Source organism: Pipra filicauda, unplaced genomic scaffold (genome assembly GCF_003945595.2).
Source record: "Pipra filicauda isolate LSUMZ 115617 unplaced genomic scaffold, ASM394559v2 scaffold2_size9829703_pilon, whole genome shotgun sequence".
NCBI classification, from domain to species: Eukaryota; Metazoa; Chordata; class Aves; order Passeriformes; family Pipridae; genus Pipra; species Pipra filicauda.
The window spans coordinates 9,063,965-9,136,053 of NW_024104421.1; the positions used below are offsets into that span (position 1 = coordinate 9,063,965).

The 72,089-nt window shown below is 36.2% G+C and overlaps 1 protein-coding gene across 2 annotated transcripts; it reads right to left on the reverse strand.

The window, feature by feature from the left end:
* Positions 1-1,796: 1,796 nt before the first annotated feature.
* On the reverse strand, positions 1,797-49,209 carry IGF1 (insulin like growth factor 1). Of its 2 annotated transcripts, XM_039383260.1 has the most exons (5): positions 48,926-49,209; positions 46,443-46,513; positions 44,555-44,711; positions 9,330-9,511; positions 1,797-2,215 (listed from the first exon to the last, which is right to left on the reverse strand). In XM_039383260.1, exons 3-5 carry the CDS (start codon positions 44,703-44,705, stop codon positions 2,156-2,158), a joined length of 393 nt encoding a protein of 130 aa, XP_039239194.1. In that variant the 5' UTR covers positions 44,706-44,711; positions 46,443-46,513; positions 48,926-49,209; the 3' UTR covers positions 1,797-2,155. The 2 variants fall into 2 exon arrangements, with proteins under 2 accessions (XP_039239194.1, XP_027571032.1); XM_027715231.2 differs by lacking the exon at positions 46,443-46,513.
* Between the last annotated feature and the right edge of the window lie 22,880 nt (positions 49,210-72,089).

The window sequence follows — 72,089 nt, forward strand, 5'->3', positions numbered from 1 at the left end:
CATAACTATCTCAGTCAGTGTCAGCTGTGACATATTCTTTTTATTCATTTACTGTTCTACTTTTACATTGCTATGGCAGCTTATGTGCATATAGACATCCATCTCACAGAAAGCGGAGGGTTTAAAGAGTTGCATAGGAATACATTGCACTTGTTAAAAATACAAACCACAAATTTTCTATGGGAATAAAAAGGAACTATAATAATTTCTTAGACTTTTAAGACCTACCTTGTTTCACAAGGAACTATTGAGGAGCTGTATATATGCAGTCTGCAGAGAACCTTTTCTTGTGTTTTAGTCAATACTTCAGTTATCTACTCCCCTGGATGTGGTAGAAAGGAAGGCAGATTTGAGCCTTTGAAAAGGGATCCTTCCTTTGTAGGTCTAATCTAACATCTCCCTAACTGCTCCCTTCAAACAGTATTGTCCAGGCTCCCTTTGGGCCTGACCAAGAGATACATTATCCCATGCCTGAGCTTACTCATGTAGGGAGGTGAGGGGAAGAAGTCGAGTGGAACAACTTTGGAGTTCTTGGACAGGGTGGAACAGTGCATTCCCCCCAGTCCCCCTCCCCCCACCCATCTAGTCTTCCCTTCTCTCGCAGAGAAGTTTATTGCTCACCTTGGTCACTGCTGGCTACCTTCACTGCATGACCAATCTGGCTCTCAGCTGATGTAAAAAAATGGAGCATAGGATACAGTGTTATTTAAGGTAGAACCAGTGCAGTGCCCATCAAAGTTATGTAACAGGGGATTGTAAGTAAGGATGTAAGGATTTTATGGTTAATCTCTTCTTGAGGACTCTTTCTACACTGTAATTTGGTGATTAGATCAGATTTTCTGATTTACAGAGAGATGCAGAAGCCCAATAAACGGTCAGTTAGGTCACATCTGATTGTGGAAAGAATTAAAATGGAGGGGAACTTGAGTACCTCTCTATTATGTTTGAATAGAATGATGATATTTCTGGAAGATTTAGGTACTGATGGACTACCTTTTGAGGTCATTTGAGAGCTGTTTTTCAAATTGTTTTCTCTGGGCCTAGACATCTATGACTTTGTGTTCCACATAACCATAGGTGAGAACACCACCATTGAAACATCTGAAAGGAAACAAGTATGTGAATATGCTTTTGGAGATGGGAAAGTTATTACCATCTTGAAATCTGAAGCCATTTCAGTTGATTTAAGGTGAATAGTTTTGAGACTATTTTGTTATTTAATCTTTGGCTTTGTCCTTCCACATTTGCTTTTACCTATTACCGTTTTGGCCAGACCCTTTCATGTAACAAACTATAAAATAGCACCGTTGTACTATAAAACAGAGATTTTTACATACTGTTTGATATATGTGTATTATTGATATGCTAAATTTTACATACTGCATTATATGGAGGAAGAAAGAAGTTACCTATACTGTTGCAAAATAATTACCTGGAAGAATCATTACTGGTTTGAGAGCCTATGTATGCTTTAACTGCTTTAAAAAAATCTTTTGTCTCACAAATTGCAATAAATTGCATGTTTGCAAGAGAAGGAAGAAAAAAACTGTCTTAAAACAAATGCATCTATAACCCATATTCTGTTGAAATGCCACAGATGGAATTAATGGATGTTTAAAACTGTATATGTTACCTTACTGCTGCTGTTACTGGGAATGTCAAACTGTGCAAATACGAAGGGGTAGACAAACAATGTTATCAGACACTGTAAAACAAACAGCCTGTTGCTTGTATAGAAGTGCAAATAAAAAAAACACCACTTAGACAAGGCTGATGAATGACTCCAGCAGCCAATGTTCATAGGTTAATTTAGTGCAATTGGATCCGTCAAAGGCCCATAAATTTGTAGGCATTTGAGGGGCACAGGACTTTAAGAGTTTTTGTGCAGGACATTTAAAAAAGGTTAACAAACAGTAATATATCAACCACAGAAATTTTAGCTCTGGGCTGGTTAAAATGTTCTGTTCTCTAAAGACTTAATATTGGAATGTTTAGTTGCATTGTTCACTGGGAGAATGCCCATTGGTTGAGATTGCATCAAGCTTTTTAAAACAAAGGTTTTTTTAAGTCTTCCAATGTTTAACAAATAATTTATTTACAGCAAAGTATCCTGCAGATGGCACATTCATTCTTCATTCTTGTGGATGGCATGTTCTTACATTCTGTAGTTTCTGTTTCCTGTGTTCCCTCTACTTGTATTCTTCAAATGCACTTCCTGGGGATTTAGAAAGAAAAAATTATTACAGATAGATTTCAATACTTTGTATGACCACTAAACTTATAATAGTGGGAAAACAGTTACCCAGAATGCTGGAATTGTTAGACCCACTTCTGCCAGTTCACAAGGAATAGTCTATGGAGAACCTTCTCTTGCGCTTTAATCAGTAGTTCAATTATCTACAGGGCACTTAACAATACAGAACTTCTCTACCCTGTATTTCCAGTTCTCTTAGACATAAATGATTGCTGTCACTGTTGATCTGGGCAGAGGAAACATCTGCATGGGTGGGCAACAACCTGGATGGGCTTAGACATATGGTAGGTACCAAAGATTTTCTTTCACAAGGACATTTACAAAAGCAGGATGTGCAGGGGCCGAGGAACTTGGGAGTTGTAACTGAAGGATTCATGGAGCCTCTTGGGCTTTGGTACCCAGTGTTTTCAAAATTGCTCTGCTAACTACATATTGCATAAATGACATATTACATATGTTGGATTTTGTTGGGTAAGGCCTTGAGGAGGATAAAAAGTGTGGGTTCAGTGTAGGAGCTACAGTCAAATAATTTGTATTTTCAAAACAGACGGGGTGATGTGCCAGGCAAATCAAGAGAGCTTTGGAATGAATAATGCCCTCAGTTCACTGTCAGTCCAAGCACAGACCAGTTTCCAGCGGCAGTGATGGGTGTGAGGTATACATTTCAGTTTGATTTCCTTATTTGCCATGCTGGTAAATATTATCTGGGCCCAAAGCTTCATCCATTCTGTATCAGAATAAAGGCAGAATTTTTAAGTGACTCTCTATATTTATAATCCTCATCAGAAATCAAATTCTTAGTTAACTGAAATCTGTCTGTTCTAAGAAAAGCCCAAAAGAAAAAACTATATCGGTGAAATGTGTAGAATGTGTATGCAACTCTACCACTGCAGTAGTTGCTATTAAAGCTCTAAAAATAAGGAAATGTAGCCACTAAAATTTTAAAAGTCATAAGATTTTCCTGCTTTTCTGATGGGCAGAAAGAAAATGAAAACTAATTTGGATCAATACAGTTTTGTGGAGTTTTTTAGTGATTTCCCAGATAACATTCTATTCTATATATAACTTTTCCATATCCTTTCAGTATCTATTAAACATAAAATAAATCTGAAACTAGCAAAGGATCACAAAACTTGAGCTCACATAGAGCTTATTAATTTTCTTGGATTTGGATAGGATTCTCATGGATGTGAGTTTAATTATTATTTTAAGTATATGAAATAAAAATGAAGCAGTACTCATTCACGGCTAGGCTTTGCGAACGAAGATTTGGGGAGGGCTCTACCCACGTCTGCTACAAGAGCATTGGTGGCTAAAAATGCCAATACGAGATAGGCACGTCCGATTGCAAAAGGCGCAGCAGAAAGACTCCTTAGGTGGTATATTCTGCAAGGCACGATTCTTTCTGCGTTGTCTTTTCTCCTCGAGAGTGATCCTGTGTGCTTTCTCAAAAGCATCAGCAGCGTTATAGATGGTGTGCCTCCAGACCTCCCGATTGGAGGCCAGAGTAGACCACTTACGATGATCAATGTGGCCAAGGCTGAGCGGGCCCGGGGCCGGGAACTCAGGCGCGGAAAGGAGAAGCAGCACTAGTAATTGTTAAATTAACTATACCATTAACAAGTAAAAAAAACATTAAGCCAAGTTAAGACTTATCACTGGCAAACCAAACTTGTTGATAGCAAAGTATTCATGATGAAGAAATGTCTCTTTTAGGAATCTGCCATTGTAGATGAGATTAATCATCTAGTCTCTTTTCCTGTGAAAAGTTCAGAAGGATACTGGCTTGTCTTCATCCAGTTTTGCTAATATTGCTGTAGAATGGCTTCCTTAGCATCAAACAAATACGGAATCAGAAATGTCAACAGAATTCTGCTTATCCGTACATTAACATATTTTCTGCTTTTCATTGCCTATTTCTGTTCCAGCTTTTGCAAAACTACCTTTGCTATCTTTAGTTTTCCCTAAGTTGTATGTTAGTTTTCATCCTTAAGTACTCATTCTGGATCAGCCCTTCAATTTTCACTGATTTTCATGAAAATCATCATTGTAGCGTTTCACAGGAGTCTGCCAATATGAAGGATCCTGCCTTATTCTGCAGATGCTTAGATCAGTTACATTGAACTAGGAAAATGGGAATTTCTTTACTCATCTGCCCAGCTTTTTTCTACATGGCAACAAATTAAAATATTCTCCTCAGTGCTGACCCTAGGTGCTCCTCTTTGAAGATAGTTTACCAGCATATAGGAAAAGTTATATGTTACATTATATTTGCAAAAAGTCATCCATTCTTAAGGACTGAAAACTCATGTTCTATAAAATGGACAGTGAGAGTCTTATAATGAAAGAGCAGCCATTTTGCATTGCAGTGACTTTCAAAGTGTATTTAGATTGAAAATTACCTATATTTTTCTCAATTGAAAATATAAATTGTCTCCACTACTGCTGTTGTCTGACTTTAAAATGGCTTTATCAACCAAATAAAGCAGATACTAAGATGCAGCAGGGTTTCAGTTATAGCTTTTAATGCTGACATGTAGGTAAAAAAAAAGCTGTCATGATACACAAACTAGTTTTGAAATTGAAGGAAGATGGCAGGTTACTTTTAGAACATTTTCTTCTCCAGATTCAGCATTTTGATGAATAACTACAAAGAAGTGCCACTGGTGGTAGCAGCAGTAACATGCATGCCAGAAAATGCTTTGACCCGCATAACATTTCATGTATGCAATGCTGAGTGTTGGGAAAAACAAAACAGAACAAAAAAACAAAGTTGTGAATGCTTGAATCAGGTTCTCAGACCTGCGTTTGTACTGGTATATCAAAGTTTGCCTCACTTCTCAAGTCTTTGAGGAAAAGGTAGTTAGAGGTAAAATTGCATCTGTGATGCTTGTTTTATTGTCAGATCCTCTGAGCTGATATTCAGACCCAGATGAATAAAATCACCATTTTAAGATGAGAGATGCAAAATGTGAACTTTATATAAATCAGCTCATGAAAAGAGAAGCACAGACTTCTAACCCTTCACGTACAGCATGGTCATTTAACTGAGATGGAAGGATATCGGGAAGCATGCAGCAACATTCTTATCCTATTAGGACAGACATTCAAACCTCATGTTGGCATTGAAAATTCTCTTGCTCTACTGGTAATAAATGGAAAGTCTAGTGTTTGTAGTAACAGGCACGATACCTTAGCTATGAACTCTCTGGGGGCTCTTTGAAATCTTTTCGATTCTGTGGGCAGTGTGATCAGTAATATAAAAACAGGGCTGGAAAGTAAGCAATGGGAGAAAATAATTCTCTGAAGAGTCCAAGTCCTTCTATCTGTTACACCAAAAAGTTCCCTCATTGGCTTAGTAATGTGGCATGGCTGCAACAGAAATTAGGATTGGTGCCATTGTGCATACTTTGGCCTGTAAATGTATCTGTGAATTGATACTCAGCCAATTACGAAAGAATCTACCAGTCTTAGAAAAATTAATGAGAAATAATGCAATACTTTTTCTGTTTTCCTAAAGGCATTTTCTTAAATGAAAAATATTAATATCTTTTCTCTTTCTCTCTTAGTCTCACTCAGTATTTATTTAAATTTTGAAGATTAGATAAAGTTGGAAAAGTATTTTTTGGAGAATCTGCTTCCTGTTCATACTTTGTTGGTATATATATTCATGTGTATTTTTCACATGTGGGCCTAAAGAAGAATAAGGACTGAAAATCAGAGGAAGAACAAAATTATATCCAGATGTACACCTCTTTTCTCCTTTTGCTTAGGATGAAAGGGGATGGCATGGCACTGTCTTCATGAACAAGTTCAAGTTGTGCCGGGAATGGTTTAGATTGCATGATAGGAAAAATTTCTTCACAGAAAAGGTTGTCAAGCACTGAAACAGGCTGCCTAAGGAAGTTGTGCAGGTATTTAAAAGATGTGTAGATGTGGCACTTAGAGACATGGTTTAGTGGTGGAGTTGGTAGTGCTGGGTTAATGAACTCAACGATCCTAGAGGTCTTTTCCAACCTAAATGACTGTATGATTCTCTTTTATTAATTTTTAAAATCAACCTTATCAGTATTCACATTTATGTAGTAATTTTCAAGGTAAATGAATAAGAACTTTGTGACGCTGGTTCTGTGACACTGTTTCATTTAGAAAGGTCACAGTCTTCCCTCACATATACAGTTGTGGAAATTGCTCAGTTACTTCTTTGCTAGGAGAGTTGTTTTTCAAAGTTCTACTCACTAATTTTCCAAATTGCTGTTAATAGTTAGTTCACTTTTTGTGTAAACTTTTATTATCATTTTTCAGAAGAGAAAGATGAATGGAAGAAAAACTAGATGGGACCATGACATGAAACACAGGACTTTAACTTCCCTTCTTGCTCTTGTTTTGCACTTTAAAAGTCTAAATATAAACTTAGTGTAAAAATAGGTGAAACCATTGCTTTGCTTAAACCAAACCCCAAATCCTGGATTTGTCATTTGGAAAGTTATGAGGAGATGCTAAATAAAGATGATATCAGACATATGAAAGGCATAAGAAACTGGTTGTCTGTGAAGTCTGAGAGTAACTGCACAATATATATTCCACTTAATCCTACCTTAAATCTTGCATTTAATAAGAACATTTTTAAAAGGTCATATTATATTATCTCACATACACATATTCATTTTCTATGTATAAGATATATATCTCATATATAACATATAATATTAAGAGAGAAAAATATTCCAAAGCAGAAAAAAATTGCTTAACTGAAAAATAATTTGACTTTAACATAACTATTTTTTAATTAAAATCAGTGACATATCAACACTATGAACTAGCTAAATACATTCATATTGGGAGAGGCTATTTAAAGAAAGTATGAACATAATTGCCTTTCTTAATGGAGGCATATACAACTGACTGCAAAGAGAAAAGAGAAAGAAAAAAATTACATGAGAATATGTACCTGACTTTTTCCTAATGAATTCTGCTTATCTTCCATTCTCTGTATTTTCCTATTATCTATCAAAAATATGAATAATAGTTTCTCCTACTACTTCTGCATTTTTGTTTCCTCAAACTAATTTTCTCCATCCACAAATAATAATGAAAATTTCAGTTTGTTTTCCTCATCAGATTTCTGTTATTTTATTGCCAAGTTCCTATCAAGAAGCATTTATGACTTTTTTTTTCTTCTGTTCAACTTTCTCCTCCTTTTCACATACAGTTTCTCTAAAGGTGTTGTTTTGTTTAATAATAATTTTTCTCTAATTTTATTTTTTCTCCCTTTTTCTCAAAATCTCATATTTTCTGTAAGATGCACCTTGGTTCATTCAGTTTTTCAATATTTTGCATCTCAACTTCTTTGATCTAATTCCCTCCCCTTTCTTTTCTTATGCTCCTCATTGTCCTTTTACTACCCTTTTCACCTCTTGATTCTTTCAATTTTTAATTTCCAGGATGATTTCTTCTGCAGCTAGACTTTCTCAATTACTGTTACATACTCTATTTTTTTTCTGTTTCCAGTACCCCTCTTGAGAACCATCTCCCCTGACACTGGAGGAAGATACAAGGTCTTTCTTCTGGTCCTTCCTGTTTGCAAGAAAAGTGTTCTCCTGCTTGAGTTTTGAACTGGGAAGAGGATGGCTGCCTAAAGTATGACATCGTTCCTCAGTCCTCCAAGGAAAGTGGTGTGGAGATCCATTAGAGAGCTGGCAGGTATCTTGTCTCCTTTACTTGAATGTTTTACCAATCACCTTAGCAACAAGTATGGGAAGGAGAACACAGATTACTGGCCAACACTGTTTTCTTATTTTCCAGCAAGCCTTAAGTTTATGTGTGCCCAGATAGGAATAAACCACAGCATTTTCTTGTCTACAGTTGAGCTCCACCTGAAGAAGTCTTCACTCATTGCCCTGTGTGCCCTTTGAGATACTAAGGGCTAAGGTGATACTTCCCAGGAAATGTCACACAGACACCGCTTTAAAAGTTTGAAAACTCTTGAGGAAGAGGTGAAAGGATTCCATTCTGTGAATTGACTTATGGAAAAGAATGGATGCTGGAATGATTGCAGTTGTTCTTTTCATAAAGATGATATTAAGGAAATTAATATGCAGTACAGGTTTCTTTACTTCCTATGAAACATTAGGTTTTCATGCAGTTCCATTTCTTATAAGCAAAAATTTTCGGATAACTGCAGGAATGGGGCCAACATATGTGTAGGACAGGCAGGGTCAAGCAGCAATAAAATAAATCAATAGAGACTTAGAGCAGAAGACGAATAACATGTAAAACAGATGTTCAGAACTCAAACAGGAGAGAGGGTTGTACATGAACTCCATTGTAGCCTAGTCTAAGATGGGTTTTCTGAACTATAGGCTGTGTTGATACATATATTTACAGTATATCTAGTATCACAGGAACAAAAATCTGGATACTCTGAACTCCACAACTATACAAAAAATATCAATTAATATTTGAAGTGCTTGGAGAATATATGTATTAAACTTTAAATACTTAAAATGAAGTATGTAATGATTGCAGTGAGTATCCATTTAATTTATTTCTGATAAATAAAAAAAAATCCAAAATAATGAAGAAAGAAAAAAAATTGTTCATTTACTTATAAGATGAATAGCAGAAGAGTGGTATTTTCCTTCTTAAGCACTCACTCTACCTCTCCCTGAAAGAGGAGGATGAGTGAAGAGATTCTGAATAGATGAGTTGTTAAACATTCAGTGTTTGATTTCTCTTTTGAAAGAAGTCTTAGGTGCTATTTCTGATTGGATGACGTGAGTACTTATCACTTGCCACCCTATAGCAGGATAAAGCCTCACAACTACTAGCTTAGCAATTCCATGTTTTATTCAGTGTTCTAAGAGATGAGATGAAACATACCATTTCCTACCATGGAAACTATTTTTCAAAACTCCACTAAATCTAGTAGGCAGAACACATCAATTGTCTTCTGTGTTACCAGCCCTGATAGAATTTTCCTTCCCTAAAATACATAGGGTTTTCTTCGTTGGCATTTTATTGGTTTGGCTGGTTTATTTGTTAGTAGTTGTGAATTTTTCCCAGCCTGGCCTACCTTTTGTGCTTTTGGCATATCGGTGTGGCGCTGAGCGCGTACAGACCGTGCAGATTTAGGTGGCTTTATTGGAGCACAGTACATCTCCAGCCTCCTCAGGTCACAACTCTGGAAGCAGCATTCATCCACTATTCCCTTGTGGTGTAAGCGTCTACTGCTGGATCCATACCCTGTAGGCTTACCTATTCAAAACACAAATGGAAAGTTTTTTCGTTAGAAAGAAAATGCAAAGCTCTCAGAAGCAGTCATATCATCAAGTTGCATTATTTTAACTGAATCACGAATGACCATTGTAGAGCCTGTCTGTGTGTATCTATTCTAAGACCCTGTTCTCAGAAGCACCTTTTAAAGAAATTCCTGGAAACAGCCACCTTTTATCTCTGTCTATGGGTGTTCACTATTTTAGCATGTGAGCAAATTTATGCATTCTTAGAAAATTATTATTAAAATATGTTCCTGAACTGTCTTAGCATTGAAAATGGAGAGGGAGGAATCTGAAATCTGGCATTTACAAAGGAAATTTGCCCTTAAGCTTTAGGATGAAAACTGATTGCTGAGCCAGCTGAGGTAGCTGATGTGTAAAGATCATAGATCATGACTGTGTTGTAGACAAATATTTCCTAGTAAAAAAGGCTGCACCGAGGTACTATGTGAAGCCAGAATGTGTTCCAAAGGGGAAATAAATACTGTATACAACTGCACAGGCTGTAAGATCTGCAAGCTTAAAAGCTAGTGGGAAGCAGGAAATAAGGTAACAAAGTAACGGATGAAATGCAGCAAAAATAGGAAGATGGTTGATGGAATAGATAAAAGCAGAAGATTTTATATTCCATAGATTTGTACAAGACAGGAAATGGGACTGACATAACATGGTTTTCCTGTGTTTTGCACCAGGCATCTGTAGAAACTACTTAATTGGCAAATATTTTCCCTTTTTCACTCAGCTCCAGTAAAGGCTGACATGTTCATTCATACAACTCTCACACACATATTTTTGTCTTTGTTGCCCCAGTGGTTTATGATTTCCTTAGTAACTGCTAATTTCTCTGCTATGCTACACAGACATTAAAGTCCCACTGTTTCCTGGGCTTGTTTGTATGCAACCCAGTTGGATGTGTACTTGCCCTGTTATGACTAACTAGAAATGAAGGAACAGTAAATTCACAAAAAGTAAGTAGCTGCTTACTTTCTATATCTATTTTAAATTCTACTAGAATTTGATTTCACATGCTAAAATTCTGAAAAGATTAAGTGTTTTGTTTTGACATTTTCAGCATTAAATGTTTCCTTTTACAGAATGATCCACATTAGTTAAGAACTGAAAAATATGGAAAAAAAAAAAGGAAAGAAAATTGTACCAAGAGCCAAAAAATGAAGTAACTCAGTCAACTCTACCAATTTCTTTTCATGCCTTTTTTTTTTCTTTTTTCCTTCAGTTTTATCACTGAGACCAAAAATCTGTTATTCACAGAGTTTGGCAGGAGTTCACATTTTAAGAATTACTCAAGCTAGATAAGACATAAAGGCAAAAATTCAGTTTCTCTTTGAGAAATTATTACATCAAATGCTTATACAGCAAAGTCCAGGTTGACGTCCAGGTACTTGTCCTGCAGCTGTCAATTTGAAAAGACGACACTGCATTTTGCAGTACCCTGTGATTAAAACATGTACCCATTGATGAAGAACCCTTGAGGCTTTAGAACATCAGTAAATGAAAAGACCTCTAGTGGTAAATTATGTCACATTTTAGCCAGCAATACAGCTAGCTAAGAAATAACTGTCCCTATGAGCTTTGTAAACTCAGACAACAGATTTTTAAATGTCTTTTTTTTTTTCTTTCCTGGGACTATAAATTAAACGAAAAGAAAAACATGCTTACTTAGTATATTACAATCCACTGAGGGCCTCTATATTGTACATTGCCTGCTAAATCATTTGTTTCATAAGACTAAAGAGAAGAGCAAGCCAGGAACAAATTACAGTAATATTTTGGTTTGTTTGTGTGCGTGTTGTGTATCACTGAAAAATATTATAAATATTTAGATGCAGCATTTTGTTTTTTTTTCTGAAACTATTTTCCCTCACTAACTTATTATATAAATTACAAGCTTTTTGCTAAAGATTATTTCTGAATTCTGTTAATCCAGTGGTTTTAGCCCAATACTTTTAAAATTTAGCAGTCAAGATAATGTGTGGAGTGTCATTAGTTTGCAGTATACCCAGAGCTGTGCCTCATTTTGTCTTGCTCCCATTTAAAGAAAGGTAGGGCAAATTCCGTTCCTGGATATGCAGGTATAACTCTTCCTAATAGATCCAGCTGAACTATAGGTACAAAGAACTGATTAGTAAAGCTTCCCTTTCTTTTCTTAATCTGCCAATTTTTCATAAGCAGATACACCCTAAAAGCTTCTGTTCAAGTTATTTTACCCTTCAGTGTCTGAATTTAACCATTTATAAATGTGTAGGACCTTTATAATTTATAGAGTTGATAAAGTACCTTTAATAACCTATGAAGCACTGCCTGTCTTATTTAGTAATCAGTGGCAACATTTCTCCTCACTATCATATACATAAATAGTTAATGCAAATCCTAAATCATGGAATCTTTCTAGTCCAAATCTCAGTGCACTTCAAAATCATTTTTAGTGTAGCCAGACCAAAAACATCTATGAGTTACTTTTCTTTCTGACAGAATAATAATTTTATGAAGGATTATATAATGTCTAATAGCCCTTTAAAAAGCCTGTATGGTACATGTAACAACATTGGAATGGAATCACTACCACATCACTGATGTGGTCATCTGTGAACTTATAGGCTTAAATATTCATGTATCACATAGCATACTAAATACTCATCCTTCATAAAAAGATAGCATTAGTCCTGTGAAGTTAGATTTTTTCTCTTTAAAAAAATGTTTCCCAAGGTTTTTGAAAGACCTAAGCAATTAAATATGCTTAAAATCTGTGTGGTATAGAAAGTGATATACAACAGAGAGAACAAATTAATAGAAAAAATATTCTTTTTCAGTAATCATGATTCTCAATCATGATTGAGAAGTATCTGATATGTAAAGTAATTTTAAACCAATAGATTTTAAATTACTGCTGTCCTCTTAAGTGCTGCTGCTTACGAAGATGCTATTACAGCAAAAGACATAAAGAATTACAAGGAGATACTACCACTTCTACAGATGTTATCATTATTTGGCCCATCTGCTTCTGGAAGGACTGCAGGATCAGATGGTTCCAGTTCATCAAATTACCAAACTATGCATTTAGATCTAGGCAAATGTTCAAGCTCCTATATAGTGTGTTGGACTAATTCACGTGTTAAATAGTGAGCACATGCCTGTGTGCTCTTCTACATAGGGACTGATTTAACTGAGCACTTAAGATAATTTCTAGACCAACTGGTATTGGTAAATAAATGGCTGGTGGTTCTTCATTTTTAATATGATTTTTGTTCCCTTTTTTTTTTTTTTAATAATATTACCTGCAGTATGGACTGGACTTTCTGTGTCACTATACTGTGAACCCATATAGTTCTTTCTCATCTCTCTGACATAATTTGAGTGCTGCCTTCCAACCGCTATCAAAAAGTTCCTTGTATTTACTCAACCTTCAAAGTGCTGCCTGTGGACACACAACAGTCTTAGACATTCCTTTTTGCTGACGTACACTGATTTCCTTGGAGGTTTCTTTCCTTTTTTGTCAGTTGCCAACTCAAGAGAATTTCGTATCATGTAGGTCAAAGTTTACTTAATAGAATATTTGGCACTTGTTTAATCTACACTATCAAATATGTGAATGTTTCTTTCAATGTGCGACAAGCAGATACAAAGTCTAATCACACTATTCTGAAGTCCCCTGAGAGCAGGCCAAGGTACAGAGTTGCAGTAGTTAAACAGCTGACTTCTGTACTAACAGCATTTCCCTTTAAATAATGCAAAGTCAGTGCAGTAATTCAACAGGACTTGTTTATACTCGATTTCTCTGTTTCTCCCCATCCCTCCAAAATACCTTACTCCTATAGGTGGACTATAGAACTATCATATATCAAGTTATCTAGACATTCTATGTAGAATCATAACCAACTATTGTAGTATTAACATTAGAAATTACATAAGAAATAGCCCAGGCTAAACACAAAGCTTAATCTACTCTTTAGGGGACTCTAGGAAGAGCTGGGGATATGTGTCCAGGAACTTTTATGTGACTCTTCGTACTTGTTGTGCATAGTGTCTTTTGTAGCCAAGCATAGAACTTGAGAATGCTGTGTAGACTGTAATTCAGAAATACATCATAAATCTGAAAAACAGTGACCTAACCTGCTATCAGAGTCAATCATCAGCTGTAACTGCTTTTAAAGTATTCTAAGAGGCCATTAGTTTTGCTCTAGTCTTGTAGCAAGAAACTCACAATGTTTCCATCAAAACATCAGGGTAATATAACTCGTACAATTTTGAAACATTAATAGCAGATTACAGTATTGGGATGTATGTAAGCATGCTATAAGGAAGTGTGTTGTACAAACAGAATTTTTCTGTGACCTGAACAACAAGATTGAGTGTTTGTGGTGCTATATTACAATGCAGAAGCTGAACAAACTCATCCTGTGTCTGCTAGATCCAGACTGGGAGCTGTTGGTTAGAGTGTTTTTTGAGTTGCATGTGCTGTCTGCCTTATAGTGGCACAGAAGACTAGGGATGCTGAATTTGAGATTCATCTTGCTCATCTTTGCTACCTGAAAATTAGGGATCTCGTTTAAGATAGTGAACTCAACAAGGAGGTGTGCCTACAGGGTGACTGATTTCTGTATGGAATGCTTTACTTAAAATTAAACGTATCCTTGTCCTCTGAAAGAGGCAGTCTTCTTTCATGGACTACAGATAAAGCTACTTGATCGAGTCTTAGCGTGCATACGCAACTCCTTCTAGCTCTTCGAAGAAAACGAATTCCACTGAAAATGATTTGTTCTAAACCACAAAATATATGCCCCTGGTGGAGTACAAAGCCTTTGTCTTTCATTTCCAATTTAACAATTAAATATAACAACAAATTGTTCTAAAAAGGACACCAGGCAGTGTACTATTTAATTATGTATCTCCATACCTCTTTAACTGTATTCTGTATGTTAGGCTACTGTTTCTGTGTATTTTTGCATTATAAATTCATGCATATGCAAAACAAGAGATTGTTGATATCACTTTTCATCTCCTTGTAATCTTAGACAAATGATTTAATGTTATATTGGTGATACTTCTTGAGAGTGCTCTGGAATTTCTAATCTGTATTTGGAAAATTATGAGTCAATATTCAATCAGCAGGAAATGCCTGGGTTTTGATACTTCTATGAACTGTTAAAACAAACAAACAAACAAGAAAATAACAAATCTTGCAGAGTGTTGTAAAGTCCCTTAACAGAAATACCTCAAGGTTTAAACGTGCAGAGTAGGCAATCTGATTTTCATGTAAATAAGTTGCATGCATTTTGAAGCGACAATATTTAATATTTAGTTTCCATTTTCCTTCAATGTTTTGTTAATGCCAAAAAATAATTATGCTTAGACTGATTTTTGTTTGTATTCATCAAAATGAGCATATATTAGCATTTATAAATGCTCAATGAATGGATGCCCTAGCTCTGAAATCTAATTTAATATGCATGAGAATAGAGGATAAGCTTTATCAGTATTCACAAGTAAAATCTTTATGGAAGCATATGCATTTGTTAATATTGAGATATTGCACTAGAGCTACTGCTTTGTGGAATGCTGGATTGCATTATTACTGAGTCCAAAGCAAGAAGAAGTTTGCTCGTTGCTCTGAAATCATAAGCAAGTAAGACTGGGAAAACATATTGATCAGTATTGATCTATAAGAGAAATCTACCAAGAGTTCACAGAGTGTTTTGCCTGAATAAGTACAATTTCTAAGCTTCCTCTTATGAAAAAATGGTAACCCTTTCATATTTCAAATGGACAGTAAAATAACTATTTCACTTCTTTAAAGCCAGTGAGACAAGTGTAGCTTTATTCCAGGTATCTTAATTTGTAATTTCTTTATGTTTATTTAGTCTGTCACGTAGTTGAATAAGGTATTTTTTTCCTCTAGAAATATGCTTACAGAAGCATTCTTTTTCTTCACTGTGTATTTAATTGGGAAAAAATTCTCCTCTTCCTCTAACTTATTTCCAAAATACAGCACTTGTAACAATTTCCTCTCACATATAGGTGTGCTGTACTCCACCTTTTTTATGGAATGGCTGCTTTGGAGGCCATCGAGCACACTAAGCATGTGATAGAGCCCTTATGCTTCACACAGTAGTTCCTAAGCCATTTGCAATGTGTAAAGAGAAAGACCTACAGGTTTGAGTGTTGCACTGGGATACGAAACAGGAATTTCAGAGTTTAGAACTCTTTTGAGGAAAAAAAAATTGGACAAAGAATGGGAAACAATATAATGTATTATTTTACACCAATTCAGTGCTCTAGAGGGTGAAAACCTTGCCGACCTAGCACAATTTACAAGCCTACATCAGATTCCAGGGCTGGAAAGTGCCTGATGCTGCCAAAAAATATATACTTTGGCAAGGGAAATGCTTTGCTGAAAGGAAATTCACTATTGCAAGAATAGCCAGGTTTATCAGGGTTTAGGACAAGATAATTCGAAGCCAGTAGGTCATTGTTACATTTGAATATTACCCCTATATTACATCAAGGTGGACAATGGTAATACAGGCATCTGCCCATAATGAGAATACATTGTCTCTTCTTCTGGTATATACTCTCAGAGTAAATAATTACTGCTTACCGTTGTGTGTGGTGGGAGGAGGAGTCCTGATAGAACCTTTCATATCCTTCTTATCCCATAGCCGATGTAAAACTGCCTTTTATTTGGATTACCAAACAAATAACAATGCAAATGCCATAACTGGGTGAAGTCCTAGCATCACTGAAGTCAGTGGGAAATCTTTTAGTGCAGTCAGGATTGTGTCTTGATGAATCAGATGCCAGAAGTTACTTATATATAACCTGACCCAAGGTGTATCAAAATAAATGGAAAGCCTTACATTGAACTTGGACTTTGCAACGTGCTGATAGCAAACGGACACTTGCCTTCTCTTCCAGCCTTACAGTTCAGTGAGTAAAATGCCATCTTAGTGGCATCTAGAGAGATTGGAGGGAATGGATGTGGTGAGATTCCTTGAAGGAGGTAAGAAGAAAGGAGTACTGATGTACAATGTGGAGTAGATTGACTGCTATTTCTTAATACCACTGACCATATAACAGGCGGTACTTTGCTTTCCACTGTGTGAGCAGGAATTTTAGCTCTACAGTTACTCTTTCTCAGTTGTACACTGAGAAGTGAAAGCAAATAACAAACATGGTACACTTGCGGCTGCATTTTGACACAATCGTCTGATTAAAGGCGGAAAGTGTGAATGCCTGTTATAAGTTCTGTCTAATACCTTTCCTACTACCCAGGAGTGCACATATTGACACACATTACAATTTTTATTTTTATTTATACAGCAGTAGCCCTTACAGGAGGGTAAGCAGGTGAGCACAGGCCCCTGTCACCTACTATAGCAGTAGACAATTTTCATTCTGTTATTAGAAATGAGTACTGGCTGCAAGATGGCTGAAAACAAGCCCAGGTGTGCCCAGGTGGACAAGAAGGCCAATGGCCTCCTGGCCTGTATCAGAAGTAGTGTGGCTAGCAGGACCAGGGCAGTGACAGCGCCTCTGTACTCTGTTTTGGTGAGGGCACACCTGGAGCACTGTGTGCAGTTTTGGGCCCCTTACTATGAGAAAAACATGTCCAGAGAGGGGCGATGGAGCTGGTGAAGAGCCCAGAGCACAAATCTGATGAGGAGCAGCTGAGAGCTGTTTAGTCTGGAGAAAAGGAGGCTCAGGTGACACCTCATTGCTCTCTAAAACTACCTGAAAAGACATTGTGGCGAAATAGGGGTCAGTCTCTTCTGCCAGGTAAAAAGTGACAGGAAAAGGGGAAACAGCCTCAAGTTGTGCCAAGAGAGGTTCAGATTGGCTATTAGGAAAAATTTCTTCCCTGAAAGAGTGGTTAAACATTGGACAGGCTGCCCAGGGAAGTGGTGGAATCACCACCCCTGGAAGTGTTCAAAAAATATGTAAACCCTTATGGTTTAGTGGCCGTGGTGGTATTTGGTCAAAGGTTAGACTTGATCTTGAAGGTCTTTTCCAATTGTAGTGATTCTATGATTCAATAAGTGTTAAAATAGAAAAGAAAGTAGGAGAGAAAAATAAGGTAAAGCCGTATGGGCTTAGCTCACTCCTCACAACAGTTTCATAGTTGTCTACACCCATTAACTTTAGTGGATTTACTAAAATGTGCTCTAAGGTCTGTTTAGTAAGATCTGACATAATTGCTGAGGGCTTTGTCAGCAAAAAGCATCCAACCTTATACAAGGATGCAGCAACAGAGCATAAGGAATAAACAAGATTCAGCTTTGCACCTGTGAAGTATTGCCTGAATCCTGTTTAAACTTTCCAGTTATTGAACCTTTCTGTACAAGTCAGAATGACACTACTTTAATTACTTCAGAAATTACTTCAAGCATGGTGAGGTGACTTAATGCTTTTGGGGAAAGTTCAGCGTGTAGTTTTCTTAAGGCCAACATTTTAGATCTGAATTATTTCCCAGAAAAAATATTTTTGATTGTTTGTTACTTTTGCCATATTGGGATACTTCTACTTGTGAAGATTGACTTGCAAGATTCCTGATTAGAAAGGACAAATTAACCACTGCATTCAGAAAGGGAATTAAGACAGAAAGATTAAGAGACAGATTCTTTTATCTTCTCTGATGTTAAACAGTACAGTCTCCTAAATTACAAGAGGTCTTTGCAGAGAAAGATAGTACTTAATTTGAGTAATATTTGTGGAATCTAACTATCAATTATTTGCACAGGAGAAGGCTGTGTCAGTGCCACGAACTGAACCTACACCAACATAAGCACCAGGCCAATGCTTTAACTATATACCTGTCTTTTCTTAATCTTATATTTGAGTCAGTACAGCATGTAAAAATCTAATCTTGAAATGAAACATTCATTTGCGGTCATGATGCTCTTGTTAAATTTGTCAAAGGAGATAAAAGAAAAGTGAAACTTTCCAGTGGAGTACATAGTCATTAGGGAGTGAGGATGAGGTCATTGAGATGAGACACAGTGACTTGTGCCTGGAAACAAAACCAGAACTAACCTAGCTAAAATAGACTGTTACGATTGATTCATCTTTCACTTACACTGGTTTTCTACCAGTTGTGGTTCCATTCTTTAGTGATTTAATATTACAATAGGAGCTAGGAGAATCAACTCTAGTGATAGGAACATAAAGAAAAATACGTCAGTGCAGAATAACAAATGAAACTACACTTGCTCTCCTTGTCCTTCCAGTTCGCCTTGTGGTTACTGAAGACATGCAGGGGGATTATAAAGGAGTACTGGCATAGTGCAGGAGAAATTAGTTCTAGTATAACACTTAAATACCAAAACTACAGTTTCTGTAGGATCCTTGAAAATGGAAGTGCTTGTAGGCAGTAGAGCTGGTTTATGAAGCAAATAGGAAGTAATCCCTTTATGGGGCTGACAACGCCCTCTACAGTCACAGTTTTTAAAAGGGAATGTGGTTTCTGAGTAGATTTTTTTTTTTTTTTTGAGTTCTCACTTACTAAGTTTCAATGGCTTTTCAGGGAAGTTCAAAGGTTTTAAAAGTTCATTTCCTTTTAGAGAGAAGTTTTTCCCAAGTAACCAGAATTGTTCCTTTCTTTTATTATTTCCTTTCCAACTCGTTTAGGCTTGATTAATGATTGAAACCTCCACATCAGTTAAAGATGTTTTTCAATGGCTTCTTTTATTCTGCCATCTTCCTGTTCTTTTGTTTCACCTGGTTTCTTCTGTGGGTCATACAGGAATACTATAAATGTTAAAAGTGCTACGACAATGTTGAAGTTAATCTGGCCTTTAAATTCCAGGTGCTCATTGGCTTTTTTTGAGCTGCAACATCCACAATTATTTAAGCAAGGGAATCCAGTTCAGCAGAAAAGCAGGAGGATGAATAAATATGCTTTCATTTTTCTTATTTATGTAGTAATATGTAAGCTTAATGGTGACTCTGTAAAACATAACTGTTCAATGCACTTTGTCTGCAAAATCATTCTTCCCAATACTGGGACAATGGTTTTGCACATCATGTCATCCATTTCATCAGTCTAAGCCTATCCCTGCTCTATGGTGGTTATTAAAAAAAAATAAAGAAAAAAAAGTATTATGGAAAAAAGTACTTGTCTTAAGTGTTCTTGGCCAGTGGAGGGCTTACATGGTATCACAAAAAATGAGAAAAGAAGTACTAAGTAGTTTCTATGAAATACATTTCTAAAGAATCTCTTTTATTCCTGTATTGGTTATTAGAAATCACAGCCATTTTTAGTTCTGAAGTCTTCAACACCTATCATTCAATTTTTATTCCTTTAAATGCTAATAAATCTCATAGGCTGGAGGACTTTGAAGAAATCTTTTGATCATCTGAAAGCACAGATTCTGAGTTGTGTCTAGGACATAGGCATCAGTATTAAAGCCTTTTCAAATATCTTTGTTGTGAGTCTTTAGATATTTAGTTCTGTAGTTATAAGTTACTTAAATATTTGAAATTGAGAATCAAGTATTTAAATTAAGAGTCAAGCTGTAAAAAGGAAAATTATGTTCAGAGATACTCTGTTGGTACCCAAAACTCGACTTAATAAGATCATAAATATTTTCAAATAACTATCCTTATATAGTTAATTGTAGTTAATTCTACAATTAAATCTAATATTGATACACATAAACTGAATCAAACAGGTTAGTAAAATATATTTCTGCACAAGAAAACCTAATACCAAAATCCTTGTAATTTTTCTTCTTTCCTTCTTCTATACAATTTGGTACAACTAAAGGAGGAGGAAAATGCCCAGTAAAGTAATTTTCCGATATTATAGATGTGCAGTTGAAGAGTTTTTCTTTTAATAGCATATCCCGATTAATTTTGTCATTATCCACTCAAATGTTATTGAAAAAATAAAAAAAAATAATACTTGCAGCCTCCTGCACTATTAATATTTGTACACTTTCGGTGTGGACGTAGATGCCAGCAGCACAATGCTTGTTTCTCTTAGGCCTTTTGTAGCAAAACTTCTTAGAGTTCTTTCCATTGAGAATGATTTTTTGGATAAAATATCTCTTTTTGGATAAAACATTGCTCTCACTAAACCTTTGGGCAAAATGTATACCAAACGAAATTGAACTTTCTGTGGTTTGGGAAAGTTGGATTAATTTTTTTTTCCCTTGTTTTTTGTTTTACATTCCTCTGAACTCCTCTTTCCTGGCAGAAAAGGAGGTGCCAAAATAATCCAAGGAGGCTGTGCAGCCTCTCCAGAAGTGAGAATTTCATCAAGTTTACTGAGAGTGATTGTTCACGTAAGATTTCCAATCTAGGGGCCTTTACCAGGATAATGCTTTAATTTTGCAGAACTCATTTTCCCCATTTGTGAAATTTAGAAAAGTTTCAGGTCTGCATCCAGGATAAAATCCTGAATGGAAGTACAATGAAATCACTTTCACAATTCTGCTTGTCTAAAATGGGTCTGAGTTTCCACTTCTTTGTTTCTAAGTGATTACTTAAACTGCATCTCTTGTGATTTGGCTTAATTATTTGCAATTTCTCGTCATCTGCCAGTTGCTTATGCCTCTCATGGATTCCTTCTTGACTTCTTCTGATACTACTTCATAACTTTTCTAATGAATTTCCTAAACTCATTTCAGCATTCTAGTTATTCTTTGTTTAGCCCTCCAGCAGTTAGACAGCAGGGCATTAAATAAGTTGTTGTCAATTTAAACTTCATAATTGTGTTGACTTTCCATTCAACATCATAAAACTGCTATGCAATCAACTGTGATCACTCTAAAGATACAAAACACAAAAAAATAAACTATTGTGTATCATTTTCTCTATACAACTTCAGAACAGTATTGGTTTAGATCAGATAAATTCATCTCATTTAGAATTGGTGACAATAAAATAAACATCATCCTTGCTACTTTTTTTTCTAATCTTAGTGATACAAAGCATAAAACAAAAGTTTCTTATGCAGGAAATAGCTACATATTATGGATCTTTGTGGGATGGAATATCTTTCTCTCTTTATCTGTGAGTTTCTCTCTACTTGCGTGTAGATCTTTTGCCAGCAGCTACTCTGCAGCAAGTTCATAGCATACTACAGGTACCACAGAGGCATGTACTGCCTCTCCAATGGCTTCTTGTCTCATCAACAGTATATATTATGTGAATATTACATGAATTACAAGCTGTTGTGAAATACATGGATTTTTTTCCCCCCCGTATTATACGAAATAGAGTGATGGAGCTGTTGTAATGAAGTTCTATCAGTAGCAAATAGATTTGAGCACCGGAATTTCCTGGATATGTTTATATTATAGGGTAAACTGGCTATGTCTCTGGAAGATTTGAATGAGTCTGTGATAATTGATAAAATTTACCATAATATATAAGGTTTACAAAAAGGCTTTCTGTCCTTTAAATGTATCTTATCAATTGTTCTTAAGGTCAAGGTCTATTGAAAAATTTAAGCAAAATATTTATCTGACAGGGGCTGCAGTTTATTTCTACATCATTCCAAAGTTTTTTGGTTCCTTTTTCAATAACAACTGTCTTTATGGCTGGTCATACATTTGCCCTGAAATCACATCATCACATCTATAATACACACACATTTTTTTTTGCTTCAGGGTTGAGATCCAGGAGGTTTTATGATTGTTGAATCTCCTGGGCAGTGTGTTCTGCTGAAGTGCCTGGAGACTGACAGCGGCATTGTTTATAGTAATTGTTTTCCTGTGTTGTTTTTATGCAAAATATGGGTAGTAGGTCCATTTCTTCTTCACACTAGAGGGCTCCTTCACACTTGGTTAGCAGTGTGGCAGCACCTACAAATCAGAGCAGCAGAAACAGTCTGCAGTGCAAGGGTTTGCCTGCATTACAGGACATAACTGTGTCTTCTCTTCACAGAAATTGCTTCTGTGTATTGTAATACTTTCACCTCATGAACAGCGTCAGAGTGGCCTGTGATAATCTTCCCTCCTTATCACATAAGATGGGAAAAACAGAAACATTACGAAACTATTTCTGAACAAAGAGAGGTTAAGATATGCTCCCTGTTCAGTTTAAAGATACTCATGAGAATAATAAATGTCATAATCAAGCCATCTTACATTGAATGCTTCTTAAAATTTTGGCCACTAGGTAAGATTGTTGGAGGCTATCGAAAATAATGTTGGCTCCTCTTTCTGCTGTTGGAGTGGCTGAGTCGATTTAATTTCAGTAGTGGGACCAGTGTTTTTACAGGTTGAAGAAAATGCTTGTGCTAGCTCTCCATGTTGCAGTAGTTCTTCCTGCCAGTATTTGGATCATAGACTATAGTGGCTCAAATAACAGACAAGAACTAGAAAATTAGAAGAAAGCTTAATTGTTGGAAGAAGGCCATCGCCTTGACCGTTTTTCAGACCAGAATGGCAGATCATTTTGACCTCTAGATACAGCTCTGAAATTTGAAAGATAAATTGGTAAAGAGGATGTGCAAATCTTCGGGAAGTAAAACACTTCCCGAATATCTGTCTTGTACTCTCTACTTTGTCCTCTTTTTCACAGTAGTAACAGCTTACCTAATTCCTTATACAGAAATTTCTTAGTATTAATCAGAGTAGGCTTTCTAAATGTCTAGTTTACGTGAAGTATTATGGTAGAAAATCATGAAATTAACTGACAAAATAGCTGTGTGCTGTAGTTCAGTAACCTTTTAATTTTCTAAAATAACTGAACTCTCTTCAGTGTGAGAGGTTGTATAGTAAACAGTGTCCATTCAAGTAACAATATAAGAAATTGTTCCCAAAACGCTGTTATGTTGATATTTTAAAGTATTGCTACTGTTCTCCACAGCTTCAGCACTTAAACTCTGCCCTGCTCTTTGTCAGATTCATGCTTGGGAAATGTCACTGGACTGACAGCTGGTAAAGGCAAAGAGCGGAGAGGAACCACTGAAAAATGCTTGGGATGTGTTCCTGTGTTGTAGGGAGAAAAGATATCAGAAATATAGAAAACAAAACATGACTTTTTAAATCCACAACATGTTCTATCCTATGTAAAAGACTGTTCAGTATTGGTTGTATTTAAACATACATGCACGACGGGCAGCATATTTGTTACAACTCTTTGCCATTCTTCAATAATGCAGCAACAAGGAAGATTATCCTTCCTCCTACTCCAGGATGACGTCATTGAACTGATAAGTAGGACTTAGGAAAGGTTTATGTTCTTAGCACTAGATTTAAAGAATATAATACTGCTTTTAATATAGTAATTTCTACCTCTATTAATTTTCAACGTTTATCTTGCAAGATCATTAGGAAATTCAGAAATTTTTTCTCTTGTTTGAGAGAAAAAGAGCGGGGTGATTTAAGGATAAATAAGCTCACTGCTGTAGAGCTCCTCTACCACTGTATCACATCTGGCAAGTATCCACAAGGTCTTTCAAAGTGATATACTGTAAAATTGCTAAAATATGCAGTCTTAAAAAATTTAAACATATTGTTAAAATTTTAGTGGTGAAGCTGGTAGTAATTATTGAGTACTTGATTTGTTCCCTAATAGAACAGATGTTTTTAATTTATTATTTCATTCACACTGTAAATTTTCACATTAGACACCACGCTGGATCAAGATAAAATATCAGTGACAGGACACTTGTTCTTTCCTTTAAATCAGAAGAAAACAGATATTATTGTACCATGTTCTGCATCTTGCTCGGATTAATTTTGACTCATTTCCTTACAGAAATTGCTGAAACCTCTCCAGTGTTCTTCATGGACCATTCATTCATTATTGTCTCAATGCTCTGGCACAATTATATTAAGTTGTAGTTAGTGGATGTAGAAGAAGAAGGATTAAAAGTTAGCTTTTCTGGATGGGCTATATGGCATCTGGTATAGCTCAGGCTGGAATCAATAGGAGGCAGCCCAGTCCCTAAAGAACAATTCGTCCTGACTTATTGCACAAAGTGCATATAAGTGTTTGAGAATTAAATACTTCTGCAAAAGCAAACTAAATATCCCATAACAGTATCATCAACTGAGCAGCAGAACACAAAGTTTGGTAATCATACGTATAAATTCTGATTGTTTGGCATGGTAATATTGCCACTGATTGTTGGAACAGGTAATGACACCTAATCTTCAGATTGCCTGACACTTTCTAATATTAATCTCTGCCTTAATGCTATTATAACTTAACCAAACCTTAACTGTCTGGGCTTCAGGTTTTGTGAATTGTGCATATTTGATAAGTTCTTAAGATTTTTTGATTTATTCTTGTAAAGGAGGTGGATAGAGAAAGATGTAGCTAAAACCATTGAGTCATTTCCAACAAAAAGATTAGAAGCCATATGGTTTTGCCCCTGCTCAAATGTAACCCTCTCTTCATGTATGCCTGTTTTACTGAATAACCCTTGTGCTTCCATCATGTGAAGGTTGAATTTGGGGAGGAGGAAAAAGGAATCACGGAATCGTAGAATGGCTTGGGTTGGAAGGGACCTTAAAGATCATCTAGTTCCAACCCCCCTTGGAAATTCGGTTCAGATATGTACATTTATGTCCTGCATATGGAAGGTCACCTAGAGATTGCAAATTTCAAAATTCCAAGTCAGTCAAGGTAGGTATAGGTATTTATCAGTCCACCATAAGTATTTACTGGTTCGGTTTTCTGAAGAGTTGGGCTGCTGCAAGTGTTTTTCTTGTTATGCTCCACTCATGATAATTTCAAGGAGTTGTCACCATGCTATCTAACTCTCCTGCTCTTTAGAACAGCTGCTATCATTTGTTACTGCTGCCATAACTGAACTTGCTGTCTGATATTGATATTTCCCCATGCGAACATTAAAGTGAGGTTTCTCTTAAAAGAATTTTTTTCTTGGACTCTACTGAGATTGAAGTTAAACTAGATGTGGCTGGCCTGTGGTTAGGTGAGCTGATGTGGGTATTTCTGTAGAGATGCTTCACAGTCTATGCTAAACAGGACTGCAAAATTGATGTCTATGTAGCTATCCACTGACATGCAATTGCTGCCACACTGTGCAGTCACTGCCCAGCCCAGATATGGTAACAAAAGTTCGACAAAACTGCATATGCTGTGCGTTTGTGAGAGGAGAACTGTCCTTGAAACCTGGTTCAAAGATGATTCACCCTCAAAGGAGTCAAAGTCCTAGTTCAGGTAAGGTAGCTGCCAAATGCAGAACTTTGTTAGCAACTTTTAAAGGCTCCTCTCTCTTAAATTACACTTTCTTCTGATTCATAGTTTTCACCTCTTTCCAGATGAAATTTTTCTGCATTTCTTGTAGCACCTTTCTTTTACTGCTAATTCTCACCTCCTTTTCTTCTGTAAGCAATTCTGTTGTATAATGACTGTTTTTAAAAGAAATATACTGTATTGACTCTTAAATTCATGATGGATATCTCAAAGGTCAGACTAAAGGATTTCTTTTTTATTGTTTCTGCATTAAGAATACTGGAAACTTTTGAACAGAATTTCTATTAAATTTCAAAAAGTAAGTCTTTTCTCAACTGATTTTTCCAAGTCAAAATTACTTAGCAATTCTGAAAAATAATGCCTTCATCACTCATCAGCACAGTATTGACCCAGAATCCTCCAGAGAGATATCCTACCTACAGGGAAGTCACTGACTTCAGGAAATTAACCTTGTGGGAATATTGATAGAAATGGGGCTAGGCAAGAGCACGCAAGGCAAAAGTGTCTTTTCAATCCTTTGACTTATTGGCAGAATGTTGTGAAGAATAAAAGAAATTGCTTACTAGGCTCTACCACTTTATTGAAACGATGCAAAGGAAGTGTGAAAAGTGGAATATGTGGGGAATCAGAGTGAGAGCACAGTATTTTGTTGCTGGCAGATGTGTGCTAGGCTTTACCATTTTACTAGGGTGGTACAATTCAGTTGTTATGACACATCCAGGAAATAAAACAGAAAACACGAGCTGGAGGCTTGGAGAAAATTAAATGATGATGACTCAGAATTCACACCCCAAAGTAAAATGAAGATTAAACCACTGCACCAATTCGTTTAGCAAAGGACTCTGAAGCACACATGAAGAAATGGGCTTCAAATTTATTGAAGCTTTGCCCTGATCCTCAGATGAAGAGGGTAATATTAGAAAGCTAGTGTCAAGGGGAAAGGCAAGTATGATTACAGGTAAACTGCAAGCTGAGCTTATGTTTTTGCTGTCGCTCTCTTTTCAAAGTATTCTTTTTGTTCTTTGTGCAGTCAACTCTACATCTGCTTCTGCTGAAAACCAAAGAAAAGTGTTTCAGTGCCTAAAAGTGTTATTGTTTGACTCGTTTGGCTGGGAGAACGAGTCTCAAGTAACCTATGAACTCTGTGCCATATCCTTGCAGTAAGCAGAGGGCCTGCTGGGGTGATCTACTTAACTTGCCATTAAGTTTTATGTAACTGTTATAGTATTGTTTAAAAACAGTTTGTGGGATTCTCTGCAGTAATATGGCATATATTAACTTCTAGTTTGAAAGTAGTAGCCAATTTTTATCCCTTATGTAAACAGATCTATTTTTATTGTATTTACTGAACTGTCTTCCTAAGTTTGATAGACTATCACCTATAATTTATCATCCTTACTGCAATGTGGCATTTTGCTTAAAACTTTAACCCTTGCAGTGATTGAGTTATATGTGGGTAAGCGTCTAAAAAATAATAATTAGTTGGATCTGAATTGTTACCTAAATCAGAGGATTTCAAAAGCATTTTTAAAAGGTGAACAAATATCATTGCCTCATTTTCACACATGGTGAAAGTAAAACAAATACAGATAAAATTAGTTGGTTCAAGGTTAGGTAAACAAGTTAGTCCCACAGCCAGAAATAGTCATAGCACTCCCAGCTGCTTTACTCTCTATCCATTGTCTACCTAAAGAAACACTTGGTCTGTCCTCTGAAATCTAAAAGATGAGAGATGGTTTACACCAATTAGGCTTCTCATATTAGAAAGTCTAATTTCTGGATTTCAATATCTCACTATTTCTTTTTATGGATGCGAAATTTATAATTAAATTTTCTGTATGTATGAGGAATTGGTTAGCAACAAGATCCTCTTATACAGCATATCAAGAAATCAAGTGACTGTGGCTTTGATTCTGGGAGTAATCTGTGTCAGGAATTCCTGTGCACTTAAAGTAGTGGTTATAATTGCCAGATGTCGAAAGGCAAGATGGTGGTCTTGTTATTTGTTACCAGAGAAATTCAGGTCTTTTTATCATTGCCAAAGAAGCTGTAATACTTTCTACCCCAGATGATGATGTTTTATGGAGCCTTATCTTCTGAAAGCAGTCTCAAAACTCACTGAATACAGGGCAGCCTATGGGGCACAGTGAGCCTTTATTTAGTATTTTTATGCATCATAATGACAGTGCTAGTCTCCTTGGTGGATTATCAAGAGGGTAAAGGCTGCATTACACCACTACTGATGACTGTGGTCACATAAAGGCACAATGAGTCCATCATTAGTGCCTCTGGCTCACAGCTCCAACATACTGATATTATAAAAGGATGGGTAATAGATAACAGCAGCTACTCCATACCATGTCACCTGAGGCAAAGGGTACGTGTCATTCCCTTTACTAGTACCTGGCAATACTGAACTCTGTTTATCACCAGCCACTTGGCAACAAGAACTATTCTTGGTCAGTGTTTTGCTGCTGCCCTGCTCAGCAGCTCTGGAATTTCTGCAACTTGCAAGAATGAGGCAATTTCTGTGGCTCCAGTGAGAGCAGAAGAGGCAAATGATTCTCTGGAAGGGCGCTTACGGTTTAAAAAAAATGAGTGGAGGATTAAATTCCCAGTTTCTCTTACATGTTGTTCTCCATTGTTTATAGTTGTTGGGCCCAACCTATACTAAGTTAACTCGGGCTGGTAGCTAGACCATTTACTCAGCAATTTGGTTGTTCTAGGTTTTTTTTGCTGACTGCATACATTCTGGTGCATTTTGGCCCATTTGTAATGTTAAAGCTCAAGTTTATTGTCATCCATTAAAATTATCAGTATTAGCTCTCTTACTAGACTATATCCCTGTGAATTATATTGGTGATGAAACATGTTCTTACTATGTCTGTTATCTGAATCCAAACTTCCAGTGCTAACATTGGCTTAACAAGCTTTACATTTTCTGTTAAAAAAAAATACAAAGAGCTCATATTTCAAAATAAATCTCCTGATTTGTACTTTTTAACAGCTGACACAGCTGAGATTTTAAGCAGCTGAATGCACATATAATGCATTTTAAGAAGTGACATTGCTATGGTTATGAGTTACACAACAATATGATGTCAGCCCTCTGATTGGTGCCATGGTATTTAGCAATGCCACTTGGACAGGAAAGTTCACACACAGAAGCCTGTCCAACAGTTCTAAGAATTTTATATCTTTTGAAGTATTCAATATATTTCTTTATGTGTTGAAGCACTGGCCTTCCAAATCCCTTGTTTTCATTTTCCAGCAATCTCAGTGAACTAGGGGTCATTGGATTGTTTGCTTTCTCGCTGGCTGCACTAAAATCAAGCAGCCATCGGCTGAATTACTATAGTTTAATTGTGTCTAAAAAGAATTCAAAGTGTACTTTAAAACAGCATTATGAGTTCTTTCAACATAGCATAAGGACATAACACAAACCTAAGAGGTAGAGGTGGTTCACAGAAAAGGTGGATTTTCAGTACTGGCTCAAAATAAGAAGTTATGGGACTTTCAGTTTTCAGCTGCCTGCTTCAGCCAGAAGTTTTCTGTGATTATAGTTGTTTCAGCAAGAAAAAAATCTGCTTTTCATACAAATTAGGTTTTAGTTTTCCAAGACATCTTTCCATCTCCTGAAACTATAGGGAAACACCAAAACAAAAACTTTATCAAAATATTATCAATCTATACTGGCATTATGGCAATGATGGCCTATCAATTCCTTTGTCTGAAAAAAAAAGACAAATTGAGGCTGGCTAGGATGGACTTGACCAAAAAAATCATATTTATCTGTTTAGATTGTTCAGTTTTCCAAATGTTGTGTACAATGTAGTGATGCAGAATAGGGAAAGGAAGAAGGAAACCAGGTGACATACAAAGTGGCTTTTTATTTAGTAGATTACTGTCCATTGCAAAGGCTTGTTGTGTGAAAAAATTGTGTTTTTATAATGACTGTTTAGAAATGCTCTGGTGGTCTCTGCTAGCACTCACATCATAAAATCACTTGAATGAATTCTCATCCAGCAGGTAGTTTAACTGACTTCCCATGGATGGATAAGCCTAATTCATGTCATTACAGAAGATAGGAAATTGCTGAAGGTTTTGCATGCAACTCTGAGCTGACAGTGTGTCCTTTCAGCCAGGAGGGCAAATAGAATCCTGGAGTACATTGGGAAGAGTGTGGCCAACAGGTCAAGGGAGGTGATCCTGCCCCTTTACTCAGCCCTAGTGAGGCCACAGCTGCAGTGCTGTGTCCAGTTCTGGGCTCTTCAGTACAAGGAAGAAAAGGGTCTACTGGAGAGGGTCTAGTGGAGGGCAACAAAGATGATTAGAGGTCTGGAGCATTTCTCTTATGAGGAGAGACTGCAGGAGCTGGGCCTGTTTAGTGTAGAGAAGAGAAGACTGAGAGGGATCTCATTAACACATATAAATATCTCAAAAGCAGGTGCCAAGGGGAGGGTGCCAGATTCTTTTCGGTGGTGCCCAGCGACAGGATGAGCAGCAATGACCGTAAACTAAAGCACAAGTTTGACCTCAAAATGAGGAAGAACTTTACATTGAGGGTGTCAGAGCACTGGAACAGGCTCCCCAGGGAGGTTGTGGAGTTTCCCTCTCTGGAGACATTCAAAACCCACCTGCACATGTTCCTCTGTCACCTGCTCCAGGTGGCCCTGCCTTGGCAGGGGAGTTGGACTGGATGATCTCCAGAGGTCCCTTCCATTCTGTGATTTTCTGAACTCTGAGGGGTGCTAACGCAACTATAGTACTTGATTAACTTTTTGTGAACTGATTTAGGATTTTCTGTACCACCTTCTGTGGGTTCCTTCATTAGCTGAAAAGGAAAATTAATGTATTTATCTTCTTTCTTAATTGTTTTTAACCTTTCCATCTAAAATCAGATCTCTTGATGAAGAGATTTCAAGAATTTAGAGTTTTAAATGTCTCTGCATTGACTGCTGTTTATGACAAGCCACTTGACAACAAACCATATTCTCGGTCAGTGCTTTGCTGCTGTCCTGCACAGCAGCTGCTCTTGAATTCCTGCAGCTCACAAGAAGGAGGCAATTTCTGTTGCTCCAACGAAAGCAGAAAGAGGCTAATGATCCTTTTGAAAGGTGTTTAGATTTGAACAAAAAGAGAGGAGGATGACACCACTTTTGTTTCCAGCTCTTTTGGCAAAAGTGCTTTGTTAGTTCAGGTAGGATAGGATATATGCTGAAGCTGCTTTTGAGGTAGGGGCACACTTGCAGCTGCATGCTTTGGAGCTGGTTTTGGTTTTTTCTTAATTTTTACCTGTATAAAGGGAAGGTACTACTTCACTGTATCTCTAGGTTAAATTAATTGACATTGGTATTCTATACTGAACATGCAAAGTACTAGCAGAAATGTTAAAATTATTTTGGAAAAAAAAGTCCTTGCCATCTCCAGTTGGATATGAAATCACTAGAACAAAAAAAATTACAAGTACTCAGAGAAACAGATGATTTCCTGGGATACTGTTGCGTATAATACATTTGTCCAAAGGCTGGAATCAAATACTTCTATGATGAGCACTTTAGAGGAGTTAATGAGGAAAATATTAATTCTTACTGTATGCAGTGCTTGGATCTTGGAAGCCAATAATGCAGGAGACCACCCATTACATAGTGAAGGCAGAATAAATATTTGAATGATTTTTTTCCCTTCTCCCAAAAAGTGTGTATTCTGCATAACTATTGATACAATTTTTTTTAAAGACTTTTACTCGTTAACTAAAGAATTCCATTATAATATAAAACTCATTGGCCTATGACCAAAATTAAGGCTAATAGTCCCTGATTTTAACGAGTTCTTCAGACATATCTTCAGTCACCAGTTCTTTCATTAAACTCTTCTGTTTGCAATGCAGCACATTTAAAAATGAGTTTAATTCATATATTCCTACATTATTTGTTGTTACACAAAGTAATACCTTTCAATAAAATGTACTCTTTATATTGCAATGTATTCTGAATTAGTGCAGTAAATTTAAGTGCATCAGATAGTCTCATTGCAGGGGAGACAAGGTCTAAGTCACAAGTACATGAAACTCCAAAATAAGACATCGTAAAGAAGTTTGAGAGAATTTAAATTAAATTTTCCTGGTTAGAAGACAAAGAAAACAATGAGATATGCATTGTCTCCAACTTCCTGCCATGATTATAATTTTTCTCATGTTCAATATTCATCCAGTATTGTTTGTGGTGCATGCCTATGCTTTGGCATCTTGCAAATGAGGTTAGTAGAAAGGTAGCATTTACAGTACTTATTAACCAGTGTCTGTTCCAGAATGCCTCTTAGAATATTTATTCAAATTCAGCCATCATTATTTTTAGCTCACTTGGGAAATTATTAGCTTTCATCTGATGCCTCACATATTTATGCTAGAAATAAGAAGATTTCATACTAAGCGTATTAGTATGTTTAACGTCAGAGAGGAAGCCAACTCATTATGCCAATTCTTATTTTGAAGAGCTTTTAATAGTGATAGCTTTTTCAAAAGTAGTCAATAAGGTCCATAAGCAAAATTTAGACAAGTAGCTAAGGACCCTGACTGGTATTTCCAAAGATGCTGAGGCAACTAAAAACACAAGCATATGCCTAGAAGGATTAGAATTACAAAACAAAACAAACCACCTGCCTAGGATCACCTATCATAGATTTTAGTGGAAATAAGATATATCACTGCTTTTGAAAAATCTCTTGACTGTCCATCTGCCTCACTAGTGCCTAAAAAACATTGAAAGTCTGACTGATCTGCCTTTAGGAGCCTCCAGGGTCTCACTGGCTATTCATGAGATTTGTGCTAATTTTTGAAAATAGAGTAACATGTCCAAACAGTTTTCAATTTCTTAGATGTAGCCATCTACCTGCCACAGAATCTAGATTCATTTAGGCACTTCAACAGTTATATATGAACCTCAAGAAATTACAGAGATGGTCAATCACCAAACACGTGAAGTTTAACAAGGGCAAGTGCCAGATTTTGCACCTGCTATGGGGCAACCCCGGTTGTGTATGTACAGACTGGGGAATGAGAGGCTGGAAAGCAGCACTGTGGAAAGGGACCTGGGGGGTCCTGGTCGCTATCAAGTTGAATATGAGTTAGCAGTGCCCTGGCAGCCAGGAGGGCCAACTGTGTCCTGGGGAGCATCAGGCAAAGCATTGCGAGTGGGTCGAGGGACGGGATTGTCCCGCTCTGCTCTGCACTGGGGCGGCCTCACCTTGAGTATTGTGTGCAGTTTTGGGCACCACAAAAATTATAAAAAACCTTAAGCTATTAAAGAGCATATAAAAGAGGGCTATGTGAAGGGTTTGGAGGGGAAGCTATATGAGAAGCGGCTGAGGACATTCGGTTTGTTCATTCTGGAAAAGAGGAGACTGAGGGGAGACCTCATTGTGATCTTCAATATTCTCATGAGGGGAACCTGAGGGGCAGGCACTGATCTCTTCACTCTTGTAGCAGGACTTGAGAAAATGGCATGAAGCTGTCAAGGAATGTGTAGGCTGGATATTAGGGAAAGGTTTTTCACCCAGGGGGTGGTTGAGCACTGCAATAGCTCCCCAGGGAAATGATCACAGTATCAAGCCTGTTTGAGTTCAAGAAGTGTTTGGACAATGCTCTCAGGCACATAGTGTGATTCTTTGGGCTGTCCTGTGCAGGGCCAGGAGTTGGACTCAATGATAATTTTCTCCCATGAATAGTAGATGAACTTTAAAATTACACTAGAGACGTTTCAGGTTGGTTTGAGTAATGTTAATTTTTTTTTTTTTTATATACAAGTACCCTTTTCAAATCAGAAACAAACAGTATCTATTGATTGCTCAAAAGAGTTTTTTTGCTATATTTATAACACAGAAAGAAAAATATCAGAAGTTCAGCTGGTATTTCTTAGGAAAAACAGGTGACTGGTTAGAAAGCAGTGGGAATCCAGTCAAGGGAAAATATTTGTGGTGCAATGATACTTATGGCCAAAAGACCTAGGAAAATCAATGATCAATGTTTTCTTTAGTGAGTAGAGTACTCTTCCATGAGTAGAGAACTCATGGAATAGATTTCCTCAGGCTAACTTCCACTATCCTCAATGAACTGAGCCAAAGCCAATGGAAGTTAGCAGATAACTTTGAGTATCCATGGACTCCCAATTTTGGATTATGAAGTGAATAAACTCCTGGACAGGGCCAGCCTGGACTATTAACATTACTATTTTCCCCTGGTTTGGCATCATCTTCGTCCCTTCTTTATTATGCTACATATCAACTTTTCCGTGCCACTGTCTCTATCCTCTGCCGTATGAGAGTGTAGAAATACATTTTAAAAAAGTATTACCTTCTAAAAAAAAATCAACACGGTATTCCCACCTGTTTCATAATTCAAATATGATTATTTTGCATTTGAAATCTTTTGCACGTTATTTGATTCTTGATCAGTGTTATTTATTAAAAAAAATTGTTCTTGTTTCACTGATTTGAACTTCATCTGTTTCACATCAGAATAGAAATTTCTATTTGAAAAGAACAGCAGACAAAAAGAATATCACCACTTATGAATTCTGCTCATTTTATTACTCTTCATCTTAGCGATAACAGGAAATAGTTGTATTTTATTGCATCAAGTCCTAGTGCTTTCGAAACTGAAATAAAATGACTTTGAAAGAAAAATTAGGATAGTTGACTTAATGCCATTAGAGATGAAGTTGTAGAATTTCATTCTATTGCTTAAAAAAAGAAAGATAAGGATCAAATTCTAGAAAATATCTTCCCATTTTCTTGAATGAACAGTTTGTCTTGACCATTCCATTTTTTTAAATGTTTGTGTCTTGGGATAGCTATATTAAATCTCTGCATGTAATTCCTGAAATAGTGGTGGAACTCCTTAAGTGTATGAAAATCATTCATGTATCTCATACGAGATCATCTTTCATGCCTTTTAAATGCAGAAGTAAACACATAACTGAAGTAAGAGGATGTTGTGGAAACAGTAGCCTCATTTCTATCCCATTTCCCTCAAACCAAATCAGCTTGGAATGGTACACTGCACAACATTGAAATAAACTAAATTATATACATATTTATTCATAGAAAACATAATTAATACTTTCTTGTTTTTAGTGCTATACTCTGCTTCAAAACAATACAGTTATTGAAAAGATTTATCAATATTTGAACAACCTAAAGTACAGTTCCTCCCCCCATAGATGGTTTGGAAATTTTAACTGCTGTGGTTACTGTTCCTTGCAAAGCAATCACATTAGAGAAGATCATAAAATGTGGTTATCTTTGAAGTGGATCTGTGCTTTTTCTATATTGCCTTGGGTGAAGTGGGGAGCTGAAGTGAGGAGGTAAAGGTGCTTCGTGATGTTTTTTCTACTCATTGAATGGCTTACAACCACAGGTGGTGTTCTTTCTTAATTCAGTCAGATTATTGCTTTAATGGATGAGCTCACTGGGTCAGCAGCAACTATTTTTTAAATCTTCAAAGTCATAGAATAGTTTGAGTTGGAAGACACCTTTAAAGATCATCTAGTCCAACCCCCTGCAGTGAGCAAGGACATCTTCAACTAGATGGGGTTGCTCAGAGCCCTGTCCAAACTGACCTTGAAGGTTTCATTGCCTGAGTATCTGAAAACTCTATGCCTATTGTATCAATGAGCGTCTCAAAACTATACTTGAGCATCATTTTGTGTCTTTTCTCCACAATGGTACCATGATGGAATGCACAGCATTTTAACAGAGAAAATGGTTCTTTAATGTCATCTGATATTTAGACGTCACTCTAGGTTTTAAATATTATTACTGTTTTCTCAATTTCTTGAAAACTTGCTGGGAAATGAATATTCATAGGAATAGAAATGAACCTGTGTGGACAGCAGTGTAAAAAACTGCTTCCTTACTTATGCGTGGGTAAGTGCACCTGGTCTTATGCAGGAAAAAACCATGAAGGAATTTTACTTAGTATGGCATGTAAGAGTATATTCTATCTATTATATCAAGAAAAAAAAGATAGATAAGCTTTTCCCTTGTACTTTTCCTGTCTCAGGGTGGAGTGCGCTCTCCAACACGATTCACACTTAGACTAAGGCCTGGGAGTTCTTAAAGGCCAAAGGAGCAGCTCTAACAGGTGTTACCTGGACAAGGCACATTCTAGGTTTTGCTTAACTGTATAATACCATGGTAGCTAAAATAAGCTTGGTTTTGCTTTGGTCTGAAATGTAGTCTGTATGAGTGTATCCTTATCTCTACAATGAAGTTCATTTTATGGTTTTGAATAGATTCATCCCAGCAAAAATTTAGGCTCTTAATGGAGGGTCCTTACTCAACTGAATTAACTAGCGTAAGGATATGATTGCCTTGTTTAATTTAGTGGAGAAGGAAAAGTATGTCCTACAGGATATTCATAACTTAATGAGAGCTCTGAAAGTTTGTTAGTCCTCTCACTGACTGAGTAGCTTGAGTAGGTTGCTGATTCAGAATCCTCATTTAAGTGTCCAAAAGCAGATGGAACTAGTCTGAACCAGAAGCTTCTTATTCTGGATCAAACTCTGTTTAGTCTTTACCATTCAGAAGGTATGTAGATAAATGAAAAAGATGTATGTCTAGAAAGATCTGAATTTAAAAATCTTTTGTCTGAACAGACATGAAAGGAACAATATAGTCAATAATGTAAAATACAAAGGAGAACTTTTCTAATACATCTCTCCTCTATATAAATCATGGAGGTATAAAAGCATCCTATTCTTCCTAGACCCCTATCCTTCCTTGAAACAAAAAGAAAAAAATCCAACAAAAAACCACCAAAAACATCATAAGGAACACTTTGATATTACTGATTTACAAAATATAAGTAGGGTTGTAATGCAAATTGTTTCACTAATACCTCTGTTTTTCATTCAGGGCCATTGATTTAGAGTAAAATGACAGAAACAATTATAAAAAACCCAGAAGTGTTCTAAAAGCAAATATATGGTGGTTTTGCATTTAATCTTAGCTATATATTTCAGAAATAAACATGGCTTTTATTCAGGACATGTATTTGCCAATAATACATCTGATTAAACTAGGAAAATTAGACATACTATCAGTAGCTTGCTCCCAAATTACACAAGAAGAAATTAGATACATTTTCAGTAGCTTGCTCTCAAATTTCTTCAGTCTATGAGTCACCAGATTCTTCCTGCCAAACTAAATATGTCTGTGAAAGGCTGGAAACTTTAATGGAAAGAAACATAAAACTTGAAATACGTAGGAAAAACTAAGTTTTTTTCATGGAAGACCTGTTGACTAGTAATTCAGGAATTCGGGGGATGTAGAAACAACTTATTACATCTTACTCGTCCACAAAAGTTTCAAGGTGTGAAACGTATACAACTTAAATCTGCTGTGGTAACCTAAAATAGATGTCCCTATTAGTTTTTATGTAACCTGAAGTAATCAATGAAAACTTACAAAAGGAAGCTGTAAAAATTTCGTTATAAGAGTAGAAACTCATGCCTAATCATTTTGATGGGGCTGAGACAAGTCTGAAAAATATCCCTCTTTTGTAAATTGAATTTATTATACGTGGTACGACACAGCTATCAAACATAATTAGCAATGTACTCATCTTTTCAAATCTGCAACCAGAATGGCATCTTCTCTACATTTTTCCCCACAACACTTAGGCTTTTTACACCTTTGCATAAGCCACATATTTTAAAATAATCTTTAGCATACAGACACATGAAATGCAGAGTTTTTGTGTGTAACTTAAGTTTTATCCATTGCCTTAGTAGGCTATGGCTGTTAATTAACATTCTTTTGACATCAAAACAATTTTCAATAGTTTTACTTACAACTTGCTGTTTATGGGATTTAGGGGCATTAAGTGTTTACTTTTTTGGAGATAGAAATAGTAAATAAGTATTCTTAGAATATTTATTTTCAGAAAGAAGACATACATAAGTTTTGTTCAGTGAGCTGGGTTAAGTCAGAATGATTTGAGACAACCCCTTCTTTTTCCTGCAGACTCAACCTTGTGTAAATTTCTGCCCAACACACAAAGACAGAAACACCATAAACAAATAGTTCTGTATAAAAAAAAAATAATTTCAGGTTTGTGCGTGAGTCATAACTTCCTAACAGAAGTGCTTTAAGAGGGCACACTTTCCCCACTTCCACACTTTTATGGGCACATAAGGAAGCAGAAGGTTCTGCTGTTTGGAAGCATCCCATTATTCTAGAAGAGTTAATTTGCAGAAATGGGAAGACTGGGATGGCAGCTGAATTTCAAAAGTAAGATGGGAAACATTAAAAAAGAAAAGAAAGAGAGAGCTGAGCTCTAAATTATTTCTTTGATGACAGGAATCTATTCCAGTTTTCACTAGGAAAGGAATTAACATGAGGTAAGTGAACACCTTCCATTCTATCTTGTATGAGCAAGAACATTGAAAATACATGAAATTTGTCTGCACATGGTATTCAATCAGAAAACACAGCAAGTATCTCAGATTTAGATCTTATTTTTGTAGGAATTTAACTGTCCATGAATTGGAGTGACCCTCTGGCCCCTCCAAATACTACATATATGTTAAAATTCCTATTCTCAGAACCTCATTCACTGATGCAAACATGAAATGTGCCTGTCATTACTTAACAATTAGACCCAGTACTTGACCTTTATCTTTCATAGTAGTTTTGCATTAAATGCACCACAAAGAAAGTATGAATTAATGGCTTTTTCTTCCTCTCGACAGTGAAGTTCCTGTGGTTATTAGCAGGGATAAATTTAGCATACATTCTTCAATAAGTATACATGTGTGATATTTCTTTTGTCTTGATTTCTAGACTGAGAAATTACTTAACTGTTGGTTACCCCCTTGCATTTGTTGTCGTATTTTTTAACAATTAAGCTTGTACCACAGCTAAATATTGGCATTTGGGTATGGTTTAGTACACAAGTTCAGATCCACCCTTTTTTAGCAAAGATCTGAGAAGAAAATGGCTCTAAGTCTCTATTTGATTTTCAGTGATGTGAGAGGTTTGAAGCATGCATGAGAGCTAAAGTGCTGAATAAACCCTAGAGAAATGGCTGTATGAACTTCCATCTTTGAATGAGCACCCCGTATAGATTGCCCTAGATGCACAAGTAGTCAGTGCAAAAGGTTTTAATTAAGAGAGTGTGTAGTTCTGCTAAACTGTATAATTTGCTTTGTGACTTCTGTTACTGTTGATCAAGCATTGCAAATGCATCATTAATACCAGAACAAATGCAGAGGTCTCTATACAAAAGTTTTGGCCAATTCCATAAAGCGTATGAATTGAAGTCAGCAAAGGGTTTTTCTTGGTATTTAAGATTCAGTGGAAAAGTAAGAGGGGCAGCTATGCCAAGAATTCATGCTGATCTTGCCAAGTGCTTCTTTGAGTGACTTTATCCAACATGAGACTAAACAATGTATTAAATACACATATAGCAGTTAGGGAATCAAATGTCAAATAACAGCTTCCCGTTATTTGAAACCAAATCTGGAACTTGGTCTAGTGCATAGAAAAAAGGTAAACATCATAAAAAGCACTAGCATCTCTAACATCTAACAGCTAATAAAGACACGTATAAATCGAACTTCTGGAGAAACTGTACTTCTTTGGTTTTGGTAGGAGACGCTTTTTGCAGAGTTGTTTCTTGTTGAAATTTTGATCAATTATTTGCTTCCAGTCACTTCATTAAAATTATCATCACCACTACATTCCCGCTTAATGAAAAGGTTGAAAAATTATTAAATCCTTGGTGACCTGAGGAACTAGCTGCAGAGAAGACCTGCTAGCAGGGTCTAAATTTAGTGTGTTTTAGAGGATAAATCCTCCTAGACTCACTGTGTGATCCATGGAGGAAGAAGGCAGACCCTCTCTCTCCGTTATTAAAGAGGTAACTTAAGAAGATTAACCTCACTAAACTAGGGTTAGACTTTATGAACACTCCCTATCCTTTGTTAATGTTGTAAAAAATAAGAAAATTCTTTCAAAGACTGGCGTATTTTCAGAGAACTTCCTCAGTGTTTACTACCAGGAACAACAAAGCACATATCAAACTTATGTGTCAGCTATTTGGCTATACAGTGATACTATTCCAGAGGACAGAGCTGTCTTTCTTACAGAGGTATGTATTAGTAATTGTACCTATAGTTCTGGTTCCCTGAGCACTGACTCTTCAGACTTGGCTAGAGCTCCTTTCCAGGTTAGTTTTCCTATAAGGAAAGTAAGAAACCTGGGGATAAAGATTGACACACCCAAATCTTCCATGGATGCAGTATTTGGACATGAATGGGGCATACAGCCAGACCAAGGAACTTAAAAACACTCTTAGATCTTGCTGTGTGAACATAGCCAAGATGACCAGCACTTTTTTGCAAAGATTTGTAAGACTGTCACTGACACCACAGTCTGTGTGTGTCCATGGCAGCTTTTCAGCATGCCTCTGCTGGGCTTCCAACACTAATGCTCCTTTCAATCAGGGATGCAGAGAGGAGCTAATGACTCATAGCTCCTACAGGTATGGAGTACTTAAAGAACTGAGTGCCATGCCATCTCTTGTAATTATGTTGATAGGTTTGACAGGCCTAGAAACTTTAATAACATCTTAAAAGCAGATTTTCTGAAGTAAACAAGAAGCTCTTAACTAAAGGGAAATGGAAGAAGCAAAATGTAATTGCCTATTGCTATACCACTTATTTCCTCTTTTCTAAGGCAGCAATTCCTCCACAGACACCTTAGTTCTAGAAAGCAATGAGATCTGATGACAGCTCTCATTACCCAAAATTATGTTCACCTTCTTATTCTGATTTTCTGATAATTATAAACTAATAGTCTTACAGCTGGGGATTTTCCAAAGGACAGCACACAATTTTGGTTGTCTTATTGGACAAAAAAATGTAGAAAAAATCTGCAATAATTCTCCACAAAGCAGTTGACACAGGGAACATTAAGTTGGATACCAGAAAAAAACATCTTTTATGGTATTCACTGTTTCACATATGGAAGCATGTGCTAGATCATTCTCCATTCTCTGAAGAATATCAGAGGAACTCCATTGTCTCAGGTATCTAAATTCTGCTCCTTCTTTTCTATGCAAGTGATACTTCAGAAGATTCAACATAAGACCAAAGCAGTGTTTTTAACAGAAAAAAAAGATAGAATTTTAATTCATGAAGTTGATTGTCATGGTTTCAAATAGATGTTGCCATCTAACTGGACTTTAAAAGTTAGAAGACTGAAAATGTCTAAGGAAATAAAAAACCTGTTTCTTTATTGGCACTCATATGTATTATTAGCCAGATTGCTATGTATTTATTGGAAAAGGTGTATTTTCAAAGGAGAAGAAACTAGATCAAAAAGAATATAGCATTTTCTCCGTAGAGAAAACTACATAAGCTTTCCTTTCTCGTGGTAGTAATAGTCCTCAAGAAAGAGTATGAGAAAGAATTAAATGATTGTCCAGCAAATTCCACACATACAAATAAATAATTTTTTGACTAATCTACAAAGTAAATTCCTGTGATAAGACTAGACTATTTCAGGCAAAATTTATCCCCTTCTAGATTATCACTTCCGTAAGTTTTCTGTTATTTGTCCTTTTAGTTTTTCCAATATTCTCTGCTCTCAGCATTGTTTTGTAATAAGTGTATCATGGTAGACCTTCCTAGACATTAAAATTCAAGTGAATGATGAAGCCATCCCACTTTGCTTCATGACTGTTGAATCCAGAGGTTTTGAGACTAGAGAAACATTAATTGAGAAAAGCTGTGTTTAAGTGTAGCCACTTGTGTAGCAGTGGCCAGGCTCTCTGTTGGCTTCTCCCAACAAAACCTAGCACACAGGAACTTGAGCGGCAGAAATTCTCCTAGAGAGATGTTCCTAGATAAAAGGTGGCAACAAACTGCTTTTCTCTGGTGAATCATGGGAGAAAAAAAAGCTGTCTGAGGAGTAGCCATTGCCTGTTGGAATTGTGACCAAGGAAAAAAGCAAATTTTCTATTTTGGGGTTTGTGCAGTGTTCTCCCCTAAAAAAACTTTAAAAGTGCTTCTTGACAGTCTATCTCATGAAGAAAGAGTGGTAGAAACTACATTTGACTTCCTCTTGAAGTCAATACTTTCCTTTGTGTGTGGTAAGCAGCTGGGGCATCTCCTGAAAAGCTGTAAAGAGTTTCCTTTTATAGCTAGAAAGTTGGGCAAAGTAGACTATATAAAGGAAATTTTTGTGTTCCAGTCCTAGCCATAGATATAGCCTTGTGGTTGCAAAGTACAGAATTTCAACAGAAAGTAATACAGCTATTTCTATCTTCATTTCCACCCACAGCTCCCAAGGAATAGTCAGAAGCTTTGACCTTGAATCTGAACCAGGAGTTGCACCTCAGCCAAAAGGTATTCTTTATATTTGGAGTCTCTAGTGAAATACAGAATGATGGAAGAAAAAGCTTCCCTCACAGCTATTTCCTGTGCAAGTTAAAGGCAAACACTACCATTGATTATACTTTATTTAAAGGAACCAGAATATGAGAAAGGAAGGCTTAAAATACTACTTTAATTGACATACTCTTTACAACAAAAGAAAAATATTCACTAGCTTTGGTAGTACATTTGCTATTTGCTTTACCAGTGTTAACTGGGCTTACTTTTTCCAGTTCTGTGTTTTAGATTTAAGGAGAAGGCTAAAACAGACTAAATTGCTTCCTTGTGAATCAGAAGTATTCAGGTAGAGGACACACATTACTTAGCATCCAAGGGGCCACATACATATTAGCTTCATAAAATTCCTATTGAATGATGCAACTGCAGTATGTTGATTACAACTTTGCAAGACTTTCCTAAAAGTGGTCATTCATAAGTAAAAGCTTCCACACTTTTCCATATAAAACAAGGTCAACATTTATGGAGTCAAGTTACATTACTTCAAGTAGAAACTCAGAATGTGAAAAAAAACCAGAGAAAACTTAAGAGAAAGTCTTAACTGACAGCAGATAAAAAAAATCAAGATTGCGAGAGTAATGATCTCCTTTGAAACTTTGGAAACCCGTTCAGGTATTTTAAAGTAAGGATGACTTATCTTAGGGTAGAGATTTGAAACAGATTGTGAAACCTTAGAATAACCGAGATTGAAAACAAAGAGATTTATTGCTAATGGTTGGCATTTCACATAACCTCTTACCTTGAGGAACACAAAGTACACATAACAGTAGGTCTGACAGCTTGGCAGTAACAGCTACTCTAGTGGTAAACAAGAATGATAGCTCTCTGAACAAGCAGCAAAGACTTTGGTGGGAGAGAATCATCTAAGATACATACACAGTAAAAGAAAAAATGCTATAATCTTCTAAGGATGTAGTATATATCTCATTGTTTTCTGGTGCAGAAACAGGAGTGGGAGATGTCAGTCTTCCTTCACATTCATTCCAGCCATAAAGTATTTGTAGGGCACTCAAATAACCCCTTACGTGTAACGGAGCTGCTGATAAATATAACGAATTTTGATGTATAAGTGTGTGAACACCTAAAGAGTTGGTAGAAAAATGTAAGTTCCTTTATGAGAGATTCCAGTAGTTTCAATATTGTGCTTAGCACCAGAATACTAAGTTCAACAGCAGCCTAGAATAGATGCTCATTAACAATAACTAAAGTGTTAAATACAGAAAAGAAAGGTTATTTTGTGACTAGTGAATTACTTTGCATATACAAAACCAAGGTGCCCAGTTTCAAAAGTGAACTATAATAGGATGTACCAAGATAGTGAAAATGTCTACAATTTATATGTTGAGGAAATTAGGATTTTTTATAATTTAGAAGTGCAAGAATCTGAACTTCTGCTTTTATGGCAAGCAAGGAGTAAATATTGAAAGCAATAACTCCATGAACAGAAATTAATAGGAATAGGGTGGGTATGATCAAAAACCCAAAAATGATGGCTTAGAAGACAAGAATTATTACTGGACACGAAGGATGGATAACCTCAGAAAAGAACATCAGAGAAGCATATACTGTTTTTAAAAGTAAATGCTAGCTTCAGAGGCTGTAAGAACAAAAATTCTAGGATGTTTTGAACAAATATGTTAATGAATGCATTCAGAATGAATGTATATTCCTAGCTAAAAGTTTCATTAACTTTGTTATTTGAGTAGCAAATAGCTGAAAATCAGAAATAGATTTCTATTCCTTACAAGGTGAATATTTCTTGATCCACACAATCGCAGAGTTAATTTTATCTGTTGCCTGTACTGGTGTTAGTGTTTATTATGTCACCACACATGAATTTTCCTCCACCTGTATTTAACTGATGAAGCATGTGGATCCTTGGACGTGGTAACTTTCTGCTTGCTGCCGTCCAACTTTTCTTTTTTTCAAACCAGATGTTGAAGCTAATGCGTTTTTAATATGATACAATGTGTATTTAAACTGTTTACTAGTAGTCTGACATAACAGGTACATGCACCTCTGCCTCATGAATGTCTTGGGTCTAGTATGTGCTTTCATTCATTTAATTTCAGTGACAGGTCAGTGGAAAACAGTAATATAGCAGGTGGAATAGCAGCAGCTGCAAAGAGGTTAAAAACAATAAGAAGTCTGAAAAGCAAAATTCATCAGAAACTCAGAGAGGTTGAACACAGGCGAAAATTTATTCTTTACTGAGACTTCATGGTAATTGAAGTCTTGAGTGTCTCTGAGATAAAGGATACTAGTCATAGTCGGCAGCCTCGGTGACCATAGCTAAGCCCATTTAGAGGAGTAGAAGACTCCAATGGATTACATGGAAAAGTTTAGCAGTTGAATGAAAGAAAAGGTTGACTTACTGAAGTAAAAGCCTCTGTCTCCACACACGAACTGAAGAGCATCAACCAGCTCAGCACCACAGAGTGTTTCTGGGCCAGCAGCAACAGAACTGGTTAAGGTAAGCAAACACAGCCCAAGGTAGAAGAAATGGGTGTAGGACACAGTGTGCATCTTCACCTGCCAAGGAAGCAAAAGCAGTGTCAGAATTTCCCAACAGAGTCTTAAAGAAAAGAACTCCTGCACCCTCGTGAGCTGAGCATGAATATGTACTATAATTTCTTGGACAATAACTGTACTATCAGGAAATGTCTCATCATAATTTTGCAATGGTCTACATATTCCAGTCCATGTATTTTGTGAACTGAATATTTCCTCTGGTGAACATTCTTGGTTCACATTCACAAGTAAGTTAGGGATCCCTGTAGTGACTACAATTTATGGTTGCTCCTGCAAGAGGAGGATATGGGGGAGTGCAATAGACAGGCAAAGGGAAACCTGGAATGATAGAAGTAAGGAAGAGAACTTCGAATTGGTTTGTCTTAGACAGATAAGCTGAGGGAATATGAAATTTGCCTGCCAATGTACTGTGGGAAATGGGGGTGGCATATGATGGAGAAGAACTATTTAAACTAAAAGCCAGCACTGGCACAGGAATAAATGGCTGCAAACTGAATGGAAGGAGATTTGGCTTAATAGGAAGAGAGTTCTTTATTAGGACTCCATGATTCTCCAGCTACCTTAAAAAGGAAAATACCAGGACAAACCAAAAAAAGTTTCAAGGTACAGCTTGCCAGTGTTACTGGAACTGATGTGGGACCTTCCATAGTAGAGAACCACAACCAGTGACTCTTACAGTCTCCTGTTACTAACAGGCAAATATCTGGAAGCATTCGAGAAATGCAGCCATGCTTCATTGATGTCCATTATATCCTCTTAGTCAGGAGTGGCTATGAGGTATACACAGAGGTGATAATTCTTTTCTCATTTGCATTTGGTTATAAACTATCTTTTTTCTGTACTTATGATTGAAGAAAGGCCAATCCTCAATGGGTGTAAACTTGCACCATTCCATTTATCCACTTCCTTTAGTATCAACTTATGTCCAAAGATCTTACCCAACATATCAAAGAAGATGGGTTTGTTTGTTTGTTTTTTAATATTAGGAAGAGCTATTTACCTGTAGTAGCAGGACACTGAAGAATGTGCTTAATGCATACTCTGAACTTACTTAGATCGCTTGCCAAAAATGCTAGTTTCAAAAGGTGTAAATCTGAATTTAATTTCATTTTCTTTCAAGGTTAACATCAGTATTGCAGTCAGGTAAGAAGTTACAAATCTGTCTTCCACATACAGTTAAAATTGGCTTAAAACTGCTTTGTATTAGCAAACTAGTACAAAGTAATTGAAGTAAAATGATTAATCTTCCCTGAAGTTTCTTTCAGGGTTTCAGGGACCATTTAATCTTATTTCTTCACTGAACTTTTGAAAAACTGATGAAATTGTCTATTGTCAGATCAATTGGGATCTGATCCAGTGGGGTATTGAGTCTTCTCTAGTCAATAACTTTTAAGAATTCTTATTTGCTTGGCAAGGGATCTTAGTACCTTGCTAGATGAGTCCCCTATTTCCACTATGACAATAATGAACAAATCTAAATCCCATGATGTATTATAAAAAAGAATGAATAAATATTTTCCCATTCACAAGAGTCTTTAGCCAACTTTGCCATGCAAAACCCAACAAGCTTGAATGCACAGACATGACTGCAATGGCAGATGGAAAAAGATTAGATTATAAATGAATGATGGTAATGAGGCATTATTTCCTGTAATGATTCCATATCTTAACAACAACAATTTCTTTTTTCCTTTGCCATATTTTTGAATTTATAAGATAAATGTGATGCACCTGCAGTTTAAGATGGTTCCCAGTTCTGAGGAGGTAAAGCAGAAAGCTGTTTAGCACACTGCCTCAGAAAGCTGAAAGACATTACAAATACAAGAACATTATGTATTTAGCAATTTGTTCTCGTATAACATTTGGTCCAGAAATAAACATAAATTTTAGACATTTAACAATTTTTTATTTTTCAAGACTTCTCAGCTGGCTTGCATTTTCAGATAAATATCAGCACTGAACTACGACAAAACAGATTATCTACTGTTTTTCCTTTAGTGGAAGCCAAGAAGGCTGCACAGTATAAACCACAGAGAATTTCTAACTTTATCTCCAAATTTAACAACAGTCAAGAACTTTCAAACACGTAAAAACTTTGCAGAAAAGAAAACAGACTCACATGTTTCTAGGGTTCAATCAATTATTTGATAAATTAAGTACTGTTTCATTAAAACTACTTCCAAAACATAGTTTAAAACTTTAACTTTACTTCATCATTTTAATTAAACACAACATTAATTGATTCAATATGTTTGTGATAAAATCAAAGCTCCACTTTATGTCTGAGAGGAATATTCTTGAGAAAATACAAAGTTGTAATCCAATATTGCTTCAGGTTCTCTACAATCAAGCAGAATACTTACATTATCCCCAATTTGACTAGAAAGTTGAGAGCTTAAAAGAAAAAGCTTTGCCATGTGGGTGGGGTTTATTGAAGCATCTAATTACATTAGGAAATTGAATACAGGTTCAAGATGAGCCTGGTTAAGCACTTCTTTTAGTTGCATAGAATGACCATATTTTCACAGCTGGAATTTCCTTTTTTTTTCAGTAAAATAGCCAGCTTTTGCTGCATTCCTCTTTTAACAGTCCAGAAGAGTGGCACCACAAAGGAATGTCATATACGAACACTCTACATCTCATTTACTTCTTAATTCTTCTATGTAAGTCCTCTTTGCCTAAAAAACTATCAGTTGACAAAAGTTGTGCATAAGAATTCTTCACATACTCAGTCATTTTAGTAACATGTAAGAACATCTGCAATAATTATAAATACCTGGAGTGGGGCAACATATTTATGGACAGTATATTCTATAGAAAGAAATCAAAAGATATATACTCAAAATTACATTTTACTACAGAGAGGGTGGGCCTGATTATCAAACCATAGTAGAAATATGTAATTATTATGCAATAACAGTATTCACTAGTAATTATTATATAAATAAAGCCTATATACTCTAGAGCGGATCAAGGTTTAAATACTGTTAACTTTGAGTAAAGAATCTGGGCTACATGCTAACCTAAATCAATATGTTCCATTGATTCCAAGGAAGCTTGGCAGGATGCACAGCTGAGGAACTAGCACATTACTTTTATGTCTCTTAGTGCCTTGCTCAATACTTTAAAAAAAAAAAATCTTCATCTTTCAAGTATATTGGAAGGGATGCCCACTTATACATTAAGGGAATGATTTCATCCATTACAATTACAGACCTGTAATTAGGTCATTAAGGAATGAGATAAGTGTGTTTTAAGTGTAAGACATTGTAAAAAAATAATTAGGCCTTAAACAATTAAAACAGGATAATTCTTTCAACTGCATAAATCTCCTTGCAAAATATTAAAAACAAAAAGTTCTTGACGGATGTAAATTTGCTGATAATGGAAAGTTGAACTGGAGCCAATTGACAGAAACAGAGGTCAATGCACCTACTGAAGTCAAATTTACCTAAGACAGTTTATATTATTGTGCAGAAATTATAGGGTCATAACATGAAACTTCATATGCAAACTTTCCTGAAACAGCCCTCCCTAGAAGGGAGAACTTGGAGATGAACATGTAAGGGAATTTCCATTTTCTTTATGTACAATTGCTTAAGCTGTACAAATATGCAAGGTCAGCAAGAGTCGCAGCTGGTTTCTAATGTAGAAAACAAACTGAACTTCTCATTTACTTTTAATTTATGAAAGCAAAAAACAAGCAAATGCTACGATGCTGCCAGAAAATTGCTGCAGTGACAACATCCCTTGAAAGTTTCCTTGTGAAAGCATGAACATTTTCTCTGTAATTGTGTATAATAAAACTGCAGAAACTTAACATTTGAATAATACCTTTTTTCCTATAAAACCCTGCACCTGCAGAAAATAGCTAAAAGTTCTTGTTTTCAGAAGCATTCATTAACAATATAGACAATGATGTAATTGGACCTTTTAATAATGACATAACTGAAATATTACAAAGTTCTCTGAATAGAAGTGAAATTTAAGACATGTATATGCAATACTTTACCCTTACAGTCATCTATGTAATTGCAACTATTACATACAGCCATTTTCCAGATCACATAAAATTGCATGTTCAGCAATTTATAAATAATTCTCAGTTCTAAAATAATGTTATTGAAAAGTGCACAATACTTTTCAAACCAGAAGCAGACAATACACAGCAAAATAAAACTAAAAAATTATTTGAAATAGTAATAAAGATTTACCTTCAAGAAATCACACAAGCAGCACTTAACTAATTGTGTTGAAAGACTGTTGATTTTTTCCATTGCTTCTTAAAAGTGCAAAGTCTGGAAATGAATTTGTTAGCAGTAATGATGAGAAAAAAGAAATCCAGAGAGATGTGAGATGTTGAGAGCAATGTCACATTTCAATATTGAGGACTTTATTCCATTGCGCAGGCTCTATCTGCTCTGATTTTAGCAGTGACAGTGAGATTTAGCAAACAGAAGAGGGATTTAGAGAAAATCCTCACATTTATCTACATTACACAGACACTGTAGACAGGAAACAGCTGGGGGAGCATTTGCCTTCTCTCTCTCTCCCTCTTCTGGCAAAGTTACCGAGTAAGGACTTTTTTGGGCATGGTGACAAATAACATCATACCTTTGCATTTTAAAACTAGAGCACAGAAGCATATTTTTTTCCCTTTAAAAAAATATGAATTAGTGACTGAGGGGTTAGCAGACAAAAAGAGCTTGTGCTGCCATGAAAAATAAGAAGATGCATTCTAGTTAACTTTCAGATAGCTGTGTTTGCATTTGTATTTATGTGTGTGTGTGTCTGCATTTCAAATACATAAAAACTTATATACCTAGGGGCAATGTTTGTATATATGCATACCTTTGCGTATATACACACATTTTATTTTTGCATAGAGGCATAGGTATTTTATTTATATAGTACAGAAAAGCAGGCAGTCAGTTATCTATGTTTTTCTTCATGCGTCTTTATGTTATTAAACTTGGCACGCCTATATGCTGAGTAACAATTAAAACCTCCAACTCTCTGTGTGATTAACCCTAAAATAGCAGTTTGTAATTTGCTAAAAATAACAAAATTGTCAAGCGCTACTTGTAAATAGGGCAAAATAGCTTTGTGATCTTTCAGCAACCACACAGGGGAAATCGTATAATTTCCTAGAATTTACAGTACTATAAATATAGTAGCACAAGTAGCCCAGTTTGGGGGGCTTCTATGATGTGTATATTAAATCTGCTGTTGTAATTACAATGTGATTTCCCCCCTTTTGAGTAGTAATCTTCAAATTACTCTTGATAACAATTTACTTGACACTGGGAAAGAGAGAATTCAACTTTATTAGTTCTGCGATACCTAAGTTTTGCCTTTTTTATTTTTCTTCAATTATGAGTATATTATAAATAACACCAGCTGGCCAGCAACATGCTCTCACGGGTTATGATGTCATTCAAATCCCTCAACTGTGTTAGTGGCTTGCAATGTGCTCCAAGCCAGCTGTTTTTCTATTTATAATGTATGCTTGCCTTTCAATACTTAGCTATTGAGAATAAAGTTGTGATGTTGTTTTATAGATACAGTTTGTACTTGTTACCCTTTGGATTTGTAAGATGGCATTTAAAAGTAGAGGACTAAACAAGAATGCATCTCCAGAGACCAAATACATGTCACAAACAGTGCATGATTTCCATAAAAGCTGTTTCAGAACATTGCATTTTGTCCCTGTTAGCTTCCACTCAACTGAGAGTTGCATGCTGAGGTGCTAGCTGTACTTTATTATTGAAAATAACAATTGAGATCATGTTGGCCCAGATCTCTTCTCAGTTTTCAGATCCACCTTGAACTATATGGTGCTTGCCAGGCAGAAAGGACACATTTAGTTATTTGTATCCTCTATGAATGGCTAATACTCTGCTCTGTGCAGTTTTAAACACTGTATGGCTAGCTAAGCTGATTAATCTTAGAAAGGGATTTCTTTTAATGTAACATAAAGGCAGAATCACAGGGGGCTTTGAGGTAAGTTTGCTTAGTTCAGGTAATACTAATAGTTCAAGTATTCTGATACACATTTGTACTGCAGGTGCTATATTTTAATATTCCGGTCTGTTTTATTCTTCCCTCTGCATTTGAGAGGTCACTGCATAGTGGCACCATTCTACACATAGCTTGATAAAGCCTGATGCTACTTATAGTATATGTATCACTTATTTCACAAGTCTTGCAGAAGAATGTGGGATGACAAATTAACAAAGGTCTGACAATATTTTTTTTTTTTTTTGCTTTTACTGTACTACAGGTGGGTGCCCATACTTCTACCTTTTTCTTCCTGAATAACAGAAGGAATACCACTCCCCCAGTGCCTGAGCTGCAAACCCTTGTCTCTCTCTGCACTGCTTGCTTTCTCCTAGGTTTCACCAGGCCTTTCTTGGCATGAGAGCAGGATGCAGTAGAAGATGCAACTTTTGGCTTTCAGGGTAACCAGACAATCAGTGTCTCTAAACAACTGATAATCGTGTTTGCCATTCTGAACACTTTTCCTCAATGCACCTCACCAGCCTGAGGTTCTGATATACTTCACTTATTTCTTTTGGTTCTTGTTTTAAAGTGCTTATGCAGTTACATACATTCCCTTGAATAAAATGCACCTGTTAACTACAGAGTTTATGGCAGTCATCAAAATACTCAAAAAGATGTCCAGGTCAAAAAAAATTATTTAATTGGAATGTGTATAGTTATTCTACATTAAAAGAATATAGCATATATATTTTTGTTTGGCTTCTTAAATATGACCTGCAGTGATATAATAACCACAAAGACATATTAAATGAGTGAGAGATGTAACAAGGTATTTAGGAATTTATGTGTCCTGATCCTCATCTTTTACACTTTAATATCCGTATGACATCACTAACATGCTCTGAAGCTATAGAGTTCCTATGTCAATTTTTCCAGGGACAACTCCATTTTATAGAAGATAGCAAAACTAGAAATAATCATTTATCCAAATTAATATACTGTCCCTCCTTAAATCCTTTTTAAAAGGGTAGAAGCATTGTCACAATGCCTGAAAAAGTCTGAACTATAGTAAGGCAACCAGTGTGCATGCCTCTTGCATTCTTCTGTATTAGATCACTCTTACCTATATACAGTTATTTGTAGCTGTTTTTCATTTTTTACTTTGGGATTACAAGTTTTCTGGAACCAAGATAGAACCACTATAATAGATATCACCTGAGAGGGTGATAGGGTGGAGAGCATGGTGGGATAAAGCATGGAAGAAGACAATAAACATGGTGGCTGGTGAACAGCTGTTTTTCATTATGTGAAAATAGCAGAGACAAGATTGTCTTTGAAGAAAGTGGTGAAGGGGTGTATCTTATTAATATGAAATTTGTGTTGAAGTTAGTGATTAGTTAGGTATATCATGGAAAATTCCTTTCAAGTTAAAAGTTGAGAAGTCAAGAACAAAATCATCTTACTAATTCATTTGTTTTTTAAAAAAAAAAAAAACCTCAAACACCTTTTTTCATGGTGACCTAAGCAGTGTTGTCGCTAGATGAAATCCAAGTAACAAATGTGGTGGGAAGGATGCGGGCACGCAATCTGAGCTGTCATTACATTGCCAGCGTTGAAGAGACACTAAGGAGAGAGCAGTGCCATGGAAAACAGTTTCTCACTTGGGTGAACAGGGAAAGTGCGAGCTTCATGATTGAATTTTAGAGGGTCATGTAAATTGAAACCTTTCGCATTCGCTGATGAAGAAAAGCATAAGTGTTTCAAGAGCAGGATGGATGTGTGAGAAACTCAGTCCAGAACTACTGCTTGTAGGCAGTAGTGGTAGAAAGAATCGATGTCAGTAACAGGTCAGAATTAATCTATGGACTTGTAAACTGAAATTACTGAGTATTTCACATTTTGTAGAGTAAGAATAGTAGCTTTGCTGAGATCAAAAGGCGGCAAGGACTTTTCTGCTTGCAACTAGCATGCAGAGAGTATGGTGAGAATGCTCTGATGTAATAAAGTACTGTGTAATTTTAATTTATAGTACAAATTAAAGTAGCTACTATTTTGAATATCTTCATATTAATAATTAATATTAATACAATTTGAATATCTCCATATTAATTCTAGTTTCAGGAACAAATGCTGCTAAAAATGATACAAAGCCAAATATCGAACTTACTTTCCTACTCAAGTGAGATATACATCAGCTCCTGGATATATTTGTTCACAATTTAAACACTTAAATTTTTTAAAACGATAATATATTATGGGAATTACTTATTAATAAAGTGGCATGAAATGAGGTATAGTTATGAATGTGATACAAAAATACAAAATATGAGAAGTAATATTAAATAAACAAAACTAAAAAGCTCAAACAAAATGTGTTTCAACATTTCTGAAAGCATTTTTTAAGTGTTGTTTTTTTTTTTTTTAATTTCTGCTTTGTGGGAAATTTTGAAATAGTTTGTTCTGATTCAGAATAATCAAAATACCAGAATTTTCCATTAAACTGGAAATTCCCAGTTTTAGCTGTTTGTAGTCTTGCTCTCACTTTCCCAATGTTAAGCCCTGAATAGATGATCTTTAGTCCAAAAAAAGTTGCTTTCTTTCTTATTCCTAAAAGCAGTAAAAAAGCCAGAATCAATAAAGGAAGAAAATTAGGAGATATGACTGCATAAGCTCTATGCTTATATGTATAGAAAGAAGGTAAAATAAGTGGGAATTGTGATGGGCAGCAATTTACATATATGTGTATATCTTCCTGGTAGATGAGGAAGATCATAGGAAGTGAAATGCATGGCCTTAGATATTCCTTTAATTTCCTAAACTGTTTCTTCCACATTTAGGTGAAATGTAGAGAAATATTCTTTTCTTTTTTTTCCTGAGTCATCTCAAGGCTAAATCTATGATCATAGATTTTTATAAAATAGAGTCTAGTAGATATGTTTAATGGTATTTTGCTTTTTCCATAAATTAGACACAGGAATGCCAATGTCTATGTGTGATTTTGTTTTTGGTTTTTTTTAATTGATGACTCAGAGAAAGCTGTAAAGAGAACTGAATACTGGAAATTTTATCACAAGCAGGATATAGACAAAGCAAACAATGTGAGCACATGGCAAAAATGCCTGTCTGTTTTATCTCGGCCTGAAGAGTTCTTGCATGAGTTACAAACTTCAGAAAGTATTCCTTATTAAACTTATAAGCAAACTCTATTTGGAGATGAAAAAAGATGTTTTAAAACAAAATAGAATCTCTGCTTCGACCATTTTTAATTTCTTTAATTTACAATTAATCTGGTTCTTACTGTATGTCTTGGGACTATTTCTTCTGGATTCATTTCACTCTCATGATTTACTACGCAGAAGGAGCTTATCTGATAAAATTTGTGCAGTGTTTAGTGGACTGAAGCCGGTAGGTTCTGCACCTTCAAATACTGAGCTCCCTCCCATAAACAACCTCACCTAATTATAATTCTTAGATTTTGGTCAACTACGCTTTCATTAAGAAACTACTGAATAATTTAAGTACTAAAAAGAACCCACAGAATTACAAAGTTGCCCCAAATAAAAGCTATATTGATTCTTATTCATGAGTGCTTTTCTGTAATAGACTTCACCGTGTCAATTAAAGCTCAGAGTTCAATCTATACTTTATCCCTAGGACATAGCAACCATCTCTTCAACTCTCATTTTAAACAGTATCATCTGATCAAATGACCAAATCTGATTTTCTTTCCGTATTTTAATCTTAAAATATGAAGTTTGTTGAACTATAGCAGAATGAGACTCCACGTTTAGCAAAGTAGGACTTATACACAAATTTTGTGGTTCTGATATCTGATATCTGCTTAGTAAGCTTGATGTATTTTACACCATTAATTTTTATGTCTTTGCTTTGATAATGTTATTTTGTTATTAGAGATGTTTTTAGGTTTTTCTGAAAGGTGGTGGCAGTTTAGGCCATTGAGACCAGTTTTGCAAATCTATGGTTCTGGGTTTCAGGGCATCCTCCGTGTAAATGCGTTAGAACAAACAAAAATATATCTTTGATCTCTAACAGAACTTATATATAATTGCATTGAACTTGGGTCTTATTATAATTTCTACCTCTGAATTACTGTTTTACCTTGAGCCACTTGAGTAATTTCTCCAATCAGTCCCATATTTTCCTGTCTGTGAAATAGGAATAGTAGTTACTTTAGGTACATTGAGACTCATAGAGAAAAAGCAGAGCAAGCTATATCATGTATTTTTTTGAAAACATTATCATGGCCCAAAAACCACCTCAGTATGTTTATAAGAAGTGACAAGCTACTGTGTTAGCCTTGTGCGTATTATGTCTCTGTCATCTTCCAAATGTGTTAAGCATAGCTGGAAGAATTCCCAACAGATGCTTCCTTTTACTTATTTTCTTACTTTTTTCTATTACACCATTCTCAAGTGTTCCTGTCGAAGACCTTCTTCACAAAACTGTTTCTGGAATGATTGTTCTTTGTACAATACTAATACTGAAGTATGATAAAAGTTTATGAGTCTTTGCTGCTTAAGAAAATAAAGCTTTTATTTAAACTTGGGTAAGTGAGGACTAACATCTCTGAAAACAGTGAAATATAACAGTTAAGGGAGTTGCATCCCATCAAATTGGAGACACCAGTGGCTAGCTATGTTATTACTTGGGATGTAAGGGGACTATTTAATAAATAATCCTTAGTTTGAATACGTACATGTGGCTCGTTTATAGAGTAGGGTCCTGGTTCTACAAGCAGACTCATTAGCATGACATTTTTTCCAGTCTCTGAACCTGCCTATGGGTTGAGCCATGCCCCTGTGCAGAAAAAAAAACCCTGCTGGCAAAGAGGCTACTGTCTGGGTTGCTTTTCAGTGGTAATGAGCACCTGCAGTGCTGACTTGACTTCTTTTGGTGCTAATAGATGGTAAACACCATTTAAGATTGGCAAGATAATTTTAAATCTCTGTACCCTTTCTGTAATAGCTCCACCTCTTTTCCTTCAGTGTTATGTGGAATTTTAGATCTTCTTAGACAATGAAATAAAAAATCATGAATATGAAATGCTTTGTCACACAAAAAAACCAATAAGAACTAAGAAAACACGCTTTATCTTTGTTAAGGAAGGGCAAGTCCTGTGAGAAGTGTCATGGGCTGGAAGTATAGATGATGAAGAGAAATAAGAGTCTCAAGCTATTTCATTTCATTGTTTAGAATTTTACGTTCTCCTCAGAAAAGATTAGGAGAAAGAGAACATATTTACTTCATATTTTGTGTTATATATTTAAACAGGACTTCCCTGTTTCTATGTCTACTTTTACAGCTATCACATCTTTAGTTTGCTAAATCTTTATTTTTCTTGTAAGCTTTTTTTGTTCATAGGATATTTTCTATATAAAAGATTACTGTTGCTTCTTTAGAAAAATGACACCATTTAAAAGCTTTCTTTTTTATGGGCAACAGCATCAGCATTATGGTAAAGAACTGAATATTGGTGCTGTTTTGAGATGGTTCCAAACATCATCTGTGTTTCAAAACAATCTTAGATTTGAAAAGCATAGCAGGCTGTGTAGCAGATTTTATCAGTGGAGAAAAAAATCTTTGCTTAGTGTTTGATTTTAAAGGTTTCTCATTCTTTATAAATTTCTGCTTCTGTTCTTTTGTCTTTTGACTTAAAATATATATGCAAACATGGTATCTACCTATACTTTGCAATGTTTGTATTTGCTTGGGGTTGTTTTGGTAAATGATTCATATTTTTAACGGATCTGGTTTATGTGTCCATAATAATTAATACTGGATCTGCATGGTACTAGGTCATTCAGAAGCACAAGTCTGAGTCAGATCAGCTGTGAACACAAGATCACATCTCATCTAATAAAGCAGAGCAGAATTCAGTGTTGATGTGGTTTTCATGCTGGATGCAGAAGGAGGCATGTTATTTTATTCTTCATACCATTTTAGGGGTGAAAGCAATTGTTATGTGAGCCGGCATAAAGACTTCAGGTACAAAATTAATCTGTCAAAACTTCAGCAAATTTTAACAGGCACAGTGAGTTTTGTTTGAAGCTTTGTGTCATGTATGCTTGGAATATTTTTATCCAGCATTAGAAGCCCTAAAATTCAGTACTAATCATTGAACCATAGCCTCTATCAAGTCCATGGAACATACTGGATTAGAATCAGTTGCCCTTTTTAAATTCTAAAATTATCTTTGAATCTCTTTATAGAAGATTACAGTACTCTGATAGGTGCATTAAGTTTGTGTTTCTTTTATTCCAGTCTTTACTGATAATTTTTGTCATTTTCTTGTATTCTTATTCTATAAACATATAGTGTTTACATGAAAACAAAAAGATGCTTTTATGTCTACTTTTTGTTGTGATAGGTATATATTTTTCTAGTCATGTTGATATACATGTAAACTTACTGTTCAGTTTATTACTGGAACACCATTTGTCTATTTTGCCAGTATTTCTTTAATCAGAAGAATCTATAACATTGCTGCTGTATAAAAATAACATCCCCTTCCCTCTAAATTAAACAAGGGGATTTTATGGTTGAAAAATCAAACACATGATATGGAAAAATAAGATACATTTGTACCTGAACCCTGTTATCAGCCCCCACTGTGCCTTCAGTTTCTTCCCTGAATGAAAAAGGAATTTTTGGGGGGAAATACTCTGTGGTCATGTAATTACAGGTTAATAAAATGATGGACTCAAGGCTACTTGAGTGACCACATATTTGTCATCTCCAAGAGCACTTTCCAGTCTTGCAAAAGATCCATCTGAATAGCAAACATGCCATTTCTTGGGCTTTGAGCATGGAAATCACTCTTTTTCTTCTTACTTTACTCCTCCTGCCACAAAAGTGGTATCTCATTAACTATTTGGTAAAAATATTATTGCTGCTCTGTGGCTGCACATGGCATGTAGTGCCCAAAGATTGGAAAACTGGCTTGTATTGTTGTGATCAGTGCCTTACTTACCAGCAATGTTGGTTTTGGATCTGTGTCTATACTTCATTGAGCAAGTAACCTAGGCCCTACCTTTCTTTGGAAACACAGCAGAGAAGGGTGCATGCTCAGGTCCTGACTCGAGGCTCAGAATGTGCATTTCAGCTGGAGAACTTAGATGTGCTTCTTGGTTTCCCTGCCCATGTGTGGTCAGAGGGACCTTGATGACTAAATTTTGCCTGTGAAACAGCCTCCTGCAATTTTTATGTGGCTCAGTCTTCCTGGAGGCAACCGTTATATGACCTTGCACTCAGGAAGATCTGATATGACGCAGATGCACTGTGTACTAATTACTTGTACTTGCTAATTACTACTAGGTTTTCTTGGCTGTCAGGTGAGTTGGGAAGTCTAGAGCAATCTTCATTCCAAACGCATGAAATCCTTTCATTGTTTAACAAGCACATAGCCTTTAGCTATCACACTACTATTTATGACAAACTGACAAAGGTGTTCTCAGGATTTGGTTGGGAAGCTCTGTCAAGAAGGTTTGTCTGCTAAAAAGATGGCTTAACCAATTGTGTTATTCTCCCTAAAGGTGTGAAGGCATACACTGATGCCAAAAGAGAAAGCTTTAGCAGGTGTTAATGACAGGTAATAGGTCCCCAATATTATTCTTGCAGTTTCTTTCCTTCCTTCCTGTCTTACACTGGTACACCATGCCATACCCAGTGAAAAGACAGTTGTCATGTTCCACTTGAGTTCTATACTGGGAGATATTTTTAACATTCTTATAGGCACATACTGATTATGACAATTAATTGATTTCAAAACTAATGAAGTCTGATTTTGATCATGTGTGCCTCTTTTTTAAAGGCGCTGTTTGAATAACAGGTGAGACAGAATGGTTTGATAAAAAGAAAAAAAATTAGATTTTGTCTTTTCTGTCCAAACTGGTTGCTGGCTCCCTTACTACCTACAGAACTGTAAATACATTTACATTTGTACTTAAATACTGTTCAGTGCGTCATGGGTAGCGAAATCTGTCCTCAAAATAACTGCTTGAACTGGTAAGTAATTCTAATATTAATGAAAATGTTCTCAAAATCATATTTTACAATACAGTATTTTAAATATGCATTATGTGAACACGTCTGGTTTGAGTTGATTATGTGTTATAAGAACCAGCTGAAGTTCATGATGTAACCATGTTAACACGTTTTAATAGCTTTTCGAGAACACAACACAATTGTGTTAATGATAATCAGTTAAAGACTCTATTTGTTCCAGATGTTACTTTCCTAGGAAAAAAGGGAAAAAAATTATTTAAAAAATTTTTTCTATATCCCTGTTTAATATCAAGTACTCAGAAAAGTCCTAGTGTAAACCTAATCTCTTTCTTTAGATAACATACTAGTGAGCCATAGGTTAAATTGGAAATGTGAATACAATTGTGAAAGAAATATAGATGCCTAGAAAAGCTTTTTTTTTTTTTGTTGGCATGGGTCTTTAGTTCCCAGTGGCCTAAAGTCCCACACCACAAAATCACTATAATTGGCATGGCTGGCAGCTTCTTCTCTCATTGTCAAACAGATCTTTTACAGTAAATTTGTAGAAACTCTGAAATTGAGCTAATACCAAAAGTATCAAAAGAAAAAAAAGCAAGCAAACCACACACAGATTCAAGCATACCATTAAATGACTGACTTTTGATAAACTGTAAGATTAAGTGACCTATATTAACAAAAAAAAAATGTATTAGTTGCTTACTTTTCAAAGTTTCCTCCAAGATAAACTTAACATTCAATACCTCATCGATAAGACGGGTACATCTTACTAGACTTATGTTAGACATGTCCAGGCTTGTTAGTGATGTTAAATAAACATTGATCTTGAAGGTTATATCTTCAGGAAAGAAAATAATCTGGAACTTTGAAGGTAGTGAAACCTTATGCATGTATCTCTGTGTTGCAGTAGTAGCTGGAAAATATCTTTAGTCATTACAGTAGGCTGTAAGAAGTACCTTTTACTAAGACTTTTCCTTCCTGCATAAATTAGGAAACAGTATGATGGCCCAGAAACTCTCCTGCACTGGGACAAGCTCAAGAAAGGAAGGAAGTTATTTATGGGTCCTAGATTCCTACAGTTATGTACTCCTTTACATTGTTCCAGAGGATCTCCCCAGTAAAGATATCTCAATCAGAGGAAATATATAAGACTACAATGAATATCCCATGGTTTTCAACCACATCATTCATTTATGTTCACAGGATGTCCTTGGGATACAGACACCTCTTGTAAGGATACTTACTCCCTTCTTTGCTCTAGACTGTAAACACTCTGCGACTCATCATGCTGCTTTTCACAAAGGAGCCTTCTCACTGCTGCCCTCCAACATTGCCATTGATCTTTCTGTGACTGTATGTTCTTATTAGTCATGACTAACAGCGTTGGAGAGGAATGAGGAAGGAAGCAGGAGGCTCCAAGGAAGGACGTGAACCTATTGCCCAGAAGTAATTATTCTGCCCTGTCACTGGTCATTCCAGGCATGGTTTGTGAGTATCCTTGATACTACCAGATGAGGCGACTACAAGAAATTTAGCTGCGTGGAACAGATGCCACATATCTGCTGAGGTTTCCTCTAGTTCAGTCAAAGCACAAAGGCATTGCCTATGAAGCAGGTGGATTGACAGAGTGCTATAAGGATCACTCAGGATTATAGAGCTCTTCAAAATGCCTGTAGGGAGAGCATCGGTTGTCACTGTTTATACGAATGCAGAGAAGACCTTGACCTTGGTGGATACTGCTCTTGCAAGGTAAGGGAAATATACCATCTGTATCAATATATATTGGGCATTAGGCCAAAGTAATAGTCTCTTTACAAATAGAAAACCCATTTTTTTTGCTTAAGTGTAAAAGTCACTTCTGCTTCCTAATTTCAATTCTGTTTTACAATTTCAGATGATTTTATTAGCCTTACATGAAGAAAAGAATCATAAAAACTAGTAAAACCTGCATCAGATCTATTTTTCTCCATTGGTAAATACAAATACTCTCTCCCAAAAGGCAGAAAATTATTTTTGCCAATACAGTCAGAATTTATATAAAAAGGCTACCCATAATAATCACAGTCAGATTAAGCACTGACTTTTTTTAGAAGCACTATAACATATTCATGCCCTTGATGGGCTGCCTTATTTGGATGTTTTCATAGTGTTAGCAAATTTTGCAGTTTGATCAGGGAAAACCAGAAAATTTAAATAGCAGTTATGTAGTGGTAAGATTTGGTTTTTTTTTCCCAAGTATTTAAGGAAAAAAGCATCCCCTAACAGCTGTATGTGTTTGTGAAAGAGCAATGGGCAAAGAGTGTTACTAACCTTCTCTGTCATACAGAATTCTCCACTGAACTGTTGAATTCTCCACTGAGTGTGCATTAAAAAATGTCAATTATCACAGTTTCTGTATATGACTGTGAACAGAATATAGTGCCCTACAAAAACCAATCATGAGTCAAGAAGAGTGCCTTCTGTCAATAATCCTCTAGGAAACCTGTACCTAGCAGTCCCTTTACTACCCAGTGTTGAGGATATTCTGGATGCCCCCTCTGTACTTTTTTCTTGGTCATGTGGGTAAAATCACTTGCCTGGACTGCCTGGTGCTGTACATGAGTAAAACTGCAGTTAACAAACAGGTGAGCTGAGCTGTGCTACACTGAGTTTAATGCTACTGACAGTGGCCAGTTCAGTCTGCACTGACGGAGTTTGCTCAATGGGGATCCTCTCCTTGTGCCTTAGAAGGAAGGGAACTGTGGCCATATAGACAGGAGATATGTTCCACTGCCCTTATCTGCATCCTCATGACTGTAGACCTGAGTATCTGCTTCACTGAATTTCCACTTTCAGGGAATTATGTGCTTCACTTCCTCTTGCTTGTCCCTGAGATCATAGTCACCCCCTTCTCCCAGTTTTGAACACCTTGTCTCTAAAGGAAAAAATGCCTGCCTGTGAGTTTGGTGAGCAGGGTTTTGGAAGAGACATATCTTGTGTAGAGCTACAGGAGTTAAGCAGCCTGATATGAGATTGGGGCAGGAGGGGCTATGCTGTGTTAGGTGTGATGTTTTGGAATACTGGGGTGGGCTGGCAGGAATGCAGATTATCTAAGTTGTGTAAGGAATTCAGAGCATGCTGGAGAACAACTCTCTTAAGGTTTGTTTCTTGACATTAAAACTGCAATGCTCTCAGTTTCACATAAAGGAGATGTGAAGTGCTAGACAATGTGGGCAGTCAGAGAATCTGGTCTTGAGTGTGTTGCTGAAACTGTAACAAGGCAAACTATAACTGCAACACAGCAGTTGACTTGACTCGTTCTGGCCATAGCCCTGGCATGGGTGTTTTAACATGTGCCAAGCTGATTATAGTCTGCAGGAAACTATGTGCCAACTGAGAATTGCTGGAAGGCAGGCCAACATCAAAACAGTTAGAGGGTAAACTGCTTGTTGACTTTGTGAGTGACTTCTGGGAAGAGGGGCTGCCTCTGGCAGCCTTCTGAAATTGCTGAGAATGGAAGGAAGCAGTGTCCTCTCAGAAATGCAGTTTGGGGTGGTTATGAGAAAAAATAACCCTTGTTCTTCTTTGAGACAAGAGTTGTGGGAAAGATAGGGTGAGTACATGGACTCAGTGTGGGGGGAAGGGAATGAAGAAACTTGCTGGTTTTGTTAGGAAATTGGTTAGTTTTGCCTTGCTCACTCCAGTTCAATCCAGAGGATTGGGACCCTATATAAGCCAGTTAAGTCAGGAGGTTTTGGGATACATTGGTCTTTATTTGCCACAAATGCCAAAAAGGAAATGTGTATAAGTACAGCCTTATAATAAAAATGGGCACAAATCATGCAAATACCCTCAAATTTTATTCTTTCTGCTGGTAATAGGTTGACCAACACCCCCCAGTTGATCCTTGCCAGTTTCTTAATAGTGACTGAAATTCATAAGTTGTAGCTGAGTTTCTTGTCTTTTGTCTGTGCTTAAAATCATTACAGATGGAGCAGGAATTGATAGGTAAACTTGTGGCACTTAAATCCAGGCACTTATTAATGATAAATTGCACTTAGTTCATTAAATCAATCTCTCTGAGCATTTTTTTTGTTCTGCCCTCAATTCCCTGTATCACTACAACCAAAGGGAGTAGTAGTGTCTGCATGATTTTAAAATAAACAGAAAAATCCTTGATGGTGCTGGACTAGATGTTCCTGATAACATGTTGCCAACAGAAAAGTTCTCATCCTTGAAGAAAGTTTTTCAAGTGGTCATGACACTCTCAATCACGTAAGCCTCTCTTCAGAACAGACATTCGGTGCCCTCAAATGACTCTTCAGACTTGGCTCAGAAACAGGCTGACACAAAAGGGGCTAATTAACACACACATTTTCATGTGGAGGAATCTGGTTTCCAAACAGATTTTTACCAGTAATATAGCTGACAAGCTGAATCTGCTAGGACTGTTTCTTCCGTCCAATTTGAATGAAAATGGAAACAAGGGATAGGAGAAAGAGACATTTCATTCCAGTGATGATACAGACATGATGAATTTCTTTGAGCTCAACTTATGTCATGTTATATTTCTTCTTAAATTAAGCAATGCACAAAAATCAGAGGAAACAAATTAAAATATAAATGTTGCGTGTGCCATCCACAGTAAATGTGTGCATATACGTTTCAGGAGTATGTATGCATTTATAAAGAAGAGACAGAAAGGGGGTAAAAAGGTGGTTCTACATTTATAGCAGTGGCACATTTTAAACTTGATTTTTCACTTCTGCAACAGACTTGATATCTTGTAATTCTCTTATAATGGTTGCAGCAGTACAGCCCTACTCTGCACAAAGGTTTTAAGGTTGTATGTGCATCTATCCAGACAATTGTGACTGATCATTGAGTCAAACCCACTGAATTTAGTAGAACCCAGAAATCAAACACCACTGCCTCTACTCCCTCACACTCCCCCAACACCAATTAGGAGAACACATCCTTAATGTGCAGGGCCTTGGGTTCTCCTGCTTACTGTCATATTCTCCCTATTCTACCTAGATTGATTCTAAACTAATTATTATTTTACTGTCACCTTTATGGGAAATCATATATACCTCTCTCCCCACCATAGCAACAACTACCAAGTGTTGTTAGCTAATTGCTCCAGATTAATCCACTGCATGTACTTCTGTATCTGGCAGGGTATTGTAGTGGCTGTTAGTAAAGGGCTCTGAAGATAAGAACAGATTTTCACATGTTTTAGTGTATCACAAGGAGTCCATTGTAACATTGTGCCCTTTGGATTAAGATTAAAGAAACTATTTTTTTGTCAGTTTATCAAAGGAAAATTAAAGTTCTTTAGACATCAGTTACATTGAATCTGAGCCTTTAATCATACTGACAAAAGATAGAGAATTTGAGCTAAAGAATGTGTTCACAGCCTTAATGTTGGATGATTGGTATTTAACTCTGTGTAAGCTACTGATTTTTACTGAGAAGAGTTTTATCTCACTAAAGTTATATACTTCTGTATCCCTTAAGTTTAAATATTCTACCCTATACATTTACCAATAAGGTAGACTGAATCATTCCAAAGACTACTAGATAAAATTCTGGAAATGCTCAGAAATCTGTTTGTTTTCCATCCAGCAATACAAGGAACTCAAGTAGAAATTTAGGGGGAAAAAAAAGTCATGATTCTCAATGACACTGCCTGGGCAGTCTTTATTCCATGTGAAACTCTATTCGCAGTATTACCAAATATTAATGTACTGAAAGCTGTTATAAATGGGTGCTGGACCAACTCCCAGAAAAACCTTTAGGAAATGCTTAATGAAAAAAAGTGCTGAACTTGAAGCTTATCTTCGAGAAAGTAAGAGACTGTTAAGTGAAAATCATGTGCAAACAGAAGGTGATCTGGTTAATACATGAATAACTATACAGTTATTTCAGATTACAGGCTTTTCCACATCTGACCAATAGAAAATGTACAAACAAGTTATAGTTCTAGAAAGAAAACCTCCTGGACAAACAGCTGGGGGTAATTATAAGACTGTGACCGAGCCATCAACAATGTAGGTGTTACTTTCAGTTTGGAGCCAAAGGGAAAAGGAGGCAATTAAAAAATGCTCTGGGGAGGAGTAGGATAGAGCTGTAAATATAATAACGTAAAGGGCCACCTTAAAATAAGTAGTGAGAGTAGAGGGCACACAAGGAATAGAAAATATACATGTTCAAAAAAACCTCACACTTTTAGAAGCAAAAAAGTGTAGAAATAGCTTAGGAGTTGTCCAAAATCAGGCTGAATCAGATGTTACAAAATAGCTGCACAAAACCTAAATAAAATACTTATCTGATTTTCTCTTCTACTCTTCTTATAGTGGACTTGTGTCACTGTTTTATCTCTTGCCATACAGTTTTCTGCTTTCTCCTTCCATATGTTTTGCAATGCACCGTGTGTTTTGTTATTCCCCTGTGTTATGTACTATTCTTCACTTTTGCTAATGTGCACTTCCAAGGGTTGTCTGCCTCCTCTAGCATTAATTCTCCTTTCCACTGCTATTTACTAACTGTACCATGTTGAGGATTTGTGATAATGAACTTCAGGTGGAATGAGGTATACAGGGGATTTTTCTTAAAAAAGCTTTACTTCTAATTTTAATTTTTTTTTTTGCTAAGAGGGCTGTCCAATCATTGAATGCCATGGCTGTCAGATAGCACGTAACCTCAATAGATATTCACTGAAAGTCTAACGTCTACATTTTGAACAGATACAGTCATCCATTTAACATTTTTCATGGTAGTTACTCAACAGAATAGTGTTATATTCAGTACTATAAAATAGCTGAAAGGACTGGAATTGTCAGTTCTGCAGTGATGTTTCGGGCCCTGAAGAAACTATGAGATGAAATTCAGTCTCTCATTCAGAGCCAAGGAAAATAATTATGAGAGAAGGTCTATATGCATCCATACCAAAAAAATGGGTGATAAGAATGAAAGAGGCTGCGTCCTGTCACTAAGTCTCATCTGAAACATGTGGTGGAGGCAGACATGTAGCTCCCTAGTTTTGTTACAGCTTGATTAAAGTACAGCTGAATTTTAGTTGATTTTGAATTTACAGACTTTCTGCTATTTCTCTACCTTTAAACTAGTTCATTTTTTTCCATTTCATAGATTACTTGCCTGTTCAGATTTTGCAACTTGCTTTTTGCCTTTGGAACTGATGGTTAATGCTCTGAAATTCTGACTTATGATTTAATTGACACTAGAAGGCATCAGGTACATCAGGTATAGGTTTGAGCTTTTTTCAGTGTAAGGTCTTGTGGAAAGCACCATACAAACACCAGGAAAGCTTTTGACAATAAATTTTGAAGGCTATTGAAAGTAAATGTTGAGCTACAGAGAATAATAAAAAAAAAAGCGTAGCTTTAACTTGTTATGTTTGTGTGGACAGAGCATGTATTTCACTGTTTGGGAGGTGTCAAGTTGAGCATGCTATCTAACCACAACTCTTTGTAGTGGCTGAGGTCTAAACTTGACCCAAGTGCATGTTTAGCCAGATGTCATTTGCGATTACAGGAATTTTGACTGACTTTCAGCTAAACCACAAACCTGGATGAATGAATGTTGTTCCAGATGCATTATCTCATAATCCTAAAGAAAATAAGATCTCAGATGAAAGGACTATAGAACTTTTCTTTGTATGAGCTTTGAAAGCTAAGGCTAATCCTGAGATCATTGAAAAGGTTTAACCTACCACTGTGTGAAATTTTAGCCAAACAGAACTTAAGAGCTTTAATACTTTTAGTATCCCCTCAAATTAGTAAAGGAATATTCAAAATTAGTTGAACTGGTTCAGTGATCTTGGAACTTATAACAACTTCTCACTTTAAAAACTTCTAGATATTTTTAGGTGTTTGTTAGCTTACATTGTTCTAGTAACACCTTGATCATGTATGGAATATGCTTCATTGTTGGGAACTCTTTACACATAGTATTATCCAGAAAGATCTCAGAGATAATATAATTCAATAATCATAGAATCTTTTAAGTTGGAAAAGATATTTAAGATCATCAAGTCCAACAATTAACCTAGCACTGCCCAGTCAAAATACATTGACGTAAAGACTCGTATTGAATATCTGGAGAAAAATGGACTGGGAGAAAGTGATTGTTTTGGGGAGCTTCAATCAATAAATAGCTACTGTATGTTTCTAAGACTAATATATGTATTATGTATGTATTATATAGACTATTGTTACTCTCCATCTTATTCTTATGTGCTTCAGAAGGCAGTCCAGGTTACTGGTTTAGTTACTAGCTTTTAGCTAAAGACCTTGAGTGAAATTGTCTCCCAGGTATTTCAGGAGACACAAAAATCATCAGGGCTTTCAAACAGAAGTGTAAGACCTATATGTTCAGTGCACAGCTAAAGGTCCAATATTGTTAGGGCTACTCTATCAACCTGGATTTCAGATCAATTTATGATGTGTTATTGTCTGTCAACTGAACTATGGCAAATATAAGTAGGTCTTCCTTAGCCTGTAGCATGAGTAGAAATGAGTCTCGGTTTTAGTTGTTTTCTTTGTGGACTGAGCTAAGTCACACTAATTTCCCTTTTTTTTTCTGGCTGAACGAACTGGCAAAAAAAGGTCATGTGCTGTACAATAATTTTTAAAGCAACTTGATAGTGTGTCTGAGTCTTTATTGAGAGATAGCCTAAATATTCTAAAAAAAAAATTATGCCTGATAATACTTACAAAACAAACTGATTTACATGAAGATGCAATAATTAACATAAGAAGGCCAACTTGTTGGATTACTAGAATAACAGAATTAAAACAGGAAAAATAATATATATCTCCCTAAAAGACTATGAGTATCTTTGTTGGTTTCTGTGGTGTGACCAGAGTGGATAATAGTTTTTGAACTTCAATTGTGGAAGCAGCCAGAAAATGAACAGATATAGAGGTATGTGAATCAGTGTCATGGGCTAAACATACACGAAATCAGTTATGGAAATCAGTTATGCTGAAGATATTACTGTTAATATCTTACAAAAAATATTTGGCTTTGCTCACAGAACATATATCTTTGAGATGTATGCATTCACCCAATGATGAAAGATTAGGTAGCTAATTTAGGTAGCCAGTTCATACAGGTTTGTGTCAAGAAAGAATAATATTCTTTTGGTTCAGGAATTTGACACCTTGTTATAGGTAATTTAGAGTGTATGAGAGAACTTTTTTTGATGCCAAATGGAAATCTACAATAATGGCCAGCATTGTTATAATGAGCATCATAGATTTGAGTAGTTACTCCTTACAAGCATACTCTTTTGGAGGAGAAGTGAGAGTCTGCTAACATGATATTCAATTATTTCCTTACCCTCCTAACAGTTAATCTGCAGCAGCCAAGTTGGTTTTATCTCTTGTTGACCATTTACATAGCTAATCCTTTCCTACCGTGGACAATTTAAAATAAATGACACCTATTTAGTGAAATAAACTTTCTTCTGTTTTTGTTTCATGATTTATTTGAACTCAGGTGATACTCTCATCATCTTGGGAAATATAGGAAGAATAAATAATTACTGGCTTTGCTGAGAATAGGTAGTGAAAGAATCAGCTGAAGTAGATTTAAATTCTTTACCTGAGCAACATAAATCAGAAACCGTAGCTGTCACACAATTAAAGGTTTGTTTTCCACATATACATATAAATTAGCTACAGGAGTGCTTTGATAGTGTTTTCTAAATGTGTTGTAATACTGTTAAGGAAATAATAATTTAAAAGTGCTGAGGTAGCCATCCAATGTCATTGTAAGGTTGGTCAAAAAATCTTTGAAAAGTCATGTCATTTGGGCAAGATTCTCAAGGACTGGCAGACAGAAAAGACACTCCTGTTTTCAAGAAGGACCAAAAAAAGAAGAGCAGCTGATATTATTTGTTTTAACTTTTTCAAGACTTTCAACACTGTCCCCTATAATATCTGCATAGACAAACTGATGAAGTTTGGATGACAAACAGAAAGTGAGGTGGATTGAAGACTGGCTAAACTGCTGGGATCAAAGAGAAACAGCATAAAGTTGTACTGAAGGGTAGTCACGATTTGTGTGCTTTAAGACCAGATACTGGAGCTGATACTATTTAACATCTTTATTTATGATATGGATTAAGGGGCTTAATGCAAAACAGTAAGTTTGTGGATGATGCAAAATTAGAATGGTTGACACAATAAATGGTTGTGCCTGCCTTTCAGAGAGACTTTGAAAAGTTTGAGAAATGGGTCAACAGGATTCCTAACAAAGGCAAATGTAAAGTTCTGTGTCTGTGAAGTGTCATGGTTTAGGAATGGTATTCTCCAATTTAGTCTTCCCATTGAAACCACTCCAAGCCACACACCACTCACTTGCTCCCCTCTCTTCCTGCCCCTCTCAGTGGCAGGCTGGAGAGGAGAATTGAAGGCACAAAGGCAAAGATCACGGGTTGAGATAAGAACAATTTACTGGAAACAGCAACGAGATAAGGAAAAGAACAGCAACAACAACAACAATACTAACGACAGAGGGTACATGAAAACAAAATGTTATTTCTCGCGGAAACCCCTGAAAATAGACAGTACTGGAGGGCTCCCTCCACCACGTTACCCAACCGCTCCCTCTGCCTCGGAACCGGCATTTCCCCTCCACTCTCTCTGCCACACTTACTCAACCAGAAGGCACCCCTGCTTCTCAGAAGAGACTGCCTTCCTCCTACCCCAAGCAATGACATGAGGTGATATAGAATAACCTCTGGGTCCTGGCCATGCTCCTTCCTGGCTACTGCAAAAATTAACCCCATCCTGACTGGAACCAGAAAAAAGGCATAACCCCATTCATCAGCACAGGCTGGAGACCAACCAGCTGGAAATCAGATTTGCAGAAAAGACCTTTGTGACCTGGGGATTCTGGTGGACAAATGGACCATGACCTTATGTCAAAGAAGGCCTGCAGAGTTCTGGACTGTATTAGCCAAATAATAGTCAGAAGATGGAGGGAAGTGACTCCTTCCCTTTTTCCACTCCAGGCCTGGACTCCCCTGTATACAAAAAGGATATTGTTGTACTGGAGTGAGTCCAGTGACAGGTATGAAGATGATTTAGGGATTTGACCATCTGACATGTGGATGAGTCACAGAGAGCTGGAATCATTAAATCTGGAGAAGAGAAGTTTTAGGGGCATTTTTCAAAGTGGAAAGGGGGAGAAGGAGCAAAAAAACAAGAAGTTGGATTCTTTTCAGTGACATTCTGTGAAAGAATAAGAAACAATGGAAACAAACTGAAACACAGTATGTTTAGATCAAACATAAGAGAAAAGTTTTCATAATGAGTGTGTTCAAAGGCTGAAAGAAATTGCCCTCAGAGATTGTAGAGTCTTCATCCTTGGAGACATTCAAACCCCAAATGGATATGTTACTGAACAACAAGCTTTAGTCGACCCTACTCAGACCAAAAGAGTGATGGATAAGGGGAGAAAAGCTGATATTTTTAGAGGATTGATAGACAATATCCAGAAGCCCCTTCCAACCCCAACAATTCCATCATTCTGTGAAATGACTTTGCACACACTCTCCACAAACTGCATAGGCTAGTATGTTGGCATACAAATGTCATGACTTACATGACTGAAACTGTCAGAAAATATGTCTGTTCAGGCAAAATGTTGTTTTGTGAACCACAATGCACAAGAATTTAACCTTAACCTTTTTCCTGAGGTTGTGACAAATTGATTATGTACACAGGCAGCAGAGAAGTATGCTAGGGCAGTTCTTTGGAAAAAGCCCATTAGTTTCCTCTTCTAGCTTGTGAGAAAATTTTGACAGTTGTCTTGGCATTTAGTTTTTAATAGGAAACAATATGCAGGACATGTAAAACAAAAGTCTGAAACTTGAGCATTCTTCAGTTTTCATGATCCCACAATCCTACAGAAAAAACAGACCACATTTATTGTCTAATTAATAAAAAAGGTGGAGAATATTTTGTCTCGTCAGAAATAGAATTTCTTCTAAAGTGATATCTCCCATTCCCTGTGAAATGCATAACAAAATATTTTTAAAAAATGAGAAGATCTATATTTCTAGTTCTCAGTATTAACTTTTTGGGGATAACATATTTTTTTCTTGTATGGATACAAATAGCTGGGAAAAGCATATTATTATTATTATTAACTTGGCTCAAGTCACAATTATGATGTTCAAAACTAGACAGTACTTCTACAAATATCTTGCTTTTTTCACTGTCTGAAGTTTTGTGTTTTAACTTTCAGCAGTTAATGTGTCACTCATCCTGAAGCTTCATCCAAAAGTTGTAGTTGGCATACACTCCATTATACCAAATAATACTAAATAATGAAGAAGAATGGAGTCTGATTATTAATGCAAAATGACTTGAATAAGCGAATGAATAGAATGACAAAAATAGATTAAATAATTGAGTCTCAGAAAGGATGTTAAAATGTACGTCTTACATAAATCAAAAATGAAGTGTGTACGACATAGAATGAGTCATCCTGTGAATAAGAGGAAGATGAATTCAAATGTTATTTGCCAGTAGTAATAGATGGTACCACTCTGGTTCCATCAATCTGCTAAATAATAAAGATGGACCTAATACAGGAAGTCAGTAGGAGTTTTGCTTGGCTAAGGAATGTTGCATAGAGCACTAGGAAAGTAATGTATTTAAATGCTAAATATCTGTTGTGTTGGCCTACATTCTAATCCTGTCTCTAGTGAATTAACTAGCTAAATGTTTATTAGCATCACTGAGAACAGGGAAGGACCCTCTCTTCTCCGATACAAATTAATTTCTTTGTTAGCAGCAAAGTACAATATAAAGTAATCTGCAAATAGCCTGTAACATGCTAATTTTGCTCAAAATAGTAAAATCTTTAACAAACTTTTTTTAGTAATGTCCATCAGTGAAGGACAAGGTAGAAATATTGTTTATTTTAGAGGCAGCAGAAATTTAAATTTTTATCATATGCCACAGTACGTATAAAAGAAATGGCAAATCTGTAGAACAAGAGACTTTTAAGAAGTAGCCTTCAGATTATCAATATCTATATCTATTATCTGAATTATATAAATAGGTATTAATACATTCAGCATTGAACATTTCATTATTGGATTAGAAAATGTAAATTTAATATCAAATGACATTTCCATGTGGATTTCTGACTATGCATAAGGTATCACAGATGAGGCTTGAAAGTTGCTATTGTTTATAGTGATGTCTATATTGCATCACTTTTTAAAAGCCTCCCTCTTTGTTGTACATACTAGTCTGAAAAAAAAAATGTGACAATGACTGCTATTTTATTGTTCTTACTAATCTGAATTCTCAAGTTTTAGTTTGTCAG

Excerpts from the sequence above, each read along its gene's own strand:
- IGF1 (XM_027715231.2), bottom strand. The coding sequence starts at position 48,988 with ATGGAAAAAATCAACAGTCTTTCAACACAATTAGTTAAGTGCTGCTTG. Across the intron at positions 44,712-48,925 it reads GCTTGTGTGATTTCTTGAAG|GTGAAGATGCACACTGTGTC; the intron begins GTAAATCTTTAT and ends CTTCCTTGGCAG. Across the intron at positions 2,216-9,329 it reads ATATGCCAAAAGCACAAAAG|GAAGTGCATTTGAAGAATAC; the intron begins GTAGGCCAGGCT and ends CTAAATCCCCAG.